This window comes from Medicago sativa, chromosome 8 (assembly GCF_051527215.1).
Source record: "Medicago sativa cultivar Bolivia chromosome 8, Bolivia_mono, whole genome shotgun sequence".
Classification (NCBI taxonomy): domain Eukaryota; kingdom Viridiplantae; phylum Streptophyta; class Magnoliopsida; order Fabales; family Fabaceae; genus Medicago; species Medicago sativa.
Genome location: NC_140756.1, coordinates 51,946,738 through 52,018,826, shown reverse-complemented (window position 1 = coordinate 52,018,826; position 72,089 = coordinate 51,946,738). Strand labels below are relative to the sequence as shown.

Here is a 72,089-nt window from a genome sequence, read left to right as displayed (position 1 = left end):
GGGATTCTCTTAAGTCTTTGTCTCGAAGTTAGAAGAAACCTTCCGTGAATATGCTCGAGAGATGGAGAGGGGCAGCCGCCCGTATTTCTCCTCGGCTTGATGAGGAAAAGCTGACACGGACATTCACGAAAACTTTGAAGAAGGAATATGTTGAAAGGATGATAGTCTCTGCACCAAATAACTTCTCGACATGGTTACCATGGGAACTCGACTAGAAGATCTTTGTCGGGGAAGGTATCATTATTCTTGAAAAGGGAGTCCTCGGCTAGTGCGCCGAAGAAGTACGATAATGGTCACCATAAAAAGTAGGAATCCGAAATAGGGATGGTATCCGGTAACCGGTCTACGAGCTTGTCACTCCTATTAATGCTTGCTCGATTACCTCTACGCCTACTAATGTATGTAGTACTCTCAACATCCTTTCTTCCCACCATTCTACCGGCAATATCCTGCGCATAGGGTCAACCACCGGTACCCGCGTTAATGCCATTGCTCGGCGGGTACAACAACGGCCTCTGCTCAACGGCAACGGTTGCAACAACGGGGCCCTCGGCCCCGGACGGCCTTATTTTCCACCAATACCAATGCGGTATCTGATCTGCTCCCCGGCTACTTGCTAAAGGGCGTTGTGTCACCGGACCGAGCAAGCCTCCGCCTACGCCGTTGCCTCCCGAGGTTCGACGGGATCTCGGATGTGAATTCCATCGGGGCGCTCGGGGCCACGATGTTGAAGGGTGCTATGCTTTGAAGTACGTTATAAAGGATCTAATAGACGAGATGACGATTGACTTTTGAAAATAGTGTTCCGCACGTTCTTGACAATCCACTTCCGGACCATGCAGCTGTTAACATGATTGAGGCTTTTGATAAAATTGAAACATCTCGGATTCCTCGAGAGGCTCCCACTTTAGATGTCCGTAATGTTGCTACTCCTTTGGTGCCACTACATGTCAAGCTTTGCCAAGCTTCCTTGTTTAATCACGATCACGCTTCCTATTCGAGTGTCTTTAGAATCCTATGGGCTGTTGTATCGTGCGGGGTGATATACGAGAGTCTAATGGACAACAAGCACTTGGTTGCTAGTGACGTTTGTATGATCGTGCCGGTGTTTCATGATTTCCCTGCCAAAAGTGTACCTCGGACAAAGAAAGTCGAACCCTTGGTGATCGAGCTACACGGCCCGGTATCTTATGCCTCTACTAAGGCAATCCCTTACAAGTATGATGCGACTATGATTGAGAAATGCGGACGAGATTTTGAGGCTCGGTAAATAGAGCGATTATAAGATTGTAGACCGAGTTCTTGCAAACTCCGTCAAAAATATCCATCTTGTCTTTGCTCTGAGCTCGGAAGCTCACGGGAAAATGTTGATGAAAGTCTTTGGAACGAGGCCTATGTTGATCATGAAGTCTCCATGGATCAGTTTGATGGAATAGTGGGCAACATTACTGCTTGTAATAACTTGTGGTTTGGTGATGATGAACTCCCGAAGCACGGAAATACCACAACCTTGCCTTGCATATCTCGGTGCACTTGTAAGTCTGACATGATATCCAATGTGTTGTGGACCTTTGGATCGATCCTTAAATGAAATGCACCGAGTCTACAACGAGACGGTTAAGTCATCATGGAATTTCTCTAAGGGGAAGTAGTTATTTGGTTAAGGCTTTTGACGGATCTCGTAAGGATGTTCTTGGAGAGGTAGATACAATTACCATTGGACCGGAGACGTTCCAAATCACTTTCTAAATCATGGACATCAACGCCTCTTATAGTTGCCTCCTCGGAAGACCGTGGATTCACGATCTTGGGGCGGTAACTTCCACTCTGCATCAAAAGCTCAAGTTTGTGAGGAATGGTAAGCTTGTCCTTGTACATGGTGAAGAAGCGTATACTGGTTAGCCAAGTGTCATATTTCTCTTGTGTTGAAGCCGGGTCCCTTTGAAGGGACGTCATTTCAAGGCTTGGTATTTGTTGAAGGTGCGGAATCCCAAAGAGCTAGTGCTACTATGGCTTCATTGAAAGACGCCCATTTGTTCAAGAAGGGCAAGATGTTGGGCGAGGCAAAGTGATACGGATCTTGGAGAATAAGCGCGAGAGAGGGCTGGGTTTCTCCTGAGCCTCGGGCGTGTCAATAGGAACCTTCTATATTGTTGGGTTTATCAACGCTATTGCGGAAGATCTTTGCGAGAGTAGTTATGTGCCTGTGTTTGTTGTACCGGGAGGCACCGTGAGAAATTGGGAGGTCGTTGATATTCCTTTAGTCATGCATACCTCCATGTAATGCGTCTTGTTGCTCATGCTTTTCGTTGTTTTCAAAATAACAATCCTTTCGCTTCTGCCAAGGCGAAAGTGATGTCTTTGTAAGGGCATGTTTGTTTCGGCATTGCCGTCATCAATAAAAGTTGTCGTTTTTCCGCGACTCTTTGTTTTTTTACTTTTTAGTGCCTTTTTTTTTCTTGGAAAATAATGGTAATGCCGAGAAAAAACCAAAATGTCTTTATTTTCTTATTAATTTCAAAAATCTGCATGAAAAAACCTTTTTCTAAAATCATCCCAATCATATTATGCGAGATTGAACCATAATAAACCCGATTGAACACAATGACCCTATGGTTCCTCCAAATTTTGAATTCCCTGTATATGAAGCGAAGATGAGGAGGATGATGAGGAGATACCATATGAATCACTCGGCTTGCTTGAGCAAGAAAGAAGAGCCATTCGGCCACACCGGGAAGAAATTGAGCTCGTCGATACGGAACGCAGAAGAGAGCAAGCGAGAGATCAAAATTGGTGCCGCACTTGAGCCGAAGTAAAAAAGAAGATTACTCGGCTTCTCCGTGATTATCCGAGATGTCTTTGCATTGTCCTATGAAGATATGTTGGGTCTAGACCCGAATGCCCTCTGTCAAGCGAGAAATTGAGAAGGTCTCATCCGGACATGGCTCTTAAGATCAAGGTTGAGGTGCAAAAGCAAATTGACGTAGGTTTCCTCATGACGAGTGAATATCTGAGTGGATCGCCAACATTGGACCGGTGCCAAAGAAAGATGGGAAAGTTCGAATGTGTGTTGATTACGAGAGATTTGAATAAAGTCGGTCGAAAAGATAACTTCCCATTGCCTCATATTGATGTGCTCGTTGACGATCTTTGCTCAATCCAAAGTGTTCTCCTTTATGGATGGTTTCTCTGGCTATAACCGAGATACGGATGTCGCACGAAGATAGAGAAAAGACGTCACTTCATCACTCCTTGGGGAACATTCTGTTATAAGGTAATGCCTTTCGACTTGATAAATGCGGTGCTACCTATCAAAGGGGTATGACTACCTTGTTTCATGATATGATTCACAAAGAGATTGAAGTAGATGATATGATTGTGAAATCAAGTGACGAAGAGCAGCATGTTGTATACTTGAAAAAGATGTTTGAAAGGTTGAGAAAGTACAAAGTTGCGGTTGAATCCCAACAAATGTACATTCGAGTAAGATGCGGAAAATTGCTAGGCTTCATTGTCGGCCAAAGAGGCATCGAAGTGGATCACGACAAAGTCGGGCCATCGAGGAGAGATGCCGACTCCTCAAACGAAAAGCGAGGTCGAGAGGTTTCCTCGGGCGCACGAATTATATATCCCGATTCATATCTCACATGGCTGCTACTTGCGGACCAATTTTCAAATTGCTCGAAAGAATCGGCTGTTGTATGGAATGATGAATGCCGGGGAAGCTTTTGATAGCATTAAAGAATACTGTTAGAACCTCCTATCCTTGTCCCACCGGTGGAAGGAAGGCCTTTGATTATGTATCTGTCGGTGTTAGATGAATCCATGGGTTGTGTTCTCGGTCAACAAGACGAGATTGGAAAGAAAGAACATGCTATCTACTATACGAGCAAGAAATTCAACGGCTTGTGAGACTCGATATACAATGCTCAAAAAGACATGTTGCGCTCTAGTTTGGGCTGCCAAACACTGCGTCATTATATGGTAAATCATACAACTTGGTTGATATCCCGAATGGATCTAATCAAGTACATCTTTGAAAAAGCTTCTTTATTCTTGGAAAGATTGCACGTTGGCAAATGTTGTTGTACGAATATGATATTGTGTATAAAGCTCAAAAAGCAATCAAAGGAAGTATCCTTCTTGAGCACCTTGCTTGTCAACCTCTTGATGATTACCAGTCAATCAAGTTTGAATTCCACGATGAAGAGGTTATGTGCACTGAAAGCAAAAGACATGAGGAACCGGCGATTGATGAAGGGCCGGATCCCAATAGCAAATAGGGGTCGGTATTTGATGGTCTTGTCAATGCTTATGGTAAGGGGGATTGGGGCCATTATTGTAACTTTCCGCAGGGGCACCACATTCCTTTTCTTGCCGAATAACTTTTGAATGCACGAACAACATGGGCTGAATATGAAGCATGTATCTTGGGAATTGAAGAAGCAATTGACACGAGGATCAAACATCTTGACATCTACGGTGATTCGCACTTGTTATCAATCGGATAAAAGGTGAATGGGAGACTCACCATGAGGAAAGCTGATTCCCTACCGTGACTATGCAAGGCAGTACATTGACATATTTTACGAAGGTTGAGCTACACCATATCCCTCGGATGAAAATCGGATGGTGATGCCCTTGCTACTTTGTCTTCCATGTTTCGTGTGAACCACTTTGGAATGACATGCCCATAATCAAAGTGCAGCATCTTGATAGACCCGCTCATGTATTTACTATTGAAAAAGTACCTAGTCGAACTGAGATGAAGATGTGAATGATGGAAAGCCTTGGTATTATGACATCGAAACGCAGTTCTTGCAGAATCGTGAGTATCCACAGCGCTTCTAACAAAGACAAGAAAATGTTGAGAAGGCGGCTAGTAAATTCCTTACGGACGGAGAAATCCTATACAAGAGGAACTATGACATGGTCTTGTTGAGATGTTTTGATGAACAAGAAGGCCGAGAAATTGATGCACGATGTACATGACGGTACCTTCGGAACCCATGTTACGGGTCACACTATGTCAAGAAAAGCTTGTTAAGAGTCGGCTATTACTAGATGACAATGGAGCACGGCTGCTACAAACATGCTAAGAGATGCCACAAGTGTCAAATCTATGCTGACAAGATTCATGTGCCTCTACATGCCCTCAATGTTATATCCTCCCCATGGCCTTTCTCTATGTGGGGCATCGACATGATCGGAAGAATTGAAGCAAAATCTTCCAATGGGCATCATTTCATTCTAGTAGCAATTGACTACTTCACCAAGTGGGTTGAAGCTGCTTCCTATGCAAATGTGACCAAGCAAGTGGTGGTGAAGTTTATCAAGAATAACATCATCTGCCGATATGGCGTTCCCGGCAAGATCATCAACGACAATGGCTCCAATCTGAACAATAGCATGATGCAAGCTTTATGTGAAGAATTCAAGATTTAACATCACAACTCTTCTCCTTATAGACCTCGAGATGAATGGTGCGATTGAGGCTGCTAACAAGAACATCAAAAAGATTGTTCGAGAAGATGGTCACTACTTACAAAGGCGGACATGAGATGCTACCTTTTGCCTTGCATGGTTACCGTACTACGGTGCACGGTTCAACTCGGGGTAACTCCCTTTTCTCTGGTATATGGTATGGAAGCGAGTTCTCCCTGCTTGGAAGTGGAGATTCCATCTCTTCGAGTGATCATGGAAGCAAAATTGAGCGAGGTGAATGGTGTCAAAGTCGGTATGATCGATTGAATTTGATTGAAGAGAAACGCATGGATGCTATGGCTCACGGACAATTGTATCAAGTACGAATGAAGAGTGCTTTTGACAAAGAAAGTCCGACCTCATGAATTCAAGGAAGGCGAACTTGTGTTGAAAAGGAGGATAAGCCGGCAACCCGACCCAAGGGGCAAGTGGACGCCTAACTATGAAGGTCCTTATGTTGTCAAGAAGGCTTTCTCTGGTGGTGCTTTGATCCTTACACACATGGATGATGTTGAACTTCCGAATCCTGTAAATGCCGATATAGTCAACAAATACTTTGTCTAAAAATATGAAAAGAACAGCGTGGTAGGTCGAAAACCCGAAAGGGCGGCCTAGGCAAAAATGCGCTTCCGGTGGATCGAAAACCGAAAGGGTGATCAGGAGCAAAAGTTAGGGACAAAAAAAAATGAATATGGAAAAGCTCGCTGAGATTGTACGCAACTCGGGCAAAAATGAGCGTCTCGATGAGCCGAAAACCCGAAAGGGCGGTTCATGCAAAAATTAGATTGATAATGAAAGACAAGTAACTATATACCGGCAAATCACCATCACCCCTTAGGGCATCTGCATTGTCAACGGCTGTCTTCATCGAAGCTTTGTACTTGTGAATTCAAAATTTCTATGAAATGTAGTGGTCATCGTGTTCAATGTACCACCAACCAATAAAATTACCATTTTCCAAGCTTTGTAAATCCATGGAGTTATGCCTTTGGTGACTTTCACTCTTCTTACATCAATTTGAGCTGTGCTTTTATTTGAAGTTCTATTTTCTTTCTATTTTCAATGTTATACACAAAATATTTTCTTTCTATTTGATAATATCAATGTACGAAACAAACATCTTTGAAAATTGAAAAACCTTTTTCTATCTATTTTGAAAGCAAACACGAGCAATAGGGTACATTCCGGTGAAACATGCATGAATAAGTGTGTGTCGATGTCTATTTCAATGCATGTTACAAGCGGGTTGTTCCCTAGGATGATATTTGGTCAATGGCAAGAATTAAAAAACGAGAATGAAAAATGAAAAATGAAAAATGAAAATGAAAAGCTCGCTAAGTCGAAAACCCGAAAGGGCGGCCTAGGCAAAAATGAGCACCCCGGCCCGATTGACAACCTATGAAGGCAATTCGAGCAAAAATGGGGCAATGAAAAGAATGTATTCCCGGTGGATCGAAAACCCGAAAGGGCGGTTCGAGCAAAAATGGGATTGTAAAAACGAATGAAAAATGAAAGAATGAAAAATGATATGAAAAGCATTGACCACGGATGCGAACATCCAATGTTTACCCCGACGCGATACGCCTAGCAATGGCGACTGTATCAAAGAACCTTCCAAGGTTCCCTCTTGCAAGTTTTGTATATGTGATGTGATATATTGCCCTCGGCCATGGTTTCGATACGTCTCTCGACGACGACGGTCTCTCCAGGGAGGATTTCCATGTGTATATGTTATAGCCCGAGCCACTACGTGCCCAATCTTCCAATGTTGTGTCTGTCTCTGTGAAACTTCTCGCCAAATTGTAAGCCAATCATGCATTTCCAAGCATTCATACATGCATAATCATGCATCCTATGTGCTCATGCATTTGTAAAAATTGTTATACCATACGTACGTGTTGCATTTTCCATCTCAACTTTCAATTGAATTCAATGCCTATGTCTCTTTCAATCTCAATTTTCAATTCAATGTCTCTGTTAATGCCTCTGTCAATAACTCGGTTAAAGTCTCTGTTAACGTTACTTGGCCATGTTTCTACTGCAAATTTGATGTCTATGTTAAAATCTCTGTGAAAGTTTCTTAGGGCCAACGATAATGGTCATGTCTATCTTCAAATCAAGTCAATGTCGATCTATTCTCAATTTGTATCTTGCTAAATCAAGCTTTCCATGTATCTTGCTATATGTTTTGTTATTGGTCAAGTGGCTAGTTCGATCCAAAGAACGACTTGTACTGCTTATATGCTGTGTTTCCGGTCAAACGACAAGTTCGATCCAAAGAACGGTTTGTACCCGGCTTATGTTTTGTTATCGGTCGAAACGGCGAGTTTGATCCAAAGAACGATTTGCACACTTTTGCATGTTGTGTTATTGATCAAGTGACAAGTTCGATCCAAAGAACAACTTGTATACGCCTATATGTCTATGTTTCCGGTCAAGTGACAAGTTCGATCCAAAGAACAGCTTGTACTGTCTTTCGTTTCCGGTCAAGTAGCAAGTTCGATCCGAAGAACAGCTTGTACCCACCTTTTGTTTGTATTACTTGGTCAAGTGGCTAGTTCGCTCCAAAGAACGGCTTGTACCTACCTTTTGTCCCCTAGTTTGTCTACCCTGTTAATGTCTACCTAGTGATATGACATGCTCTGTAGAGCTCCGGTTGTTTGTCTTGCATTCATAATCAAAATGTTGCATGGCATTCATGTTTTTGCAAATGTGAGAGTGTATTTTTATGTCCAAAAACGGTGCAAATGTTAATATTTAAGTATCTTAGTCCCGTCAAATCAAAGACTTCGTCTCTTGACCCTCCGGACAAAGAAACTTAAATAGGGAAAGCTGTCATACCCTAATTTTGGACCTAAAAATACTTGCACTCGAAAATATTTTTCATCTACGATATGGTCTAGGACCTTTAAAAGATTGCCAATTTGCTATTGTTTTACCTTTGGTATTTTGCCTGCTTTATACGCAATTTTGCATTGAAAATCTTTTCAATTGTGATTTTGTCTATGTTTTATTGCATTTGAAACCACATAAAGGGTTTTCTTGCACCTCAAGTCATTTGAATTTGTCTCTGATCAGTTGCATATTTCTCTGCATTTTATTTCAATGTTATTTGCAAAAATTCACGAAAAAGGGTATTTTAGTCATTTCTGCATTCAAACTCATTTTAATCCACTGAAAATTGTCTGCGAGTCTTTTCAATTAGTTTGTATAAATTCTTGTTTTAGTTCCATGTTAAAAAACCTTTCAAAAATTGCATTTGAGTCATTTTGGGTCAATTTAGTCCCTAGGGGCATTTTGGTCATTTCACATAAAATTTTGACGAGAGAGAGGTTACTTTAAAGTACCTCATCTTGTAGTTGGTTCATTCTAGTCCTTTTGTTGATTTTATTTTTGTTTCACTTTACGTTATTTTCAAATTACCAATTTTAACAAATTTTATTATTATTTTAGTCCCTATTTTTACATTTATTTTCATTTTAGTCCTCCAAGTTGTTAAAATTTGCATTTTTGGTCCTCTTTGTCCATTTTTGCACTTTTTCCTTTATTTTCAAAAATTGCGAACAGTCCTTTAAGTTTCAAGTCTTTGTTTTTAGCCTTTTTTCAAAGTTGCGATTTGGTCCTTTAAGTTTGTCAAATTGCGAGAAAGGTCCTAAGTCCGAGAATTTAGTCCAAGGCAAGTCCGAACACGTGGCGAGGCACTCATTGGGTCTCAAGTACACATGGCAGCCTATATAAAGGCCATATCATCAATGCACGTACCAATCACCATTCTCTGAACCGCCCAACTCAACAAACACCATTCCACATTCTCTCTCCGGAATAAAAGATCAAAATCCTAACCGTTTTCAAGAACACCAAGAACATTCATCCCCAAATCCAAACACTAACTTTCGAGAACCCAAAATTGAAGCAAAATTGAACGAATTCATCACAAGTTCTCGAGATTTAAGCATGAATCATCATCATTGAACCGGTTTTTACGCAATTCAAGCACAAATTCGCTCTTTGTGAGTGACGAATTCATACGATCACGAAAGAATCGAAGTTGAGAAGAATAAGGATTGAAGAAGAGGAATCATAGATTTATTTTCGGTTCAACACCTACCGAAGGATTCGAAGCTACTACGAAGTACTCCGAAGATTTCTTTGTTCGAATCTCCATTTCAACTCGAGTAACCACGAAAACCTTCTCGTTTTCATTGCAAAAGGCTCAACGACGGTTTGTAAATACGAATAAACGGTGAATCAGTAGATCGGTGATTTAGAAACCTTTTCCTTCGAAAAGACTTTGAAAAAGATTAAAAAATGTTAAAACCGAATCTTAAAACGTAGATCTACAACGTTTCATCGTTTATTTTCCAAATCGGGAGTTCATATTCGTAATCGGTGTGAAAAATAGAGTAGTTTAGGGTTTAGATCCATGTAGATCGGAGTTCAAGACTCGCCGGAATGCGGAATTCACGGCGGAGTTGATGAAGATTCCGATGAATCTTTATCTTCTCCGGCCGTTTCATTCCGAAACCGACGGGGAAGGTGAACGGAGAAGAAGAACGAAGAGAGAGAAAGAGAAGTGAGAAATGAAACAAACCGGTAGCTTAGGGCTTTTATAGAGGACTGAACCGGACCGGTTCAAAACCGGTCCCACTCCCCTGCACTCTCCACCATAGGATCTAGGTTTGATCCACATGGATCAATCCTACGGTCCACGAAAGCTCTGAGGTGGTTTTGGATGCGGTTGTTTGGGCCTGGGCTTATTTTTGTCTTGGATTGCATTCTTTCTCTATTTTTTTGCTATTTGCACGTTGTGTCTTGCTTTTTACACCCCTGCCATGCCTAAAAATCCTTTTAAAAATCTACAAAAATTCATGTATGTTTCTTGTTCATTTTGTGATGTTTTGTGGTGATTTTGCATATTAAAAATTAGTAAAAAAATAATGTGATGATTTTCTTGCTTATTTGTGACATTTAGTGTTAAAACTTGTGAAAAATTGCATGATCTTGATCCTAATTCTTGATACATGCTGTTGATTGGTGATATGTGAATTTGTGATGAGTTTACATCTGTATTTGATGTGTTTTTACTGAATGTTAATGTGTTGTGGTTAGTTACTTGTTTTACAAGTCGGATAAATAATTGTTTGTGAAAATAAAGTGCGAAATGTATCTAAAAATGTATCATAACTCTTGACTTGAATATGTTCTCATAGTTCTCACATTATTGCTGTAATAAAACCTTTGAAAAATTGTCATGATATGAGGATTATAGGTCATATATTTGTTTTGATATTATGATAAATTTTAGGTATATTTTGCTACCTTTATGTTAAGAGTTTTGTTACCTTTTTGTCAAGTTTTTGCTACTTTGTTTAGTGTTCTGTTGCTTATAATTTCTACTCTATTTTGCCTTATGCTACTAACCCTTTCATTTCATGTTTCATTCATTCATAAGCATTCCTCATCTCCCCTCATTTCTATAGCTTTATTTTCTTGCCATTTATTTTTTTCTTGCAAAGGACTTAGCATGTATAACCTAGGTTTTTTGTACTTTATTTTACGCAATTTAAATTCTTGCAAGACCATAGCATGTAAACTAGGGCCTATGTAACGGACAATGGACTCTAATGATGTACACCGAGCACAAACACCGACACATGCACACACATCACATGGATACTTTAGATGTATGTTTAGGGAATGTATGCTTTAGATGTATGCTTAGGAATCACGATACTTAGAAAAATACTCTTTCCCAAAAAATGTGAACATCTTCACTCAAATAATTTTCCAAAGAAACCTTGGGATCAAAATCCCATTGAATTTTTCCTTTTATTTTCTTAATAAATGATAAAACAATTGCTAAATACTTAGACCTTTTTGCAAAATAACTAATCACACCTCACATTTTCCAAAATCCTATACCCTTGAAGCCTCTCTCTCTTATTCTTCAAAAATCCCATTTTTCAAAACTAAAATCAACCAACAAAAACAAAAACATTTTTTTTGGAAGAGAACTACATGGAGTTTGATCCCTTAAAAGGGTATGTAGGCAAGAAGTCAAAACTTCTCCAAGTCCAATAAAACAAAAATCCAATCACATTCTTCTCCCTCAAATTCTTAACCTAGCAAACCCTTAGGTGTAAATAACATTTTCAAATAGCATTTAAAAATAAAGCGCGTGCGTAGAAAGTAAAGACGGTTCCTATAGAACACTATAGTTGCTATAGGTGCCTAACACCTTCCTATAGCAAAACCAACTCCCGAACCTCGATTCTCAAGGGTTTTTCTTATTTTTCCCTTCCCAAGAAAAAATGAGATATCAAAGGTTAAAAAGGTTCAAACTTAATCAATGTTTGACACCCGAAAAACCAAGATAAAGCATTTGGCGACTCATTTGGGGGGATTTGAGAGTTACGCCTAGTCTTTATTTTTCACGCTCGCGCTTTTGTTTTTTTACTTTCTTCTTTTATTTGATTTCTTATGTGAATAAATGTTTAAATTCTTGCAAACGTGTGGGGTGAGAATATTAAAGCCCTACGCCCGGGCTGAGTGAACTTAGGATTTAGGGAGGATATAATCGACAATTCAATCCGAGGGTTGCCTCGTGTATTGGGTTATGCGATCAATCCCACATGTTGAGGCATTTTGGGGGTGATGTTGTCGGCGCGTGTTGTCGCGTTTATGCACTTGCTTCCAATTGTTCTATGACGCTATGGACCGTAGATAACCAAACCCATCCATGGCCTTTTACTAGGATGTAGTGCGGAGGCTAAACCGAGTGTTGTCTCGAATTTTAGTCGTCACGCGATACTACACTCAAGTTAGACCTTCTTACGGATAATCATGGAGCGAGTGTTTGTCTCGTGGCACCATGATATACGTAAGAGAGGTTGCGACTTGGGAACTTTTAGAACCCGGTTACTATTACCCAAAACCCTAGTATCACCCGGACACCGTGTCCACCTGACTCCTTGACTTTGAAACTTAACCCCCCATGTTCTCTCCGTACTTGAATGTGATCATGCATACATGCATACATGCATAAAATTTTTTCCATGCATTTATCGAAGGGCTTAGACAAATTGAATTTGTAAACATTGTAGGAATGGGGAAGACTAAGTCCTACAAGTTCAAAGAAGTGGATTTGGCTAGTTTGAGAGATTTGGCACTTTCAAGATCGAGGATCCGACCGGTTTTCGACATCGTTACGAGGACTTACTTACTCTTCTCCGAACTAATGTGGAGGAGAAGCTTGTGCATACTCTAGGGCAATTCTATGATTCGGAATATCGGTGCTTCACTTTTCCCGACTTTCGGTTGGTGACTACTCTTGAGGCTTATTCTTCCTTGACGGGTTTACCCATAGCCGAAGGAACACCTTTCACGGGTCTTGAGCATCCTCCTATTCCTTTGGTTATTGCCCGTGATCTCCATCTCAAGACCTATGATGTCTCCAGAATCTTGTCACTAAAGCTCGCATCCGAGGGTTCACTTCAAAATATCTACTTGAGAAAGCCAATCTCAAAACTACTTGTCGGGACACTCTTGAGGCTATTCTTGCACCTACTCATCTATGGGCTTATCCTCTTTCCAAATCTTGATGACTTAGTGGATATGAATGCTATTGTGATCTTCCGCTCTAAGAATCCGATTCCTACTTTCTGGTGACACATACCATGCTATTCATGATAGATGCGGCAAGGGTCGTGGATACATTCTTTGCTGTGTATCTCTCCTATACGAGGTGGTTTTATTTCGCACCTTCGAAGTCTTTCCATGATAATCCGAGAGAATTGGACTATTTCACAGCGGATTATGGCTCTTACCCCTAACGAAGTGGTTTGGCTCACTCCCGCCGCTAGGGTCAAAGAAATTATCTTCGGTGGTGGAAAGTTTCTTAATGTACCTCTTCTTGGTACCGGGGGTGGAATCAATTATAACCGGAGCTCGCCTTGCGACAATTTGGTTTCCGATGAAAGAGAAGCCCATCTATCTTGCTACATCTCCTTATTTCTTCCATTACTTTAATGCTCCTACGGGAATAAGAGAAGATTTCATAGAGGCTTGGTCCAAGATTCGAAAGAAAGATATGAAGCATATGGGTGTGAAATCCGGTATTGCTCATGAGGCGTATACTCAATGGGTAATAAACCAAGCCGAGAAGATTGATATGCCTTACCCCGCCATGAGATATGTGTCTGCATCTATTCCAACCATGCCTTTGCCTCTACCTCTGCCTACTCGGGAGATGTATCAAGAGCATCTAGCTATGGAGAGCCGAGAGAAGCATCGAGTGGAAGACCGGATACAATGAGGCCGAGAATCGATCATGACTTTGGATGGAAAAGATGAGCGAGAAGACTCATGAGGTTTTGACGATGAAGAGGGAGTTAGCTAAGGCTAGAAAAGAGATTGAAGAAAAAGATAAGTTGCTTATGAGGGATTCCAAGAGGGCTAGGGTGGCCCGTGACTTCTATGCCGATCTTGCGGCTACGAGTACGAGTGCGAGCTTCGAGGATGATCCTTCTACTTCCTATGCTTGAGGATTTACTGTTTCCTGTTGTTGTTTCCGGTTGTTGTTTATGTTGTTTACATTTTAAAGTCTATCCCTTGGCTTAGCATTTCAAAGGGAATTATCTTGTAAGACCTTGTGATGTTTGCGTATTTCGTCTAGTTATGATGTTTCATTCGTTTAGTAATGTCTACAAATTTCTAATTCGTCTAAAACCCTTCGATAACACAAAAAAGAGTCTTTTTTTTGCATATGCATTTACACATTTCATGCATCATATGCATTCATTGGTCAAAACTTCCCTTCTGCTCATTACCTCTGGTTCTTCGCCACGATCTGAAAGGTGGCTCGTGCTAGTAAGGTTTACCAACCAACCGAAATTCATCAAACAAGATTATATAGAAGGAGACACATGGCTAATTTCGAAGAAGAGAATGCTCGGCTCCGCGGCGAATTGGCTGCTATGAAAGAAGACTTGGCCAAGGCTCATGACACTATGTCTACTACGATGGCTGCACAAGAACAACCGGCCACATCTGTTCCAGTCTGCGAAAGGGATCCCATCTATCCCACTTGTCTACGGTGGCTTCGATGCTCGGTTTGTTATGCCCAATGGGCGCCCTTATGGACTCTCGGCCTTCTATGCTCCTAATCTGCGGCCGATATTTACGGTATTGCCAATCAAGGACATATTCCCGCAACAACCTTTGCTCCTACAAATACCTCTATGCCTCAAGTGACTACTGTTGTTACCGATCATGTTGCACACACGCGTGCAACAGGTAATCGATGTTGATACTCCGCGCGGACGGGACCCTATAGTGGAGGGTTTGTGAGAGAACGATCAAGAGAACTAGGTTGGAGAGCTCCGTGAGGTCAAAGCTAGCCGTGGGAACGGTGTTTTTGCTAAGGCTCGTGATCTATGCTTGGTATCCCGATTTGAGGTGCCTAACACCTTCCTATAACGAAAACAACTCCCGGGCCTCGATTCTCAAGGGTTTTTCTTATTTTTCCCTTCCCAAGAAAAAATGAGATATCAAAGGTTAAAAAGGTTCAAACTTAATCAATGTTTGACACCCGAAAAACCAAGATAAAACACATCCATATTCCAATTAACATGTAATTGTCACATATATGCACCATTAATCATCTCCACTTAAGTTATAACAATTATCCATAAAGGATTCACAAGACAATTAGCTCTTAAAGTCATATTCAACAAAGTTCGTCTCTCAAAGTCACAACATAAAATAATTAGAGGTTATGAACCAAAACCAATTCTACAAGCTCAAATGCCTATGTCATGTACCCTCACAAGCCACTTATACGTGCAATAGAGGTTACATAAACATTTCATCGACACATATGGTGAATTATCAAAAATTCCAAAGTTCGTCTCAATGATCACAATACACAAAATTTTCCATTTTCAAAGAAAGACAATTTAGATTCACCACATCACAGTTAAAATACCTTAGTTGAACTCATAAAAATCAAGTTTCAAAGATTGAAAACATTCCACAAGGTTTGGGTCGACTTAGAACTAGTTATGCGGGATTTTTCGATAAAACTTTTCAAGAGTATTTTCCCCATAACTTGAAAACCATAAATCATATTCAAGTCAAACCAACGCCTTTAGAAAGCTAAAAATATTATCTACAATTTTCATGTTTGTACCAAAAACCGGTTCACGACGAAACGAGGGAAAAAGATGCAAGAATGCGAAACAAGGGGTTCTTCCTGTGCAACTCGCAATTGCGAGTAACTTCACTCGCCATTGCGAGTTGGCTCCAGTGTGCCCCTGTTGCTCGCATCCAACTCGCCGTTGCGAGTACGGTTGCGAAGTTATGACGGTAGTTTCGGGAAAAAGAGCCATTTTCACCCCAAAACCCCAATTTTGACTCTTCAATGCCCAAATTTGATTCCAAGGTCTATCCAAACATTTCTAAACATGAAAAGACATACAAATCCATATAAAATTTGCACCAAAACAACCTTACAACAAAAATCATCATTGACCCATTTTTCATCAAAACTTCAAAAACCACACAAAGTCATAGCAAACTCCACAATTATGATTACCCAAGGTTTTAATCATCAACAACAGCATCTCTCAACAACAACACCTCATATCATCATTTTTAGACAAAAATGCAAAGCACACATATAACCACAATTTAAGCATGCAATTTCATCATCAACAACTCAATTAACATTCAATTTACATACCTAAACATTGTATCAAAACATGAGCACAAATTTACAATCAATTAGGTTCAATTCATCAATTTCACAAAATGGGTAGAAATGAAAAGTTGTGAATTATGGTTGAATTCTAACCCTCTTACCTCTAGCACCAAGAATCTCTAACCCAAGCTTCAATTTAGCTCCTAGATGATGAATCCCCGCTTGCCTCTAACCCTTGTTCTTGTTCTTCCCTCTAGCTTCTATCTCTTCTCTTCTCAAATGAAAAATGTTGGTGAAAAACCATATTTCTCTACTAACATTAGTTTATATAGGCTCACTTAATTGGGCTTATCTCACAAACCTTAATGGGCCTAACCCATTTCTATTCTACCCTCAAAAACATTACTACTCACTTAACGGTAAAATATAACACTAATGGTCACTTACGGTAAATAAAATAATTACTACACCCTCTAGTAACTTGGTAAAATAATAACTCTCACTAAGCACTAAAAATAACCTTCAGCAAAATTACCAAATTACCCCTGCACTCAAAATGACCAAAATGCCCCTAAGTTCAAAATGACTAAAATACCCCTCTAATACCGAATTCTACGAATCCCAACAAAAAAATACACACAGAGGCAATTAATCACACAAGAGCACATATAACAGACATAAATAAATAAATAAAATAAATCTAGCTAAAAAATCGGTACATTACGGTAACTCGGTAATGTCGTCGGAAAAACTTCGGAAATTCTTGCACTACCAGGGAAATCACCAACTCCTTTCTCACTACTTTCCTTCAAGGAAGCAAACATCATAAACACACTAGCTTCACCGTCCAAGGACTTCTTCACTTGCTCCACGATCAAGAACTTCCCACCTTCCTCGGCTACCGGCTTAGAAAACGTTACACTCTTGGTCAAACAATTAATGTTAACACCAAAAGTCAACATCCAATCCATACCGAAAATAACGTCCATATGCTTCAACAGAAGACACACAAGATCCAACTCAAAATCAACATTGCCAAAACTAACGGGACACTTAGCACACACTAAAGAAGTAGTCACCGAACCACTAGCCGGGGTGTCGATAACCATCCCACGAGATAACGGAGTCACAACCAAACCCAAACGCTCAACACAACTAACCGCAATAAAAGAATGAGTAGCACCGGTATCGGTAATTGCAATCAAAGGAGTACTATTGATAAAACACATACCTCGGATGAGATTATCCGGATGCTCCACCTCTTCCGCATTCAATGCAAACACCTTCCCCGCCGCCTTCTTCGGCTTGGTACACTTAGTACCGATATGCCCCTTCTCACCACAATTGTAGCAAGTGATCTCCTTCTTGTACTCAAAAGCCTTGTGACCTGCTTCTCCATACTTGTAGCATTTCTCACCACTTTTGCAATCATTAGCAAAATGTCCCAATGTGCCACACTTGTAGCACCTCACCTCGGCAACATTCGGCTTAGAATCTCCACCGATTCTCTCTTCTTGCCTTTGTCCTTGTTGTACGGCTTCCCAAATCCATGACTCTTTCCCTTCTTCTCATTCATCGCCTTGTAAAGGTTCACTTTGACCTTCCCGGCTTCATCAAACATACAACACTTGTGCACCAAAGTATCAAAGTCTCGGATCTCTGAATACACATGCGATAGATGTCGAGGCCTCAAACCGCTTTCAAACTTCACACACTTGGAAACCATAGCATCCTCCGCATTGATGTACGGACAAAACCTCGAAAGCTCTTCAAACTTTGCCGCATACTCGGCCACCGAACGGTTCTCTTGCTTCAAGTTCAAGAACTCCACTTCCTTCTTGGTCCTCAAATCCTCGGGAAAGTACTTCCTCAAAAACTCGGTCTTGAACCTAGCCCAAGTCACAACTCCACCACCGGCCTCAAGCCTTCCCTTAGCATTGGTCCACCAATACTCGGCCTCCTCAAAGGCGAAGCATATGAGTAGCCATCCCGACCTTCGATCCTCACTAGTCACCATAGCACGAAAGATCTTCTCCATGGCCTACATCCATGTACGAGCTCCATCTCGGGTCATACCTACCCTTGAACGTCGGCGGGCTGTTTCTCAAGAAACGATCAAGCCTCCGCTCCTCGGCCTCTCCCGGGATCACGATGAACAACCGCCGCTGCTCATTAGCTGAGCCAACACACGAGCCATTGCGGTCAAAGCCTGCGCAATCGCTCCATTATCTCTACCACCACCGGCCATCTCAAGACTACACAAAACCATCCAACGGATAAGAACAACGACACAACAAACAAGTACCGAAGGTAACTCATTACCATTCGTGTACGAAACGGGAACATTCAACGGATGCTAGTCCGGACAAGGACGACCACGGCTACGATACCAACTTGTAACGCCTTATTTCTATTAAAGCCATAAAACACGCGAATATAACAAATATTCAAGAAATAGACGCTACGTCTAGCACAAAATCCAAAAATCCAATCATACATATATATATATATATATATATATATCATATCTCAACAATCGAGCGGAATATAATTCATAAATCTCCCACATATACATGTCATGGTCAAAATACATCATCATATAAAAATCCTCCAAGTCCGACAAGTGGACAATATCAACAACATAACAACAGAATCCGAAACAACAAACGAGACACTAAAGCCTAATCGAGCCTAGACCTACGACTCGACACGACAACGGAGAAAGCTCCCGTCATCCAAACATCCGGCAAGTAACTCACCAAGCAACTAATCCTGCACAACGTCTACCCATCCATACGGATAGGTAGGCGGTCGAAACCAACGGGGTAAGCATTACATTAATCATAATCAATATAATTAACTTGACATAAATAAAGCAGTTCAATTCTCAATTAAATCATCATGAACATTTAACCTCCACATCCACATTCATATAACAAACTTAATCATTGTAAGTGTATAATAATTTAGCACACTCATCATCATCGTTTATCAATCAATACAACAATCAAGACTCATGCAATGAGATATGCCTAAACTCGACACATACATGCATGCGGTACCAAATCACCTCAAGGTCGTCACATTCGATGCAACAAAAACATCGTAATCACCTCAATTGGATATAAAATCCGCCACCATCGGTCATGAATGCATGAACATATGACTCAACTACAATGCATATGTTCACACAAACAATAATCACCTCACCATCACCAACATTAGTATATATGCAATCGACAACAAATAACCACCACTTGACATATATATACAATCACCAACACTTAGTATATATGCAATCAACAACAATTCACCATCATCTATACTGAGTCACCAACAACATCAACATATAGTTGTCACATATATACATTATCAATCATCTCCACATAAGTTATCTCAACTATCCATAAAGGATTCATAAAGCAATCGGCTCTTAAAACATTTTCAACAAAGTTCGTCTCTCAAAATCACAACATTAGAAATAATTGAGCTTTTAAGCCAAAACCAAGTAAACAAGTTCCAATGCATTAACTAAGCATACCTCTAGGCCACATATGAGTGCAGTAGAGGATACCTTGGTGTTTCACCGGCCAAACACGACGAAATCATAAAAATCACAAAGTTCGTCTCTTGGCATCGGTTTGCAAAACCAATTCATTTCCAAAACAAAACCAAGTTAGACCCAAGCTATGATACTCTTAGAAGCTTAATTATAAATTGATTGAATAAGGTTAGGTGTTTGGAATCCATTGGCATGCTTAAAAGTACACAAAAACACGAAAGATCAAGGTTTTGGGATTTGCGGACGATACGGTCGCGTCTTTAGGACATACGGTCGTGTCATCCCTTAAAGGAGAATCCGACATGGTCGTGTCATCTAGACACACGGTCGTGTCACCCCCTTACAGGAGACTTTGACACGGTCGTGTCACCTCACTCTTGATACAACAAAATGTATTTTTACGTTTTCGTGCATAAAATCTTATTTTCAAATCCGATTTCAGTTCCGTTTTCGCCAATGCATTCCTAACACTTAGACCATACAAACCACACTTAAAAACTTGATATTTCAACATTAAAACAACTTAATCAAACTCATCCCAAAATGACTTATTTTGAAAAAGCTCTTAAAATGACTTTTACTCAAAAACCCATTTTCTTCCCAAAATGATTTCTCTCCAAAACCAAGTGATGAAAACGAGAAAATCATACCATCCTAACCATTCTAACAATCGTCTTAACTCATTCAACATAATCAAAATCAACCTTCTTCATTATCAACCCATTTTTTATGAAAACCTCAAGAATAACACAAATTCATAACAACATCAAAGATTATGATTACCCAATGTTTCTAACATCAACAACAACACCTCACAACATCAACAACAACAACCAATCATGAATTCATCACAATTTATCAACAACAACATCTCATATCATCAATTTTTGGGCAAACCACAAAGCATACATATGTACATGATTTAAGCTTGCAATGTCATCATCAACAACTCAATTAACATTCAATTTACATACCCAAACATTGCATCACAACATAAGTACGAATTTACCAATTAATTCCACAATAATCAATTATTCAAATAAGCACTTAAGTAAAGAATTAGGGTAGAAGCTACAACTAAGTGATTATGATTAAAGACTAACCCCCTTACCTTAATTCTTCACAACCACCAACTAAGGCTTCACTTTAGCTCCAACCCTTGATTCTCTAGCCTCTTCTAGCCCTCTCTAGATCCTTCTCTTCAAAACCCTTTTTCTCCTCTTGTTCTTTCTCTCTCTACCTCTCTCTAATTGTGAAAATGAAATGAAAATGTTGGTAAAGCCCCAATTTCACTACCAACTAAAGATTATATAGGCTCTACTCAATTGGGCTTAACTCACAATGCCTTAATGGGCCTAACCCATTTCCATTCTAACCCAAAATGTTACTTACTCACTTAACGGTAAAATATAACACTAACGGTCACCTACCGGTAATTAAATAATTACTACCCTCTCTAGAACTTAGTAAAATATCAACTCTCACTAAGCACTAAAAATAACCTTTAGCAAAAATCACAAAATTACCCCTGCTCTCAAAATGACCAAAATGCCCCTAAGTTCGGAATGACTAAAATACCCTTCTAACACCGAATTCTACAATTCCCGACCAAAAATACACACGAGAGGCAAATAATCACATAAGAGCACATATAACACACATAAATAAATAATAAAATAAATCTAGCGAAAAATCGGGTGTTTACAACGGTGATGGTGAGATCCGAGATGGATATGACAACAACGATGGTGGGTGGGTGTGACTTGGAGGTTGGTGGTACGTGTAACGCCCTATTTCTATTAAAGCGATAAAACACACGAATAAAGCATACATTCAAGAAATACACGCTACGTCTCAACAAAATCCAAAACAACATGCATGCATAAAAATATCTCAACGATCGCGGCGGATACAAATCATACATCTCCAAAATATACATGCCATGATATCACAATTAATCAACATATAAATCCTCCAAATTCGACGATTGGGTCAATCTCAAGAATAAAATAATCCGACAAAATCATAAAGACACCGACAACCTAATCAGAGCCTAAACCTACGACTCCAAACGATAACGGAGATTAGCTCCCGCTATCCAAGCACTCGCCAAAAGCGAACTACTCTTGCACAACGTCTACCCATCCATACGGACTAGTAGGCGATCGGAACCACTTTGGAGGTTAGCTTTACATCAATCATAATCAATATAAACGAGTTTGACATAATGAATCAATCAAGTCTCAAATAATTCACAAGAGCAGTCAACTTTATTTTACACATACAACCATTCCAATTATATCAAGCATGTACTCATCAACCGCACTTACCACCAACAATCATCATTCACATGTCACAAATACGACATCATACCGATATGCAATGCACCTACTCGACACATATATGCATGTGGTACCATATCAACAACCATTAGATGCCAACGTAACATCTTAAGTAAGAGTACACCTCCTCTTACAACCAACTATGTAAAAGTACACCTCCTTTTACATTTCTCATATGACTCAATATGATTATGATGCATGGACATACAATAACGACCCAATAATGCAACTTACAACATAAATAACCACCAACGACAATGTAAAAGTACACCTCCAATTACATTGACCAATTCCACAACAATTGCATTATCAAGTATTCATGTCCACACATTCAACAAATCATAATTCAAGTCAAAGCCATCACCATGTTATCAACAATCACCAACATTAATTGCCACATATACATTAATCCACAACAACTACACAACATAGTCCAACAATTCCATACACTTTCTTATAAACCAAGCAAGTGGAAAATACAACACTTTATGTTAAACATCATATTCAACACCTAACAACCATTCACTTATCCTCATTTAATCATATAAAACTATTCATGAAAGATTTATAAAGAAATCGGCCTTTAAAACCATTTTCAACAAAGTCCGTCTATCGTTCCACGCTTTTAAAATAATTGAAGCAATTGAACCAAAACCAAGTAAAAAAAATCCAATTCCTCAACTAAGTATACCCCTAGGCCACATATAAGTGCAGTAGAGTATACATTTACTTTTCACTTAGGCTAAATACAACGAAATCATAAAATTTACCAAGTTTATCTCTTAATTACTTGATTTCAATGTCAAGCAACATAAGAACTCAATAGACCCTTTAAACAAAGTTATTTGTTTCATAAAAACACCCCTAGATAGTTAGGATAAAGCCCCTACACTTTGGAACAAGTTTGGAAACAATTGGATTAAAGAAAAATGCATTTTTAAGGTTTCTTGTACGACGGGATCGTGGCACGTGGGCCTCCCATCGTGGCATGATTTTTCCGAGTCAAAAACACTAAAATCTTGGTCAAAATTGTGGCACGTTGGTCCCGTATCGTGGCACGTTCATAGCTTGACGGAACAGCACCGCATTTTCAACCTTCACGTTTTCGCGCATAAAAATCAAACCGTTAATCCGTTTTCAATGCCATTTTTGCCTACACGTTCTGAAACTTAACCCTATCATAATCTACGAGAAAAATTCAAGTTTCAACCATCCCAAAATCATTTTACAAAACCTCACATAAACACTCATTTTTCAAACGGTTAACACTCGAATTTTCACACGAAAATCCCGTTTTCTCCCAAATGACTTGATTAACACAATCACAACATGAAAACGAAATTCTACCAAGTCCAATTCATCCAACAACATCAAAAGCTCGATCAACAACCTCATATTTCATAAGTTCATTTTGGTCCTTCACATGAACAACTTAGCACAAACTTCACCAATTCAAACAACAACTTCACAAAATGGAATACCCATAGTATAAATCAACAACAACAACATATTTAATTCAACAACAACTTCATTTAAACATGAATTCATCACATTCAACAACAACAACACTAATTCATACCCATTTGAGTGAAAGTCACTAAAATCTCATATAACCACAATTCAAGTATGTAAAATCAACAACAACAACATGTTTAGCAACAATTTCACATACCCAAACATAGCATCAAAATGGGCACACAAATTTCAATATAATTTCACAATAATCACTTATTTCAAATAAGCACTTTTGCATAAATTAGAGAAGAAGATACAACTAAAGATTATGATTGGAATCTAACCCCCTTACCTTAATTCTTCACAAACTCAAGCTAAGGCTTCACTTTAGCTCCAAACCTTGAATCCTCTACCTTCCTCTAGCTCCCTCTAGCTTTCCTCTTCAAACCCTTATCTTCCCTTGCTCTTTCTCTCTCTACCTCTTCTCAAAATGTGTAAAGTGATTATGGAACCCTATTTTCTCTAACACTAAAGTTTATATAGGCTCTACATAATTGGGCTCAACTCACAATGCCTTAATGAGCCTAACCCATTACTAATCTAATTCGAAATGTTTCTATCCACTTAACGGTAAAATACAATAATAATGGTCACTTACCGGTTATAAAATAATTCACTACAACTTCCTAGTACTTAGTAAAATAACAACTCTCACTAAGCACTAAAAATAATCCTCATCAAAAATACTAAATTACCCCTTACTCACAAAATGACCAAAATACCATCGAGTCCAAAATGATTAAAATACCCTTTTAACACCGAATTCTAAAATTCCCGACCAAAAATACACACAGAGGCAAGTAATCACATAAGAGCACATATAAACAAATAATAAAACAATTAAAAATAAATCTAGCGAAAAATCGGGTTGTTACAACTCTCCCCATTTAAAAAAATTTCCGCCCTCGAAAATTACCCGAAGAAAACAACTCCGGATACGAAACGTTCATCCTACTCTACGATTCCCAAGTGACACTCTCACCGGTCGGTCCAACCCAAATCACTTTCACCAAGACAATCTCCTTGCCACGCAAATGCTTTACTTCGCGATCCTCAATCCTACCGGCCAAGTCTCAACGGTCAAATTATCTCTTACTTCCAAATCATCCACTTGAATCACATGAGACGCATCGTACACATACTTCCGCAACCGAGACACATGAAACACATCATGAAGATCGATGCAGGGATGATAATCGAACTCAACCTCAACTTAGTTCCCAAAGCAGCTTGCAAACTCTCCCAAAACTTAGAAGTAAACCTCGGATCCTGATCCGACACAATACTAGAAGGAATACCATGCAATCTAACAATCTCGCTCAATGTAGATCTCGGCCAATTTTGCCGCAGACATATCGGTCTTGATAGGAACAAAATGTGCCGACTTCGTCAACCGATCAACAATCACCCAAATCGAATCAAAAACCTTAACGAGTCTTCGGCAATGCTCGACAAAATCCATAGAGATATTATCCCACTTCCACTCTGGCACAAACAACGGTTGCATCAAACTCGACGGTTTCGATGTTCAATCTTAGACTTCGACAAACCAAACAAGCATAAACAAAATTTGCAATCTCCTTCTTCATTCCAGGCCACCAAAACATCCTCTTCAAATCCCGATACATCTTAGTCGCTCCGGATGAATACTCGGACTACTTCGTGACCTTCTTCCAAAATCCGTCTCTTAAGCTCAAGAACATCTTTTACACAAACACGATCACGAAACATCAAAACACCGTTCTCACTCAACCCGAAGTCTCCACCCTTACCTTGGTTAACCAACACAACACGATCTACAAGTTCCAAATTTTCCTTCGACCATTCTTAATCTCTTCCAAAATATTACTCGTCACTTCAACATTCCTAACCTCACACTCTCCGGTGTCAATTCACTAACCAAATTCAAATCTCAAAACTGCTCAATCAACTCCAATTCCTTAACCATCAAAGCGGACATATGCAACGACTTCCTACTCAAAGCGTCGGCAACGACATTCACCTTTCCAAGATGATAACTCAACTAAAAATCGAAATCCTTAAGATACTCCAACCATCTTCTTTGCCTCATATTCAACTTCTTCGATCAAACAAGTACTTCAAACTCTTGTGGTCACTTTGAACACTTCAAACTTAGAACTATACTGAGATAATGCCTCCAAATCTTCAACACATACACAACGACCGCCAATTCCAAATCATGAGTCGGGTAATTCTTCTCATGCACTTTCAAATGCCTCGACGCATAAGCCACAACACGACGATTACGCATAAGCACACCACCAAGACCCATCTTAGAAGCATCACAATACACAACAAACGATTTCTTCGGATTCGGCAAAATCAACACCGGGGCTGAAGTCGGCCTCTCCTTCAACTCTTGGAAACTCTTCTCTCACTTAGCATCCCAAACATAAGCTTGTCCTTTCCGAGTCAATCGCGTCAATGGCAACGCCAACAGAGAATCCCTCAATGAACCTCCGATAATAACTGTTAAACCAAGAAAGCTTCTAACCTCAAAAACAGACTTCGACGATTCCCACTTTGCAACACTTGCATCAACCTTCGACGGATCCACCGCAATACCACCTTTCGAAATCACATGACCAAGGAAACTCACTTTTCAAAACGAAAACTCACATTTCGAAAACTTAGCAAAGAACTTCTTCTCCTTCAAGACTCCCAACACATTCCTCAAATGCTCGGCATGCTCTTCTTCGACTTTGAATACACCAAAATATCATCTATAAACACCACCACAAAACAGTCCACAAAAGGATGAAATATCCTATTCATATATTCCATGAAGACACTTGGCGCATTAGATACACCAAATGGCATCACGGAATACTCATAGTGTCCATACCTTGTTCGGAACGCAGTTTTGGATATATCTTCCGCCTTTACTCTAATGCGATGATATTCGATCTCAAATCAATCTTGTTGAACACTTCGCACCAACTAACCGATCCATCAAATCGTCAATCCTCGAAAGCGGATACCGATTCTTAATTGTCACCTTATTCAACTACCGATAATCCACACACAACCTCATGCTTCCATCCTTCTTCTTAACTAGCAACTCTGGAGCACACCACGGAGAAACACTCGGCCCGATAAACCGCTTCTCGAGCAACTCTTCCAGCTATTTTGCTTCCAATTCACCCAACTCGATGCGGGTATCCGATAAGGCGCAATCGAAATAGGACTCGTTCTAGGTACCAAATCAATTGCAAACTCAACTTCTCTCTCCGACGGTAATTCGGTAATGTCGTCGGGAAACACTTCGGAAACTCTTGCACTACCGGCAAATCACCAATTCCTTTACGGCTACTCTCCTTCAACGAAGCAAACATCGGGGTTTTCCCGCTAGGGGAAAAGGAATAAGCTTCGCAAGGAGGGCCCGCACGATGGTGCGGGAGTCCGATACTACCTTAGATAGGTCTTTATCGGTTATATATATGATTGTGCTCGTGAATACTCCACCGGGGCTTTACGTAAAATGAATCTAGATAATGTTGTTGTTGTTCAACGCTAACCTCTAACTTTATAAAGAATATGACTACGTATGATGGGATATGAATACGATTATGTTACGATGATAGATATGAGCAAGTTATGAAATTATACCGACGACGATCTTAGGTTTCCTATTCGTTCGGTTAGAATCGTGTCATGAATATGCTAAGTTTAGGCCTTGATGCGGTTATCGTATCTTGATATTGCGGTCTTAGGTTCGCTTGATCGCCATGACACGTAAGATGTAAGCTAAACCTATGATAATATGATGATCCTACGGCGGTTTTAGCATGCACTACCGTCTAGGCAGGTATGTCCACACACGTATAATCAACCGTCAAGTTGTAATGTAGACATGAGGTAACCGTAGGTTTTCCCCGATGTTACCCATAGCCTAGGATAGATAGAACTCACCGAGACATTATGTCTCATCGCTTTCCTTATTTGTTCGGGTTCACGGGTTTCTCGTGACAAAGGTAAAGAGAAAGCTTTGGATTGATCTTCCTTTCGTGAAATCAACTTGGTGTTTTATTAGTGATGCATATGTTATATTATAAGATGTGTTGTAATGAACTTTGTAATCAAGTTTCGTTCGGCTATCTTGTGTAAAATAATGTAACATAAGACTTTGGTTGTCTTTGTATACGAACTCTCGACTTGATGTCGTTTCGTATTGTATAATTAATGTATCCAATATCGGTTTTAACGCACTTATTGAATATTCTTGACACTTTCAATTTGGGCGTTACACAAAATCACTTTCTCACCCTTCTTCATGGTCTTAACGGTCTTTGAGAATGCAAGACAATAATGACCATGATAGAATGTGAACTCCACTAGATCGAGATTTTGCAACAAGCGTTCCATCATCAAGACGTGCTTTGTACTTAACTGCAATACCACGAGGAGTGTTACCAAGTGAGAGAATAACGGAAAAAATTGAATATGTTGGAAACATGTATACCTATAACATCATCGGGATCCTTGGTGTTTTCCCATTTTTCCTCCTTCTTGAGTATCTTCTTTAATAAACCTCCGTCCTTACATATATCATCGAATTGTGGAGGGGAATCGTAAACAAGATGAGGTGGGATGAGGAAAATAGGATTATGGTTTTGACTGTATTACGTGTATCCCATCGTTACCCCGCAAGGCATGTGAAACAAAGATTGCAAAATATTCTAAATTATTGTTGAAATAAAAAAAATTTACCAATTAAAATGTCGGAGTTGAATGCACAAACCACCTTGTACGGGTAGAGAAGTTCCCCTAGCTCTGCTGGAATTAGGCTTAGAGAGTGATTCCTTCTGCGGTCTCTCACGTTGTACGGGAACATGATTCAAAAATGAATCGGTAAATTCATAGCCGGGGGTGTAGTAGTTGTCGTGGTTGTCCAACAAGTTCGGGAATTGATTTGAACATCTTGTAAATAAATAATAAGAAAAATGCTATGTCTCGCGAGAGATATTTCACGAAACTATCACAAATTAGTTACAGTGCATTACATAGTCACATAATTCGTGTAATCAAGGGAGAATTGCGAATTGGTACGTGAGTACCGAATTCGGGTACTTCGGCGTATTGGTACACACAAACCAAATGAACCAAGAGTACCAAAGCATGGTTACCGTGATTGGTTGAAAAAAGGTTTAGACTACAAAATAAATATAAAATGAATCACCATGAGTTGAGGACCGAGTGAGAAGAACAGGAACAAAGAGTGGAGAGTGAGAAACTTGGTAGAAGAAATTAGGTACGGAACAATGGTGGCGTGTTGTTGTTTGAGGAGCATATGAGGAAGATGATAAAATTTGGGTTATTGTGGAAATTGGACTTTTCTCTTGTTGGACCATTTTTTTATATTGGACTTTGCCGCATTTGGCCAAAAGAATTTTGAATTGCTAACTCTGAGAAAATAATAATATAAGTGTATGACCTAATGATTTATTTAAGAAGTAAACTCTTTTTCTTTTTTAACTAAACTACTTTTTTTTAGAAAATCTATAAATATATGTTTTGTAATTAAAAGTTTTAGTAAAAAAAATACTTTTTTTTATAGCTCACTATATTTATTTAGGTATTATTAGTACTACGAACCGGAGCGTACCGAAGGTTTATACCCCTATACGTACCAAATTCTTCTCTGTCGCGTACCGCGTACCGGAACGAACCGCGAATTATGTGACTATGGTGCATTATCTCACATAAAAACACATATCCAGTTGCACCTTGTTTTCCGGGTCAGCAATACAAAAGTCAATTTACTCAACATACCATCTCTCCAACTCTACCAATTCACCCCGTGGCTTTAGGGAAGCAACACATTTCATTGGCCAGATATTTCTCGCTATGAATAGCATAGCTCAAATAATAATCAAATTGATTAACAATAACAATTCAATACAAGTATCAATCAAATGTGGTGGTGTCACAGTTGGAATGATGTGCCATATCGAATGATGAGATGTCATCACAAAAGTTTGGGGAGCTGATTTGATAAATTATAACAGAAACAGAGATTGGTTGTCAACGATACTTGCTCCATATATCTAAGTTTATTAGTGTGATTTGAGTTTGAATTCATCAACAGTCGGTAATTAGTCCATTCATAATTGTAACTACCGACAAATCACCACTACTCTCGTACTATTTCAACTACTTTTCTGATTGTTTCCAATTGTCTCGTATTAGAAGTTGTGATTATTTTCTCTTCTCTAATCGTAAATACAAGCATTTGTTAGTTAAAGCACCAACTTAATATCAGGTAATGAACTGGCAATATAAAGTTAGCAGGTATATTAAAAGAAATTGGATTCATCTTGTCATTACAACAGTTGGATATGTCCTTGTTTTGAGATGGATAAAACTTAGGAAGTCTAGTAAATTTTGAGATATTTACTTCCCACCTTTTTCATCAGGATACAAATAGGAATTTGAAATGGAGCTTCAAGTCTCCTCTTTCCAGATAATGATCAACAGCATGTACAGACAAATTGAGCAGAGATTGCAGTGAAGATTCTTTCAATGAAATCTGGACAAGGATCGTGGATTCGTGGGTGTTCTAAAATGAAGTCCAATTGATTGCAATCTTCAGCATGGAAATCTTGTAAAACTCATTGGTCGTTGTATTTGTAATGATAAAGTCTTCAGTCCAGTATGCTCATTGTTAAGTGGAATTTGTCAGATAAATCCATAAATAAACTATTGCAGTGGAGCAAACCTTTGCATGTCATAATTGTGAAGCCAGACATCTTTAGCTTCGCTGTTTTTGTTTCGGCGATGATCAGTAGGAAGAAAAAAGAATTTTCTGACCCACAGCATAATCTTAACATTCTTGAACATGTAAACCTAAACTGCAACTTCTTTTTACAATTAACAAATTCTCTTCTTAGTAGCACTCCTAAGTTTTGGTTTAGTATCTCTACCCCAGCTAGTTTGAACTGCAAGCTGAAACCGTATGAATCTAATTATCTATTTTGCCTATGATTTAACTTTTGTATCAATCTAAGAACGATTGTTTTTGGAGAAATGAGTCGGCACTCCAAGATGTCTAAAGTTTTACACGTAAACGTAGAATTCATATCTCCCGTCAATCTTAAAAAATTCTTTCGGATCAAGGAGTAGGCACTCCATATAAATTTCTAATTCATATTTATGTTTCTGAGACATGGAAACTGTGGAGTGAGGATAAACAGGAGTTGCTAAAATGACGACAGGGATCACCAAATGGAATATTCATTTTGGTGTTACACCTTAACTGTACTTCTGTATAGATGTGAGTTATAAATATTTGTCACCAAGCAAAAAAATATGTGAAAATAGTTCAATATATCTGAATAGAAAATTAAATATTATATGATCAATTTTGTAAAGATAAGCAACTGTAATAGTTCGTTTGGTTATTTGATATTTAGTACTTTAGTTTTCATTCAACTTCCTCAAAGTATTTTATGGATCTTTGTAGAGTATTTTTATTTTGTCCTCGTGACCTTAGCTCAGTTGGTATGGACGGTGCATAATATATGCAAGGTCGGGGTTCAAACCACGGCCACCACAAAAAAAAAAAAAAAAAGTATTTCTATTTAAGCTAATAGGGATCTTTGTATACTATTTTTATTTCCTCAAAGCCTTTCTTTTGATTTTTCTCAAAACCTTCCTTCCTATAGTCAAATAGAAACTTGCATTTTGTCTAAATTATACATGATCAAGTAAGTAACCGAAAAACCAGAAAATGGTATTCACAATTTCACATGTCCTCTCTTCAAATGTCATATCTACATCACATATTGGTAGAAATATCTTTTAATTACATTATCAAGTAAACACATTCATTGGTTTGATTTTTGGTATTCTATCTTGCCACAAATGTAGTTATTGACATCTGATTTGAGGATAAGGAAATTGCATCAGGTAAACCCCTTCCGGTGTAAAATCCAGGCATCTTCGGCTGAGGCAATAATTTCTCACCGTTCAGCATAAGAATGACAGAAGACATGTCTGGTCTATCGGCTGGTTTTTGTTGTACACACAACAAACCCACGTGTATGCATCTAAAGACTTCAGAAGAATTACTTAAATCAACTAAGTGTTTATGTAGCAGTTCGAGTGATCGGTTTTCAGTCCAGAGTCTCCATGCCTAAAACAACAGAAAAGAAAAGTAGTCATTTTGAATCTTATCTAATATGAGACCGTTCAACTAGTTTTAAAATAGATGATCACTGCGCTTACATGTCCAAGAAGGTTGAGGGAGTGTTCTGGGTCAGAAAACCCCTTATTCTTTTTCCCGCTTATTATCTCTAGTACTAATACACCAAAACTAAAGACATCTGATTTTATAGAGTAATGGCCATGCACAGCATACTCCGGAGGCATGTAACCACTGCAAATATTGTATGAAGAGTAAGTAGACAAAAGGACGGAAAAAAAAACTCACAAAATGTTCACTAAGCACAGATAGAAGGTACTTACTATGTTCCGACCATTTTCTTAGTTTTGGCTTCAATTTGATCAACTCCAAATATTCGAGCCAGACCAAAGTCTGAGATTTTTGGATTCATATCGGAATCTAGTAGGATATTGCTAGTTTTCAAATCTCTGTGAATAATTCTCAATCTTGAGTCATGGTGAAGGTAGAGAAGACCTCTAGCAATGCCACCAATAATGTAGGAACGTTGAGACCAGCCCAAGAGCTTGGTTCTTGTTTCATCTGATTAATTTCACTTATATGTTTAGCACACCCCTTAATGTGGTTAATTAGATAAAGATTGTTAGAGTTTTAAGTTAAACGCCAAAGACACTAACCAAAGATGAAATAGTCCAAGCTCCTGTTAGGCATGTATTCATAGATCAACATTTTTTCCTCTCCTTCGATACAGCAACCAAGAAGCTTCACAAGATTACGATGTTGAAGTTTTGAAATCATAAAAACTTCGTTCTTAAACTCATCCAGTCCTTGATCGGATAACTTTGAGTTTCGTTTAATGGCAACCTCTTTTCCATCTGTCAGTGTACCCTGAAAAACCATCATTTGGAATATGGGTTTATAAGTTTTTATAAAAATTTGAGTACCTTGAGAAAATAAACATCTTCATTGTATATGGTTATGTTACCTTATAAACGGGTCCAAATCCACCTTCCCCAATTTTGTTTCCACTAGAAAACTTATCAGTGGCTTTAACAATGATTGACAAATTAAATATTGGTAGATCCATGTCTTCCTGTATCAATCTAAATTGTTCTTTCTGCAATGGAAATGGTGCAAGATGATATACTCTCGCTGCCACTGAAAAGTATAAGATAACTATCAAAAAACTAAATAATATCACAAGCACATCACATTTTCTTTAATGTTTAATAATATGTACCAAAATTTGAAATTAATTTTGATATAGATATTGTACATTTTAGAATTATTATACATGTCACTAAAATAGATGATTGCTTACTATGATATATCCATTAAGGAAGTTACCTCGCTTTCTAAGTATTATTAAGAAAACACTTATAATCAATCCAAATGAAATTGCGCCCACACTGATTCCTATCTTCTTCTTGTTTTGATGGCCATTAACAGCAGCCGGTTCTGAAAGACGCAAAGCATGATTAATCATCAAATACTTGTACAACTATTCAACTGAAACTTACACGAAGATATGGCTCGTAAGAGTGTTCAACGTAGCTCTTCATACGAGATTAAAAAGGGAAAAATAAGTTTTAAAACAAAGGTTGTGTAAGAGTTAACATTAACAAGCATGCTTGCATGACTAATAACATTAGCATTGTAAGAATAGCTATCGAACTTTGCTTCAAAACTGTCATACCTCATTCTTCCTACTTGTTAGAATAAAGAAAAATAGTTATACTAATATGGGAAAGGAAAGGCATATGAAGTAACAAAAAATATATAAATACAAAATGTTTTACCGATTTCATTTAGTACCGAAGAAGGGACTCTGATATAAAATTCTTGTCCCCATTGAGAGAATTTCCTCATGTCAACTAGATCACCAAACCAAAGCAAACAGCCACTTCCTCCATGTCGGACATCCAAATTTCCATAAGCTGTACACGAACAATTTTTAAGACATGACTTCTGACATTCGGCAAGGTTCATGGTCTTGTTATACCACGATGAAGAAGTGTCTGGCAATTTCATTTCTCGATACTTCAAGAAATCACTTAAACCATTGTCTCCACAAATAGATTCTATCCTTTCAACACAGACACAGCCGCTAGACCAATATGACATATTCCATTGTTCAGGAAACCTAGGAACATAACCTTTGAGGCATTCACATCTAGGGATATTACCCTCCATATTGCATACAGAATTAGCACCACACATAGCGTAATTATCACACGAATCCTCTCCGCCCGTGTAGATAACTATTCTATTGCTTTTTACTTGTCCAAGCTAAGGCCTGTAATTTCCCTGAAGTCGACACCGAATAAATGGAGACAACAGAGCTATCAAGAACTTCATATTGATGATAAACTTCTTTATCATTGAAGACAAACTTATATCTTTGTTTCTGCTTCAATTGTTGAGTTGGATATCCTGTAAAACCAAGACCATTCCAGGAGCCCATTCTAAATTTATTGACAGATCCCTTCATAATAACTAGTTGGGGAAATCCCCTCTTGTCAATTTTTACCGAATACTCTCCCTTTGCTGGATCATCTGCACTTTTCCAAGATGTCACAAACCGGTTAAGACCTGTTACTAAGTTCCATCCAAGTTTCATTCCTGGCAATAATGTATCACAAGGATAATCAAAACTCTGCCACAAAATATCATCTTTCCCCATTTTCAACACAAGGTTTCCCGTGTCCAACAGCTGCGCAGTTATTAATGAATTATTCACTGCCTTGTTTGACATGTTAGACGACCAAATAGTCTCGTTTGCACCATTGAGAATCACAAGAACTCCATTTGCATTGAGTTTCAAGATTCCTGAATTTTTCTGCAGAGGTGTTTCTCTATTGGCCACCCAAACGACGGTTAAAGGTGATAAATTTCTATACCACATACCTAAATATCGCCCTCTTGAATTTCCAAGAGGACGGAAGAAACCGACTTCAAAAGTTCCATTAGCAGAAACTAAAGTCTGCCCATCTCGGATAGATTGATTCACAGCTAAAGTGTCTAATGAAGTGCTTGTTCTTGTACAAGAGAATAAAAAGCACAAAAGGAGGAACGTTATGATGTTATCAATCATTTAATTTTCTTCTCTAACAACAACTGTGGTACTTTTCTATGTAGATAAATGTTTTGGTATGGATGAGTTTTTGGTTATAGAGGGTAGGGTAAGGGATGATCCTAGAATAGAATTGAATTTGGGGTACAAAGCTATTTAACGATGTTATGTGTTTGTTTCTAGTCTTTCAGACTTTCTGTGTTTGTTTCATGGTAAAACCCATTAAAAGTTGCTTATAGTCTTTAAAGACTTTATTGATCTGACCAAAACATTTGTCGATGTACTTCTTCAACATAACACTGATTAATTTATTTCAAGTTATGAACACTGATTAATTTATTTCAAGTTATGACTAGACTACATTTTTGAACAATATGACTAGACTACATTAATTTTGTGTCCCCACTCTCATATTATTATATTCGCTATTAATTATGGGAAATATTAACTGGCATTAAAGGGGCACTTGTTAAGGATAAAAAAAATTATATGGTAGTTATTGTATTAAAAATTGTATAATTAATTTATAAAAAATTAAAAAAATCTTTTTTAATAATAATTTCATTTTTGGTATCCTTAACCGGTATCCTAGTATACGAGTTTAACATCACCCAAAAATTATCATGTTCCGGTCCTTTATTTCTTTAAGGGATCAAAATTATAGAACCGGCACTTCCTCAACCACTTAAACAAAATATTAATATTCAATGGAAAATGCTAACAAGTGCCTTAAGGGCATTGTTTAAGCATCTAAAATAGCAATTTTTGCATTAAAAATTGTACGGTTATGACTTTAAAAAGTGTTTGACTTGTATTTTCAAGACATAGTTTCTTTTTGGGTTCCTTAAACAATGCCCTTAGGGCACTTGTTAGCGAGACCCATATTTAATATAGTAGATTATACCAGTATAATCGGAGAGTCAACAGCGTACTGGATTGAAATGCAAGTAATAAAGCTCATTTTGTCCTGAGTGGTAGCGAACAACAAAAAATAAAATATGCGTCGGTAATTGACTATCACTTTTTGTAGCCGCCAAACATGGACGGTAAGCAATATTTGACCATTGATTCACACCATCAACGGCCGTTCTTTGCTTCTTTTTTTCTTTTTCTTTTTTCTTTCTTTCTAACTTAGGGTATTTTTCCCTTTAAAATCCAACAAAACAAAACAAATCCGGTAAAAACAGATGTAACCAAACAAAGACTAGATAAATATTGTCCCACCTCAGTCCGCATCATTGCAGTTCTAAAACTTGGCGTAAAATCGAATTAAGCCTTGGGCAGCAGTACCGTTAAAACTCTTATGAAAGTTTGTTGTCCATTTGGTCACAAGTTTGAGGGATTAGTCTCCACAAATGCGCCGGATACCCGACTTAAACAAAAAAACTTGGGTAAAATGGTTGAGAATATAGTTAGTTATAAATTAATGTTAGTTGGGGTACTAATTTTATGATCCTATAATCACTCATAACTCCACGGCCCGGTCACTCAAGTCGCAAGTCATTTGGGTGGCTCTAAGATACAAATCATCGACCCAAACTCCCTAGAAGTATCCTCATTAGACTCTGCGCTAATGGCCTGTTAGACGATTCAGAACAAGTTTTGTGGTCTACCACCCTCGCATCACCCTCCTGTAATCTCTTTAAAGTACATTCCACCCATAACATCATCGCAATTGTCCACCTTGACCACCTCACCACTCTACATACCTTCTTTAGTTTTTCCCCATGTAAGACAACCCCTTTGTGTCCATTATCTTCACATTTAACCTAGCCATCATTTAATTCTTTAACAAGTGCATGAACAGTGACATCATCAGACAAACCTTACGCATCATCCGATTCCGTGCTAGAAGCATCATACTCAGAACCTTCACCTTGTAGAAAAACATCAATTGGAACACCGACACCGATCATAATTTGAGAAAATAATGTAATTGTAATAATATGTGTCGGTGTCGTGTCAATGTTGAACAACGAAGCGTGTCTCGGACACCTAATCCGAGAAGTACTCGTGCTTTGTAGGTAAGGATGTAGTCATAAAATATTCAATTGTAATTAATTGGTTCGATATTTTCTATGTACACCATGAGCCATTTTTGTTTTCACCTAGAATGGAAGTATATAGAGTAATGACAAGCATAGACTGATGAGGTATTGAGCGCGGTAATTTGATCGAAAGATCAAAAACATGAAATCATAAAATAGATTTTTGCATCTTTTTTTTTTTTAGGGAAGATTTTTGCATATCTGTCAAACAAATTTGGACAAGAGCATTGGTATATCTAGCAAACAAATTCATCATAAAGTTATCACGAATTAAGGAGAAGTGTTGAATCTATATGTTTTTGCGGAATACAAGGTTAAATGAGATCGGAGATGATATTTCTCCCGAAAAATCTTGTCCCGAATGCATCGCGAATTAAAAATTAGCCAGCTAGCACATGTAGAAATACAACTTCCCACCCGTGCTTTCTGGTAAATACGTGATTTGATTGGCCAACTGCAAAATCGCGATGCTTTCGTGATAGAATATGTCGCTGTATTTAGCATCACTCGAGATCTGAAATTTGCTGTTACACTTGTGCTCTCTATCGTTATGTTATCATGAAGAACGTTTTTGGGATAAATAGCATTTTCCATTTGGACGATCTTTGCAAACCTGTGCTCTCTATCTTATTTTTACAGTCATTTAATTTCATTAAAAAAAATCCCCATTAAAGAATAGTAAATGAAATCTAACATAAACATTACTATATATATATATATGTGTGTGTGAGTGTGTGTTAAAATTGCAATAGATTAGATTGTCGTTAATAACCGGAAATCTTCTCATAGATTCTTCAGATCAGGAATTATTTGTCTAATTTAAACAAGCAATAATCAATTATATAATCAAAGAGTAGATAATTTGTCAGCAAAAGAAAATGACATCAATCTGATAAATGAGACACTGGCCTTTGGCCATTATATATAGAGGTTCAAGTGGAAGCTACAAAATATTCACAAGTTCACTCTTTCTAAATTACATATAACATTAAGTTTAGAAGCTATATTAGAATACAGTTTTATTGATATGAACCTTCATATTTTATCTTGCCTCAAAATATGTAAGTGACATCTGATTTGAGGATGGCGATGTGGCTTCACTTGAAACATTTCCAGTATAACAACCCAACATGTATGCATCTTATGACTCCAGAAGAAATGCACATCTCAAATAAATGTGTATCTAGTAGTTCCAGTGGCATGTTTTCAATCCAGAGTCTCCAAGCCTTAAGCAATGAAATTTGAAGTAGTTACAATCTTTGAATCTATCAAGATATGACTCAATCCAAATAAGTAAAATTATAACAATTATACTTAGATGTCCAAGAGGATTGAGAGAATGTTCCGGTTCAAAAAAACCCTTAATCTTATTTCCACTAATTATCTCCAATATTATTACGCCAAAACTGAACACATCAGATTTCATGGAGTAACGACCATGCACTGCATACGCTGGAAGCATGTACCCACTGAAAGTATTGTTTGAAGAGTAATAAGAAAAAAATAAACACAAATAAACATAATCTAGTTACTAAGTACAAAAAGAAGGTTAACTTGCTATGTCCCGACCATTTTTTTGGTTTTCGCTTCAACTTCATCTCCCCCAAATGTCCGAGCTAAGCCAAAGTCTGAGATTTTTGGGTTCATATGAGCATCTAATAGGATATTGCTAGTTTTCAAATCTCTATGTATAATTCTGAGTCTAGAGTCTTGGTGAAGATAAAGAAGTCCTCTAGCAATGCCAGCAATAATGTTGGAACGGTGAGTCCAGGCCAGGAGTTTGCTTCTGGTTTCATCTAGTAAATTCAACAAAACCGTTTAGCATACAATTTGCTTTATTAACCTATAGGCTTTTGTAATAATTATAAAAAGGCACGAACCAAAGATGAAGTAGTCTAAGCTCTTGTTGGGCATGTATTCATATATCAACAACATTTCCTCTCTATGAATGCAGCAACCAAGAAGCTTCACAAGACTACGGTGTTGAAGTTTTGCAATCAACACAATTTCATTTATAAACTCCTCCAATCCTTGATCTGACACATTCGAGTGCAGTTTTATGGCTACCTCCTTTCCATCCATGAGTGTACCCTGAAAACAGTAATTTAGAATATAAAATTAAGTCAATAAAAGTAATGATCTTCATTTGAATATGACTGTATTACCTTATAGACTGGTCCAAATCCACCTTCTCCAAGTTTATTTATACAAGAAAAATTGTTAGTGACTTTAACAAGGATTGAAAAATAAATTATTGGCAGATCCATGTCTTCCTTTCTCAATCTAGAATACACTTGATGTTTTCGAAATGGTGCAAGACGAAATAATCTCGGTGCCACTGAAATGTTCAACATGACAACATCAAGAAATTAATAACTAAACAAGTGTCCTTATTTTGTTTCTTTCCCTACTTTTGGGGTAGTATATATATGCTGAAGTTTCTACTTTGGAATGTATACACCAGAATTTTCAAAAAATTTCAATTTGGTTAAATGTTACTATATAATTCAAAATTTACCTCTCCTTATAAAGATTATCATGCAGGCAGATGCGAAAAATCCGACAAAAATCAGGCCAACCGCATCAGCCGCTTTTTTGTGTTTCCACGAGCAACATCACTAAGGTAATCTGAAAGTTGCGAAGCATGATCAATCTTCAAATAAATGTACAACTAGTCAATTTAATCTCACAAAAGTATATGACCAGTGTTTAGACAGTAGTTACAGTTGGCACTTTTAATGTTAAAGACAAAGGGAGGTAAGTTTGAAAATAAAAGCAGTGTAATTATCACAATTAACAAGAATCATTATAACTTCGTTTGAAGTCGCTGCTGCAGTGCCAAAGTATTCTTTTCAGGAGTTCTCACCGTCATACCCTCTCCACCCGCTTCTTCGAATAATAATAGACTTTTCGGGAGTTAACTCAACAGAAAGGAAAGATAAATAAAGACAGAAAAAATAGACTGATTAATAAAATGTATACCAAGTTCTTGTCCTCATTGGGAGAATACTCTCATGTCAACCAAATTACCAAACCAAAAAACACAGCCACTTCCTCCACTTTGGATATCTAGATTTGTGTATATAATTCTTTTTTTTTTTACACACTTTTTGACATTCCACAAGGTTCATAGTCTTGTTATACCATGATGAAGACGTATCTGGCAATTTCATTTCTCCGTTCCACAACTTAATTCAACTTTTTTAATACAGCCACTAGACCAATATGATATATTCCATTGTTCAGGAAATGTAGGAACATAACCTTTCATGCATTCACATTTAGGCACATTACCGTCCATATTGCATATAGAATTAGCACCACACATTGCATAATTATCACATTAATCTTCCGCTCCGGTGTAGATAACTATCCTAGAGCTTGAGTGACTTGTCCAATATAAAGCCTGCAAATTTCCAGAAATAGATAGTCTATATACACAAATCATAGAATCTATCGATGACTTCATATCGATGATACACTTCTTTGTCAGTTAAGACAAATTCATTTATTATCTTTTGTTTAAATGGTTGTGTTGGATATCCAGTAAGAGAACGGCCATTCCATGATCCAATTCTCAACTTTATGGCCGATCCCATCTTAATAACTGCTTGCGGATATCCTCTAAGGTCAATATTATTCTCCCTTGGCTGGATCATCCGTACATTTCCACGATGATTGCATCCTATTTCGACCAGTTACTAAGTTCCATCCAATCTTCATTCCCAGCATAAATGTATGACATGGATAATCAAAACTCTGCCACAAAATATTTTCCTCATTTCTAGTATCCTGTCCCATTTTCAACACAAGATTTCCTGTGTCCAAAAAGTTGTGCCATTATTGAACCATTGACGACTTTGTTGGATATGTTAGACAACCAAACAATGATGTTTGTAGAATTGAGAATAACAAGAACACCATTTTCATTGAATTTTAAGACTCACTGAGTTATTGCGCACTGGTGCTTCCCTATTAGCCACCCATACGGCTGTTAAAGGTGTTAAATTCTTGTACCACATACCCAAATACCGAACTTCTGAAGAAACCCATTTCAAAAGTTCCATTTGCCGAAACTAATGTCTAGCCGTCTCGGATAGATTGATTGACGGCTAAACTATCAAGTGAAGTGCATGCTCTCATGTTCGTAGATCATAAAGAACAAGCAGAATAACACTTTGATGGTATCATTCATTTTTTATATTTTAATTTCTAGGTAACTTTTTCTGTAATGTATAAAGTGCGAGAGAATGGACCTATTGAGATTCAAACTATTGAATCATGTATTTATTGCTGTTCCTAAATGGAAATGAAATAAACACAACTTGCTATGAAAGAAACTTATCATAAGTCAGCGCCGGACTTTCTCAATCTCAACCAAGGAAATATTAGTTGCAATAAAGAGAGGGAGAGAAAACGTTGAGATGAGTTGTAAAATGACTTTAAAAGACATGTATTAATTACTTTTGATGGATAAAAAAATGGTTTTCTTTGTCCAAAACAAAAAGACACACATTCTAATTTTTTAGTTGTATGTGTGTGTATGATGCTCTTTAACCATTGCAGTAAAATTATTATCATGTGAGGGAATGTGTGTTTGTAGTAGTCCTACGAAAATGAACTTCTTTGTATGTACTCCCTCCGGTCACATTTATAACTACAAAAAATCAAGAGAATTGTGGCGGTCAAAAAATGAATGTTACGGCGGTTTTAACCGCCGCAATCAACCAAAGTGGCGGTTAGAAAAACTGCCGTAATTTTTCCTCTGCCACAAAGTGTAAGCTGGCGAGTTCCAAGTTAACCGCCATGAAAGCGCCGTTATATTCCTAGTTTAAAGTGGCGGTTTTTGTTTTTCAAATAATGGCATTTTGAACCGCCACTATATCCACCAATTTGACAAAAAAAAAATAGTGAATCATGGCAGGCAAAACCGCCACTATTTCCACCATTTAAATTAAAAAAAGTAGTGAATTATGACATTTATAACCGCCACAACTTGCACAATTACAAAAAAAAAAAAAAAAAAATAGTACAGCTTTACAAAAGTAAAAAATCCTATACCAATAAAGAATTATAAGAAACTCTTTAATTGCCAAACAATTTAACGTTGATTTCATAACACTAACAATAACATTAACTTTACCGAGCAAAATTAAGCCAAATAAGGTTGTAAATAAAGATGGATTTCATCCATTGTTGTGTCAACTTCACACAAAGTGTTTCACTAGTCTTCCTCCTCCTCATAACCTTGACCATCTACCAACTTTGAGTTGCTTTTAAATTGTTCATCACTTGATCTCTGCAAATAAATAACAAACATGTATTTTACATTGCGGTAGCAACTGAAACATTTAGCACCTCAAGAAACCATTTAATTAATAGTCATACACTACAATAGGATCATGAATACTATAGGCAAAGTAACGTGTGAATTGAACAATGTGATAGACTACTAAATTAGTTTAAAAAACCACAGCTGGTGTTTTGTAACTTAATATTTTAGAAAAAGCTCACAATTACGGGTAGAATATTTAGTTAAGTTAATCCTATATTTCTATGAATCAAATCACACAAAGGAGGAATATCACCAATTAATGGAACCTAACCATCAACACATCAGTCCATTCACTATTCTCAAAAGTAGCATAATCAAATACTCAAGGTGTCTTGACTCTTAGTTTAGGAGATTATAAAGGGTTTGCTTAGGGGAATTTCAAGTTGCACAAAATACCTCAAAGGCCAAATCCAAAGAAACAAGAAGACCTTTATGTTTGGCTTAAATAATGTACGCTTGAATTTCAAGTTTCGTGCACACCAGCAATTCGTCTCCTTGTAGTTGCATCACTTCCAACTGAAAAACAAAACACACGATTGAAACCATTAGCCTCCAAAAGCATAAACTTAAATCTAGAAATAATAGTACATGTCTTGTTCAAGAATCAATACGGCAACATCGGGAAGATTCGGTGTTAAAGCAACCAAATTACAAAGCTTCATAAATATCGAGAAGCTACTAACCTCCCCTGCATAATGATAAACAATGAAACGAGTAGTGTTACATCAATTGTCCCGATCCAAAAGAGAGAATAGTCGTAGAGGCTTCGCAAATTTACACAAACACATAATGAGTAAACTAAGCCAAAATAAGTAATGTGAGCTCCAATTAACCAAACCCACGATTTTATCTAGCTATCCAAACAATTACAGCCTAGATAAACTTACGAATGCAATTAAGGACCCCATTTAGTGCCACACAATTTAGTCCCGAGTGCTTCAAGTCCCTTCTTCAATATTGCAAACAAAAATACAAGGTGAATCAAACAAAACAACTAACAACCGTAGTCATTATTGAGTAACCATTGTTTAATACCAAAACGAGTTTATTGTAAAATCAAAATGTATACAAATACAAATTAAAAAAACTAATAATATTACAACACACATACATGCACATGTTAACAAGCAATTTTTGAAACAAAATCAGCATCAAAGTTACTTCCGAATGCACGAAACGAGAGAAAATGAGAAACACCAATACCAAACCCTAACTCACATCAAACAAAGTGAAATAAGATTTAGAAGTGATAAACAACAAATATTGGATGATATAGAAAGATAGTCGACCGTGAACTTACTTGATGTTGTCGACAAAGGGTGTGAGGCTGTGAGCAACCTTCTTGCATTGCAGATCCGTGATAAAATAGGATCGGGAAAGTTGAGCGTAAATTAAAATTGGGAGAGGGAAAAGTTTAGGGTTCTAAATTGGAATAGAAGAAAAGAGGAAAAATCAGAATTGGGAAAACCTTGAAATTGGGAGAGGGTAAAGAGAAAAGCTTAAAATTGGGAAAGGGAAAAGGGAAAACGAGACAAGAGGTTCATACCTTATAGTGAAATTGATTCTTTGCCGAAGGAGATGGTGGAGAAGTTGAAAGGTGATTCAGAGTTTGGTTCGGTGGAAGTTTGTGTGAGTGAAGGATTGCGAGGAACGTGGTGTGGTAGAACGAGGATGGTGTTTTGCGGCGGTGATGTGCGTACGAGAGAACGGAGCGAGTGGTGTTCTTCTCTCCTTTGATTTTCAAGAAAGAAGGTTAGGGTTTGAGGAGAGGCAGAGAATGAGAGGTACTAAAAATAAAATAATTAATGGAAAAAAGGATAATGAGATATTTTTTGGGGGGTACAAAATAAAGGGGGGAACTTAAATCTGTAAGGGTGTGTTTGGTTACGAAGAGAAATTGTGAAGAGAGAAGTAGGTAAGAAAGAGTTTGAGAAGAGAGAAACAAGTGAGAAAAAGGTGAGAAATTGAGTAGATTTGATGGATGTTTGGTAGAAGAGAAAGATAAGAGAGATAGAAGAGAGAGAATAATGTAATTGCTTTTAAAGGACAATAATACCCTTAAACAAAATAAAAATAAACTAAATAATTGTTTTGAGTAGAAAAACATAATTTATGTTCTCTTTGGTCAAAAAATAATTTATGTTACCCGAAATACATTTTTTATCAACGTTAATTAAAATCTTTATTATAATTAATTAAAAAATGAATAATTTTTATTAATTAATTATGTTAATTAATAAACGGTTCCATTACGTAAAAAAATATGTTAATTGTTTATACAGAAGTGTGTTCATATTATTTTTTATTGCTAAGTTAATTTTTCTTTAGGAATATTATCATGAAATTAATTAAAAGTGCAATAACCTTCACAATACATCATACATGATAGCACAACCATTCATAATATTTACGTTTGTCTTTTCTGATGCAATGAGGGGTATAACTGGAAAATAGCAAAAATTGCAACTCTCCCCTCTGTTTCTTCGCAGCCATGAGAAGATTAAAAAAGCAGTGGGTCCCACGAGATTTAACTCTCTCTTCTCTCTTTCTCACCACAACCAAACAAGAGAAGTTTAGGACTTCTCTCCTATTTCTCTCTCTTCAACTTCTCTCTCTCCTTTTTCTCCTCTACCAAACGAGTGTAAGTGCGCGAAATCTTGAAAAACGAAATTGAGAATACCGGCGGCTAAAGCTGCCGTAATTGGCAAACTAAATTTGTTAAACAAAATATGTCAATACCGGCGGTTAAAACTGCCGCAATACACGAACAATAGTGGCGGCTCTTAAAACTGCCACAATAAACGTATATAGTGGCGGTTAAACATGACCGCCGTAATAAAGCACGCTTGAGAATTCTCCGGTTTTTGTAGCAAAAAAACATTTTTAGATTCATTCAATACTTAATGTATTTGGTCAATAATATAGATCAAATACATTATGTATTCAATGAACCTAAAAATGTTTTTTTGCTTATAAATGTGACCGGAGGGTTTAATTTTACAAGATATAGAGAGAGGATAATAAACCAACTCCTTATTTGCATGAATGTGTGTGTCTTCTAAATTTCGAGGACTTCCTTTCCAAAGTTTCTTCCTTGAGTTTGAACTTTTGGTGCCAAGAAACTGATAATTACTTGTCTTGAAAGACTTTTTGAACACTCTTCATGTGACAATTTGAGCATGTTTGGATTGAATTTTTTTTTATCAACAGATTGACTTATTTTTAAGTTTATGAAAAATAGTTTAGAAAAATAAATAAATTTTTATGTTAATTCATAAGTTAACATTAATAAAAATTATATTTTCATAAACTACCTTAATTAACAAACTTATGAATAATACATAAAAACTTTATATATTTGCATAAACTTTATATATTTGAAACAACGTCACCTCAAAATGGCTTTGATTGGCACGAATAATTAGTATTTTCGCTCGATCTATATTTTTAATTTTGCATGTAACACAACAACTATCAAAATCTCTAGGCAGACATCATAATAATTTAGTTTGGAATATTTTATCAAATAACTATCTCAAAAAAGAATGTAGTTTGGAATGTTAGCATATAAAGAAAAAAGAGGAAGAAATAACATAAGTTACTTAGCTTGCAGCACAAGTCACTTATTAGCTATCTTTATTTCACTTTGTAATTTCATTTGCATTTGGTTTACACGTAGTTAGTTAGAACAGTTGGCATGAGCTGACACTAACTATGTGTATCGTTGAACCAAATTGAATCATAACAGAATTCCTGGTTTTCGAGTTCTTCTTTTCTTCTCCCATAGTGGAATTTTGCTCTGATGGAAGAGTCAGAAACAAAAAAGTTTGGAATAACTGCCACCACCATTTCGAAATCACTGCCACCACCATCGTTATGCCACTTCAAGCCTTGCACCAACACCGAACCTGCATATCAAACAAATACTAGAAACAAATAAATAACCTTTTTAGGAATGAAAAGGGGAAAAACCACACTATCAAAGAAAGCTAGAAATAAGCAAATAAAATAACTTGATCATACTTTTTAGGCTTCTCCTAATTTTCTTTGAATAGAATAAGAGTTTAACAGACATAAACTACTGGTGTAAAGCAGTTATAAAGTGACAAACAATGAAAATTCATTATTTTTTCCACAACATCCCACTTTTATTCTCATAAATATGTCAAAACAGATGACTCATGATTTAAAAATTAAATTGTCAATACAGAGGACTCTTCTTGTTTACACCAAAAGTAGATGCCCCTTAATCTCATAAAATAAATCATTTTTTTCTCATTACTATTTATTTCATTATTTTCTCGTGAATTCTTTTCATGGGAAACAATCATTGAGTGTGTCACAAAATACCATGGAGTGTGTCTTCTGTTGGTAATTTCAAGGGCCAAACTAACTAGCTAGCGAAAGACATATTCGATGAACAAATTAATTAAAAAAGATACATCTTGGGATCAAACTGACCAACGAAATACATATCCAGATTTATTTATTTTTTTGGTAATATTGATACATATTAAAGAACTGAAATAGTTGTTTACTCACTAATAACTCAATCAGTGTAGAAAATTTTAGCACATAATCTGATCAGTCAATGCTCCCTACAAAATTAAGATTTTGATCATCCATCGGTAAATTCCTACTAGATTGAATCAAATAGTATAGGTAACTCGTTTCCATAGACTAGGGTAGAGAGCCTCATTTAACTTCAAAAGTATATAATAGAGACATAAACAAGGCACTCATTATGAAGAGTGCATCAGATAGAGAGACAAAAAAATGAAGCAGAAAATCAATACCTAGATAGTTAAGCTTGCCTAATGATATCAAGTCTAGCAGGTGGAGAATTTTGAAGTAGGAACTTCACCATTCTTCTTACTTCCCTATTAGATGTGTTTTCATCTAATGACTTGAATTCCACTTTCAACGACTTCAATCGAACAAAGCAAGGAGGTTGAACACTCATTGAACCAGTATTTTTGAGAGCCTGTATAAAAAGAGTTAATTGGATACATTCTAATGAATGAATATTTGAAAGAAAATATTGTTTGTTTAATGGGAAGTTTTAGGCATAAGGACAGATATTTCATAAGAAACATCAAAAATAAAGAGGAGAAAAGATTTTAAAGTAACTTACACATAGTATCTGAACAAGGGTTTTAAAACGGATTGTCATTATCTTAACATTAGCAAGTAATTGCAACCAACTAATCAAGACGGAATCTTCATGCGGTCTGTAATAATAAGTGTAATCAATATTTACTTCTTCTAGAAAAGGTAGATTGTGTGTAGAGGGTGCGTTGAAAGTAGGACGACCACGGGCAGTAAGAGAAGTAAGATTTGGAGTACAAAGCACAACTTTGTAATTGTGAGCTTCATCGTACACGTAGTTACTACCTATGGTCAAATTAGAAACCTTAGAATTGGATATACATAACACTTGTGCATCGTCCTGTAAATAACAACAAATAATGACCAATGTATTCAACATGTTACAGGCTGAAAAGGGCTCGGCACAGCCATCATCACTAGTAGTGAAAGTGAGACACCAAAGATGCAAGGTTTTCAATGATGGCAAGTTCAAGGATTTTGGAAACATTGTCTTACCATTATTTGAGCCATATATCTGCCAAAAGCCAAGCTTAAGATATGTCAAAGAACGACTGTAAAATATGGAAGGGGCAATTCAAGATCACTAATTTGCCTTACTGCAGCATAGGCTGTGAGTTGCTGCATATTATGCGACGATGCAGCATATCTCATGACCTCTAGGAGTGTAGTTCTAGGGGGATCTACGTGATCCTCATACTCAAAATCTAGGCTATGAAGGGGAATATAGTGGTTGCGACCGGACAAAATCTGGGACACAAATTTGCAGAACATATCACTATTGTCGGGGTAGGAATGATGGAACTTTAGATTAGTGAGATGTTTCCAAAGGTCCTTCCATCGTTTAGACAGAACGCAGGTCTGAACAGATTGTTTTATGTTGATAAATTCAATGATATGAAGAAGGACATGGTCGGGAAGGTCACTGAGTCTGTCTGTTTCTACAACACGTTTATTTTGTCTTTCCATCTTCAATACTCCTTTGTTTCTTTATCTTTAGTAACATTTACTTGAGTGACCTAACAAAGTTCCACGAATAAGTAAAAACATAATAACAAAAACACCATCAATAACGAGTTATAAAAACTCAAATACTTGTGAAACTCACTTGTTTTTACATCATATATCTAAAATCGCTATTGTGTCAAACAATCAAGAAACGAAGTAGACATGGCAACGGGGCGGAGCGGGGGCGGGTTTTAGAACACCCAGCCCTGCCCCCGCCCCCAAACCCGGCAGGGATAGAAAGTTTACCCCCGAGACCTGCCCCCAACGGGGACTGGTTTCCCGGCCCCGCCCCCACCCCCACCCACAAAAACATTAGAAGATAAAAATCACAGTAAGCAAGCAAATTAGTTCCTATTGACAACAAATTATTAATTCAACTATGACAACAAGCTTCCAACTTAAAACACTAACGACAAATAAACATTGAATATTCAGGAACATAATTTACCTGACGAAACTAAACAAATTAATATAAAAAAATCGATAGCAAAGAAAGCCAATTGTTTAACAAAACTTTGTGGTACAAAATTTCAAAAACATAACCTGCACATGGAATATTGAACAGAAGATGAAGATGAAACAATAATAATTAAAAATGCTAAAAAATAAAAAAAATAATGAGAAAGATGAGGGAAAATAAGATAATAAGGTAAATTCACGTAAAGGGTGCGGGGCGGATGTGAGTATCCCCGACCCCGGCCCCGCATTAAAAGTCCAAGTTTTCCCGCTCCCGGACCCAGTTAATTCGGTTTTTCCGCGTTAAAATCGGGGCGGGTGGGGATGCGGTTGTGTTGCCATGTCTAAACAGAAGTGCATCGATTACTAGTAATAGAGAAAAAGAATTCTGAAGCATAAACATACAAAAATAGATCACAGGAACCTCTCTCCTCAAAAGCAACCGTAAGCAAATGAAATTAAAGATACGAAATTACAGTTTCTCACCTCTCAATTCGACTTCATTCAATTGTCTCTGCTTTTTTGGTACGGCGGTATGTGAGAGAGAAGAGAGAGAAAAGCTGTGTAATGTTATACGTCCCTTCAAAAAATTGTATAATGTTGTACGCGTGCGCTCTCTGTCCCAAGATTTTGTTTTGTTTTCTGAAAATCCTAGATACGGTTGTTTTTATTTGTTTTTTTTTATTATTTATTTGTTTTATTTGTTTTTTTTTTTTTTTGAACGACGTTTGTTTTCTTTATTTATTCTAGGGAAGTAACATTTTTGAAATGCAAGTAGAAAAAGTTCATTTCAAGTTCTTAGTAGTTTTCAGATGGAAGAACTATCGAAAATAGGATGAAAACGTAAGATTTTCGCATCACAAGTTACGTAGCGAAATTTGTGGGCAGAAATTGCACGCAACTTGTTTTCCGAGGTTGTATCGGTGCAAAAACCCTAGTTTTCATCTCTTAAATCTTAACTAATCTTTGCTATAAATAGAGACCGAGACACTCATTATTATTCATTAAGAACATGACGGTTCATGTAATAGTCAAGCTTCAAGGCAAAATTCCTTCCTTCTCTTGTTCTCTCTAGGGTTGTTTTTTAATGTTTTGCTAAGATGTTTGTAGTCATGAGCATCTAAACCTCTTTATCATGGTTCTAAGGTGAACCCCTTCTTATTTGTTGGGAAGGACAATTTAACTCGCAACTCTTCAATTTTATTCAATTTTATTCGGGGACGAATCCGGAAATTTCGAGATAGTGGGGTCAAGCTCGTTTATCATAAATATTTATACAAAAATATATAAAATCATAACCATTAAAATGATTGTTATACCCTAATTTTGGACCTAAAAATACTTGCTCAAAATGTTTTTCCATCTCTCGATATGTGTCTATTACTCTTGAGAGATTGCCAATTTGCTATTGTTTTACCTTTGATATTTTACCATGCTTTATCTGCATATTTCTTGTCTTTGTTTTGAAAATATTTTCAACCGTGTATTCGTCTGTGTTTTCTTGCATTTAAAACCATCCAAAAAGTTTTTCTTGCATTACAAGTCATTGGAAAGTCCCTCGATCCATTGCACACTTTCCCGCATTTTATTTCAAGTTTATTTGCAAAAATCATACAAAAGGGTATTTTAGTCATTTCCGGCATTCAAACTCATTTCAGTCCTGTAAATGGTCTCGAGTCTTTTCAACTTGTTTGCACAAATTCTTGCTTTAATTCTCTGATAAAAACATTTTCAAAAATTGCATTACGGTCATTTTGAGTCGGTTTAGTCCCCGGGGGCATTTTGGTCATTTCCTATTAAAATTTTGACAGAGAGGTATTTTAAAATACCTCATTGTGTATTTGTTTCATTTTAGTCCTTTTGTTGATTTTATTTTTTTGGTTTCACTTTACTTTAATTTCAATTTACCAAATTTTATTCCAATTTTATTTTACTTTCATTTTGGTCCTTTGTTTGTTTTGCACTTTAGTCCTTAAGTTTTTAAATTTTGTTTTTAGTCCCTTTTCTATTATTGCGGTGTGGTCCTTTAAATTTCAGGAATGGCGGGAATGGCCCAAAGGGTTAGTTACGGTCCGGGAACACGTGGTAGCAATCCATTGGCCGAAGGGTCACACTTGTCGGCTATAAAGCCAACACGTCACCGTAGAAATTCTCGAATCAATCATTGGAAGCCACCTCACCAAAACGAAAATTCCACATTCTCTCTCTCTTCTAACCGAATTGAAACCCGAGAAAGTTGAAGAAGTTCATCAAGAACTTCAACAACCTTCAACTTCAATCTCGAAATCAATACAAATTTCCGAAATCCAAACCAAAATCGTTCCAATTCAACAAGTTCTCACCAAATTCGATCAAAATCGCACGGTTCTCGGTGATTCTCTCGCGAGAATCTTCATCACCAAACCGTTTTTCCTCTTCTTGCAATTCAAGCGTGAACGCGATCACAAGAAGAAGGCCGAGGAAGAAAAGAAGAGGAATCGAAGTAAAAACGAAGCGAATTACACCGGTGAAGAAGAAGGAGAGAATAACCAGTTTATTTCGGTGAAAGAGCTTACCGAGAGAAGACGAAGAGGACGACGTGAAGTTTTCCAGGCGTTTCGCAACTCTCTTCCCCGATCAAACTTCCGGTAAACCCTAATTTCTCAAAAAATCTATTTCCGTAATGTGATTTGTGTTTGTTATGCTTCGTATTTCATAGATCTAGGGTTAAAGAATGGAGAACGGTGAAAACACGCCGTTAAACCTTCGTTTTCGGGAAATATAAGAGAAGAACGGACGGAATCCATCTTTCTCACCGGAGAAGACGACGATTCCGTCGTTCTTTAAGGTTTACGGTGTGCTTATCATCGTTCCTCCACCTTACCGGCGCTGTTAGGTTAGGATGGAGAAGGAGAGAGAACGAGAGAGATATGAGAAGAAGAAAGAGAAAGATCGGTTGGAAATGAAGTGAGAACCGGCTCACGAGCTTTTATAGGGAGTGAACCGGACCGGTTCACACCGAACCGATGCAGTTCGCTCCCAAACCGGTCTCTCCTTCATTTTTGGCCGTTTGATGTTTCTCGGTTACGTGTACGGTGTAGATCTGGTTGTTGTGTGTTCTGCTTTGTCTTATGGTGCGCTACGTGTTCCTAGCCTTTGGATCTAAGGTTTTGAGGGAGTTGGATCAATCCAACGCCCCGAGGCGTTTGGATGATCCAGGATCCATCGGTGACTTTGAGCTTGGGCTTTGTTTCCATGCGGTTTTCGTTTTTGTCTATTTTTTTTTTTTCTATTTTGACATGGTGTTTTGATAATTGAACCCCTGCTATACCTAAAAAACTTGTGGAAAATTTCTAGAAAATTCCTATATGTTTCTTGATATATTTGTGATGTTTTTATGATGATTTCACATGTTGAAAGTTGATAAAAATTTGTGTGATATTCTCTTGCTTATGTGTTATGTTTTGTGTTAAATTTTGTGAAATCTTGCATGTTCTTGCTCTTGAAAATTGGATATGAGATATTGAATATTGATGTGTGAATTTTGTGGTGAATATGCCTCTGAATTTGTGATTTTGTTACTTGTTTGTGGTGTGATTTGTCAATACCTTGCTTTACAAGTTATGTGAGTTTTTGTTTGTGAATAATAAATGCGAAATAGGCCTAAAATGCATCCTAATTGCTTGGCTTGATATTTTCCTCTAATTCCAATTGTTAAAACTGAATTGAAACCTTTGGAAATTTGTTGAAATGTGAGGATTAGAAGTCATATATTTACCTTGCCTTTGTGAGTGAATTTTAGGTGTATTTTACCACTTTTTTGGCATGTTTTGATGGCTTTTTGTGTTGTTACTTTCACCATTTGTTATATCATTTTTACTTGCTTATGTTTTTCATCATATTACACCTTGTGCTACTAATCCTTTACTTCATGTTTCATATATCTCATGAGCATCTCATCCTCCATCTCATATTCTCATCTCTTATTTCTTGCACTTTAATTTTGCAAAGGATTAGCATGTATAAGCTAGGGGTTTTGTAATTTCCTATTGCTTTTATTTTCTTGGCATGGAAGTAGAATGTAAACTAGGGCTATGTAAAAGGACAATGGACTCTAAACATGTACACCGACACTCACCGACACAAGCACACACCTCACATGGATACTTTAGATGTATGTTTAGGGTGTGTATGCTCTAAATGTATGTTTAGATGTATGTTTAGGTTTTTACACTTAGGCAAAAAATCTATTTTCCAAATAAACATGAACAATCTCACTTGAAAACTTTTTTTTTCCAAAAAATAGGAGTCAAAACTCCTCCTTTTTCCTTTATTTTCTTTAACAAAAACCATTAATGAATTTTAATCATACTTAGACTTTATTTTGCAAAATGACTAATTCCACCTCACATTTTCCCAATGCTTATGCCCTTGAGGCCTCTCATCTCAATTCTTCAAAATTCCATTTTCAAACTTAAAATCAACCAACAAAAATAAAAACTCTTTTTGGAAGAGAACTACATGGAGTTTGATCCCTTAAAAGGGTATGTAGGCAAGAAGTCAAAACTTCTCCAAGTCCAATAAAACAAAAAATCAAACACATTCTTCTCCCTCCAATTCTTAACCTAGCAAACCCTTAGGTGTAAATAACATTTTCAAATAGCAATTAAAAATAAAGCGCGTGTGTAGAAAGTAAAGACGGTTCCTATAGAATACTAGAGTCGTTATAGGTGCCTAACACCTTCCTATAGCGAAAACAACTCCCGGACCTCGATTCTCAAGGGTTTTTCTTATTTTTCCCTTCCCAAGAAAAATGAAGATATCAAAGGTTAAGAAGGTTCAAGCCTAATCAATGCTTGACACCCGAGAAACCAAGATAAAACAATGATGAAGTCGTTACCATTAAGAAAAACAATGAAGACTACAAAAAGTATATTATTGTATATCAAAACTAATGACACGAAGAATTACAATCGCCCTCTTCGTGACATATATTCTGAAAGCGTTAAAGATTTTTTCATTTTCAACACTATCAAATATATCACTTTCAATGTATGTTACCAAACAATCATTCAAAAACTCATCTCCCATACGATTGCGCATTTGATTCTTCATAATTCATAGTAGAGACACTCCTTTCAACGATTGTAGTAGCCAAGGGTAAAAGTAACGCTAACTTCAAAAGTAAGTACATCATTGGATAAGCAGTATATGTTTTCTAGTTTCCACCATCATTCTTGAAAGTACACCATTGAATAAGCAATACGGCAGATGATTAACTTTTCATCTTCTTTTTATTAGTGAGTTTGTTACCACCAATTTTATTTTAATATTTTTTTCAATGTATAAAGTAAAAGCAGTACTACTATTTTTAACAAATATAATATAATACTCCCTCCGTTTCAAAATGAGTGTCGTTTTAGCCAAAAAAAATTGTTTCAAAATGAATGTCACTTTCGGTTTCCAATGCAATAATAACTTTTTCTTTTCAATTGTACCCTTCAATTAATGTTATGTTACACTACTTCCAAAGTATTATTTTTTCTTTAATGAAAAATAAACCAATAGTTGATTAGGATAATTTGGTAAAATTGTTATGACATTTGACTACTTTATTCCATTCCTTAATATGTGTGCATTTGGCTAAAACGACACTCATTTTTTAAACGGAGGGAGTAGTTTATATTGTTTAACTCAAATATAATATAATAGTTTATATTGAGTCATGTGTGAGCAACCTAAAAATTAAAGTGGGGTTTTCTTCAAAAGAAAAAAATATAGTGGTGTCAAACATATAAAAATATAGTATTATTGGTTAAAAAAATTGACAAAGAGTGGGGTCAGCTGACCCCAAAGGGGTCAACTTGCATCCTACTGATTTTATTTTACTTTCACCCTTGGAAAATAAGTTTTATCAATTGCTAAGTTGAATGACAATCTCTGTGGAGAATGATAAACTTATTACTTTATTACTTGCTAAGTTGAACGACAATCCATGTGGAGAACGATAAACATACTACTTTATTACTTGCTACGATTTGGTTCACTTGTCAATTTCATTGCGTAATAACATCACTTTGGATTCTTCAATCGAACAAACAACATAGTTGAACTTTGAAGTCATATAACACAACTTTCTCCACAATTAGAGTTTGCTCCAATATTTTACCATATGCGATTTGCAATCGCACCAGTTCTTGCTAGATATTCGTTCACCGATTCACCTTCTTTCATGGCGAGAACTTCAAATTCACGACGAAGACTTTGCAATTGAGCTCGTTTAACCTTTAAAGAACCTTGATAATTTCTACGCATGGAATCCCAGATATCCTTCGTTGTGTCACGAACAAGAATTGTCTCCATGATTGAGTGATCAATGGATCGAAAGAGATAATTCTTTGCTTTCGCATCACGAAGTTTTCTTTCTTCAGCAAGCCTTCGTTGTTCCGGTGTTGCATTTGGTGGAGCAACAATGACACCATGTTCAATAAGATTCCAATATTATTTGCGGCGAAGAAGATTCTCCATCAATATTGACCAATGATCGTAGAAACCATCGAATTTGGGATTTGCAAGCTAAAGGAACGATTTTGATTGTCATTGCAGTGAAGAAGGATTAAGTGGTAGAATGCAGTGAAGAAGGATTAAGTGGTAGAAGATGAAGATAACTGTCGCCACCGTAACTAACCACCATCTCCTGGTAACTAACCACCGTAACTAACTCTTTCTCTCTCTCTCTCCAAACAAAACTACATTTTCCTTTTGGAAATAGAGACTTAACAGGAGCCCAAAATACCACTTGTCAAGATGGTAAAACCCACATTGCTTGTTTCATTAGGTACTTGGCTATATATAGCCATCTTACAAGCTTGTGTTACAAATAACACCTTATTCTACACACAACATTTTGATGCATCAGTGCAAGCCAAGGTTAAATTTTTTTTTTTACTCATTCTGATTGCAATTTTGAGACAATATTTTGACCCAAAATGTTACGTAATTTATATGAGATTTTGTACATCATCTGTTGAAAAGGTTATTTGGGTTATAGCGCACAAATTCCAGTATTGAAAAGCTAGAGAGATAATTATATGACAATGATTATGATACGATAAAATAAGAACTAATGATATCAAGAATGGAAGATTAGTGATTAAGACAAGAAATTGAAAGGCTAAAAATGATAGCATAACTTATACATCAAGTGGAGGAAATTGCTGAATTAGTGAGATTGAAAGGTTCCTTGAGTGAACTTTGAGGAATTGTTTATCTAATTGTTAAAGGGAGTCTTCAACAATTAAGACTTGAGAGACAACAATGTTGTGAAAAAAATCATAAATGAAAAGCTTCAGGAGATTTGATTAATCTAAAATAAATGAGACAAAGTCTTAAGATGTAGCTGAACATTGAATTTGAAGCCTGATTATGATATTATACTCTATGGTAATAAGAATGATAAGCATTTTAACTACAATTAGTCAAATCCAATGGTAATTAGGAGAAGCAATTACGTAAGATATGTCTGATCAACAGTTACCTCTGAAAAGCACCTAATTAAGAACAACTATACGATAACCATGTGAATATATGTATGCCACTTCACTTGTGGCTCATGAACATTTTTAGATGAAAACTCCTATGTTTAACAGTATCTGTCTTTAACAATCCATTTCTTAAAGAAGGTAAGAACTATAGCAGCCTGAAACTTCGATTCTACCCCACAAGAACTCAAATCCTGCATAAACAAACCAAAAATGTCATATAATTTTAATGCATAGGAATGATGTCTTTTTATTTGATCAGGTTTTAAAGTTAAGTAATTGTATATATACACAAAAATTTAATGAAACACAATGTAAGATGGAACTTGAATGACGAGAACTTAAGATAACTATATCACTTATTAAATTAAGAAAACTGAACACAACAGATTGTAAATCGTACCAAATGTAGATTCAATTCACAAATTCCTCCAGTTGCATTGAATGAGTTCTCAATATGAGTTCTTGTTGTAACTTGTGAAATTTCATTTGAAGTTTAAAAGACATAAACCCATTAAGAATTCTAAATCTGCTACGACGGTTTCTTTTTTCATTTGCAGATCAAGTTTGGTTACAAACTTACAACAATTTGTACACAACATATATGAAATTATGCACTTGAAACTTAATATGCTTCTTAGCAATGAAATAACTTTTGTGACACCTGCTTATATAAAAAAAACTGTTGTGGCACCTTCAATTTAGTACCTTTCACTTGACATCAGTGAAATCAAAGCATTCTAATGAGGCATGTGATTAAATTTCATTATTTTTTGTTATAAATGGAGATCGGAGGCCATCAAAACAAATCACAGCACAATATACTGATTGCAATAGACATTCATCCAAGCACAAAGTTCCTATAAAGATTGCTGAAACTAGCGTCATAAAGTATTTGAGTAAAGTAGTAACAAATAACAAATGGAACACAAAGGTCAAGATAAATACTAGGGACTTCAAAACATTATAATATCCTAAGCATGTATAACCAGAAATACAGAATTATCCACACCCAGGTACAACTTTAGCACACAAAGCATGGTTAGTAGCAGTCCCATTCTCTCTAAGTGGAATCATAGTACTTTATTTGACATAACAGATTAGAGAAACAAAGATACTCAGATAACGGTAGTTGTAGAATGTACATCAAACTTTGAGGGAAATTGGAATGATGCTTCAGATTTTCCATAGAACAGTTTAAAATACGCAGTTTTCCATATAATAATTTAAAATATGCACTCTCTTACTCGATTATTATTTTCTACTAATATAATAAGATAACAGCGGGAAATCGTTCTAAACTTTTTAATACTTATAGTTCTCCCAAAGATGGTTTGTTTGCTAATACTCTTATGACAAAGTGTGGTGACCGATAAAGGAACATCACTAAGATCAACTCTGAGAACAATATGAGAGCTGGCTCGTTAAGGTTAATTTCACCATGGTGTATTATATAGCCTTTAAGTCACTACGTATATTACTATAAGTCTATAATAATAATACAACACTTAAAAGTACTTAATTGACTCATAATGCATAAAAAGATTAACTTAATGCAGAGGGACAGATGCATCTTTCAACAAAGCAGAGGGACTGGAGCAATTTTAAATCATGAACATTGGAAGCAGGAAAACAAATCAGATTTTGAATTAACCTACTGATATAAACTTTGAATTCAGAGTGATAGATGAAATACCTTTTTAATCCTCATCATCATCAGAAATGTTCACCACCTCGTTTGCGGGAGCCTTCCCTTTAGCCTTGTCACTAGCAACCTTATTCAGCCAAGCCTTCTTTTGCTAATCCAATGGGATCACATAAATCAAATTAAAATTACATTACATTATATATAACAATAAAGAAAAAAAGAAAAACAATCAAAACTTTCTAAGGGACTCACCACATCAGTCATAGTCTGCCACATCATAGTTGCCTCTTTAAGTCCCTAAATTTTTTAATTAAGAATGTTAATTCGAGCTTAAATAAAACCAAATGATATTGATTTATAAAGTTTAACTTACCATAGCCTCAGAGGTTGAAAAACCTCCACCCTCTTTCCTGTAAAAGAGAATCAAACAATAATCAAAACACAACAATAAAAGAAACCACATTTAAGAGAGAGGAAGAGATAGAATATATATACATGAATAGCGAAAAGGCTTCAGAATAAGCCTTTTCTTTTTCTTCTTCAGCTCTTCTCTCTCTCTCATTTGCATAATGTTGTGCATAAGCCCTTTCATGCTCAACATGCTCCTTCATGCATACATCACTACTGCAAAAGTGAAAAAAATAGACAATTTCTTATATATAGATTAATTAGTTAATATGATAATATGAGGACAAGAGAGAGTGAGAGTGAAAAGCACCATCCACCAGGGGTAAATTTTTTTGCAGATGTGGGAGGGTTCTTGACCAGCAAAACATTCTCCTCTATTGTTTCCTGTATGCGGTGAACATAAGGACAAGTAATACAGTAGAATTTTGTTACATCATCATCCGTTGCAAGTTCCAACATCAGCAGACTATGGCAGTTTGGGCAAAATCTCATCATATCTTTGTTTCTGGAAATCAAATTAACCATATAATGAAGGTTACAAAACAAAATTAGAGGTAAAAGAAAATAGAACATTAGTAGCATACGCTTGACTGAAAGATCCAAAATTAGCAATTATCTACAGCCCTGAGGCTTATTCAAGAAATACAGCCTAGTGCTGTAATTGAAGATTGCGGAAAATAGCGGTATGTTCAAATTCTATACGTAACAGTGTTATAATATCCGCCATTTCACGATATTTGTATTAAATAGTGTATCGATTGCGATTTGTTTGGATTCCACTATTCAACAGTGCCGCCATGGCTGGTATTTAACAACACTGATATAACCAACAACTATAATACTCTTTCAATTCAAAGTACATAAACTCCAACCGAAACGCAATTGATACACTAAAACCGATGTCGCATCCACTACTATCCGGTTTGCATTTTCAACCCTAGCGACACCGACCATATCAATAATGAGATGCCAAAAAAGAACATGATACTTCCATCAACACTAAATATCTTAATCTACAAAGCAAACACCAATGCTGATTTCCTTGAATTGAAAAAAGAAAAGTGCATTCATGATGAATTTTTGAATCACAAGATACTAAAACCAAATCAAGAAACATGAGCACCATGGAACTAAACGAAATCAACATGAACATAACCAGAACAGTGAAATCATCATGAACGAGACTAGAAATTGCGAACTTAGCACAAAATGCAACGAAATCAGAATCCGGAAAATTGGAAACATGAGCACCACTGAAATTAACGAAATCAACATGAAACATAATCAGAACAGTGAAATCATAACAAACAAGAGAATAAATTGTGAACTTAGCAGAAAAGGTGACGAAATCGGAATCAAGAAACAGCGCGCGAAAAGCAACAAAAGCCACTAGAAGAAAAGCAAAAGAAAGGAAAGAATTAAGCAGAACAGAGAAGATGCGATAAGAAAACGAAATCGTAAACTTACATTTTCACAAAGCTGTGATTTGAATTTGAGGAAGGATGGAAGAGATTGAGCAGAAATGCCTGAAAAGTAAGAGAAAGATGAGATAGTGATAGTTGAACAAGAGAAGAAGAAAGATTAGGGAGGAACTTACACTTCACAGATGAAAACGCGATGACGAAGATGAAGAAGAAGATGAAGTGAAGACTCTCTCTCTAGTTCGTTAGAGTTCGCGGGAAATGAAAATGAATAGTAAAGTTTGGTTTCTGTTTTTAGAGTACAAATATTTCTTTTTTCTTTTTAATTATTATTTTTTTCTTTTTTTAAACAAAGAAACTTGCTAGAGAAGCAAGACCCAAAGAAGAAAGTCTTGTGTAGGCACAAGCATTTAGGCACACACACATAAATCAAAAAAAAATTAAAAGATAAATGAAATAGTAACATCAATCAATATAACTTTAATCATTTTCTTTTAAAATTTTCTTTTAATTCAAAATTTAAATTTATTTTAAATAATTAAATATAAAAAATTTACTTGTCATTAAATATAAGCTATAATTATCAATCATTGTACTGGGGATAACGTTTATATATACGTATTCATATATTTTATTTTTTGTAAAACGTGTTCATATCTTTGTTTTTATGGATTCATAATTTTTTTTTGGGTAGATTCATAATTTTTATTGTTAGATTTATAATTTAAAATTAATGCATAGAAAAAATAATAATAGATAGAAACATATTTTAGTGTTGTATTTTTTTTCCGTAAAGTATAGTACTTTTTAATGAAAATAAATTTAAAATAAATATATAAAAGATAGATTAAATTAATAAATTTATATTATTAAATTCTAAGTATTTAAAATATTTTGTAAAAAAAAGTATTTTAAATATTAATTGATACAATTTTTAGGCAAAATTACATTTTTAATCCCTTAACTTAATTTCATATAACAGTTTGGTCCTTTATCTTTTTTTTCATTTCAATTTGGTCCTTTTTGTCCATTTTCATATACATTTTCAAGCTTCAAATTTAATATTCTTATACAAACATAGACAAGGATCATAGATTTGAAGACTCGAAAGACCATAAGAAAATGAAATCATGAATTTTAAACTTAAAAATTCATATGTAAATGGATCAAAAGGACAAAATTGAAATGAAAAAATGATAAAGGACTAAACTGTTCTCTAAAATAAAATTAAGGGACTAAAAGTGTAATTTTGCCCAATTTTATTATGAATTAAAAATGTCCTTTTATGTCATTTTATATTTATCAGTTAGTTTTTTTTTTTTTGAAACAATATTTATCTCGTTATCGGCTATTTAACCGTACACTTCAATTATCGCCTATAAGTCATTAGTCATCGGCTATAAGTTATCCGTTGTCGGTTAACTTATCGGTTATCTGCTATTTTTACCAAACATAGCTTAGATAGAAACGGTCTCCATCAAGATCCTTCCAACCCATTATATCAGAAACATAAAGTGGTTCCTTCAATTTTTCATTGCATTACAAAGAAAAATATGAGTTGTCAAAATTGATAAAAATCCGTAAGAAAATAATTGGATAATGTAGAGACCTAACAGAAGGTGATTCGAAGGGTCATTAGGGACGAAACAATTTCAACCAACCACCTACCTCCAATTTTGATCTCAATAGATTTGGAAAAATGTAGTTATTTGGAAGGGTCATGTTGTCGCCGTATAAACTACTATACAATCGATTTCTCTAAAACATTATAACTTAAGCATTAGTTGAAACATCCTCGCTCTTTTCATTCTTTTGCGAGGATGATATATTTGACAGGAGCTCAACGAAGGAGGTGATGTTGACGTAGCAATAGGGTATTGATAAAGCGAGTCATTGAATAAACGTTAAATGTTAACTGAAGAAGTGAGGAGTACACGTGTTATGTTTTCATTGGGTAACAGTTAAAATAGGATGTATGGAACTGTACTTTAAGTTTCGTCCATCTTAAAACTACCTTTATCAAAATCAATAATCAATAAACTTAAACAAATCAATGTTTGGACTTGAAATAATTCATATTAGTTGTCAAAAGGATTATTTGTTCAAGAAAAATGCTCTTCTCCCACCAAAAATGCTCACTCCCAATCAAACTTTCCAAAATACTCTTACGAGAGTTAACTCACGCCGAGTATAACACCCGCTTGAGTTAACTCGCACATCGTTAATTAACTCACGTTGAGTATAACACATGCATGAGTTAACTCATGCGGGAGCATTTTCGAAGTTTGATTGGGTATGAGCAAAACGTGTTGGGAGAAGAGCAAAATTCTTTGTTCAAATGATTAGGGGTCAAGAGGATCATGTGTCCTAGAAGGTCAGCACACAAGATCAACCTTATAGGATCATCATTGAGGACGTGTTTGTTCACTATATGTTTATGATCATATATACTATAAATTAGTGTGTAGTTAGTTTGTTAAGATGGAGTTAGTTTGAGAGTTACTTGATCATAGGGTTTACTTGTTAATCAAGTAACCAGAATCAGCTAATTAAGTTGGTTAAGATGAAGTTAGTTAGAGACTTACTTTTTTGGCTTAATTTCGTAAAATGATGAAAATTAGTTGCACTTTATTAGGAAAGTTTGGTATGTTTTACAGTTGTGTATATAAGAGACACATTGTATTGAGAATTAATCAATCACACAAGTTGAATAAACATTCTACGGTTCAATAATCACTTTTCCCTCTTTTTTCTTTAATCTTAGACCTCTCTACTCTATCTTTTACATTGTTTTCAGGTTTCACCTGATATTTACCATACATTAGAAGCTTATCCCAACAATCAAAATCATCTTCAATAAACTTGAAACATTTTTATCATCTTCACATATCAAAATTTTCAATTCTCATTAGACCCTCAATTTACCAAATCTTGAAAAAAGTAATGAATTAAGAAGAATTAGTGAGCGAAACAAACTTCCTTGAAAAAAGTAATGAATTAAGAAGAATTAGTGAGCGAAACAAACTTCATCAATGCTAACATACCCTTAATTTTTCCCTTCGCTTACCAATTATTTTTTATCAAATCAAAACTATAATTATACTGTTACATTTTACCAATTATTGAAGATATATTTGATTTGCACGAGGTTATTAAGTTTTGTTTTTTTGAAGACGAGGTTATTAAGTTGGCTTAATAGCAGTTTTAGCCCCCTAACTTTTCCAAAGTTACGATTTTGGCCTCCTAAAAAAAACTACAAAACCGCCCCTAATATATATAAGCAATCAATAATAGACACGGGTATATCTTTTTTAACGTGGAATGTACATCACACATTTTAACACACACTTTTCAACACTCATTTTGAGTAGTTAAATATTACATGGGTCCCACCAAATTATGTGGGTCCCATATAAATTTGGTTGGACCCATGCAAATTTAGACCAATCAAAGAGTGTATGTTTTTTTTTTGAAGGATCAAAGAGTGTATGCAAATTTAGACCGGTCAAAATATTTTTTGACTATTGTAGACGATTTTTCTCGTTTTACTTGGGTTTTTCTAATGCATCATAAAAGTGAAATAACAAAATTTCTAACCAATTTTTTCACTTATGTGAAAACCCAATTCAATACTACTATAGCCAATATTCGAGTTGACAATGGAGGGGAGTTTTTCTCTATGCGAGAATTTTTTAAACAACAGGGCACTAATTACAAACATTCTTGCGTTTATACACCTCAACAAAATGGGGTGGTTGAGCGCAAACATAGACATATCCTTGAGTCGGCTCGAGCTCTTCGTTTTCAATCTCATCTCCCTTTAAACTTTTGGGCGTAATGTGTCTCCGCTGCTTGTTCATATAATTAATAGGTTGCCCACACCCATACTTTCTCACCAAACTCCTTTCGAAAAACTCTATGAAAAAATTCCCTCTTATTCCCACCTTAGAGTTTTCGGATGTCTAGCTTATGCTACAAATGTTCATGTGTCCCATAAATTTTCTCCTCGTGCCACCAAATGTGTTTTTATTGGTTATCCAGGTTGGTCGAAAGCTTACAAATTATATGATATTGAATCTAATAAAGTCTTCACTAGTCATGATGTCATTTTCCACGAGGATATTTTTCCATATGAATCCATTTCTTCTTCACCACCTAAAACAGTTCGTCATACCCATTGCCGTCTTAGATTCCTCACTTGTTCAGCCAACACATGAAGAATCTACCCCTGCCACTTCATCTTCTCCATCTGTCCCCTTGCGTCGTTCTCAAAGAACTCATGTCCCCCACTGCAACCTTAAGTGACTATGTGTGTAACCAAGTAAGTTCTCTCGAATCATTGTCATTCCCTTCATCTTTTCCAAGTAAAGGTACACGATATCCTCTCTGCAATTTTATATCGTATGATTGTTACTCACCACAACACAGATGCTTCATTGCAACTATTACTAACGATGTTGAACCTATATGTTATGAACAAGCTGCCTCCCAATCTCATTGGCAAATAGCAATGCAATCCGAGTTGGATGCTTTAGAGTCCAATAATATTTGGTCTCTCACACCTCTCCCTCCCGGAAAGCAAGCTATTGGTTGTCGTTGGGTGTACAAAATCAATCGCAAATCAGATGGTTCTCTTGAACGCTATAAAGCACGGTTAGTAGCAAAAGGTTACACACAACTTGAAGGGATTGATTACCATGACACTTTTTCGCCTATTTGCTAAAATGGTTACAATTCGTTGTTTATTAGCTTTAGCCGCTGCTCAAAATTGGTCACTTCATCAACTTGATGTCCACAATGCATTTCTTCATGGAGATCTTTACGAAGAAATTTATATGTCTCTTCCTCCCCGGTTTTCATCGACGGGGGAGAACCTTGTGTGTCGCCTCAATAAATCCTTATATGGATTAAAACAAGCCTCTCGCCAATGGTTTACCAAGTTCTCTACAAAGCCTATTCAAGGTGCTTGATTTATTCAATCAAAAGCGAGATTACTCATTGTTTACATGTAAGAAAGGCAAATCATTTTTGCGTTGCGATCTATGTTGATGATATCCTCATAATCGGTAATGATCTCAATGCCATAATTGTCCCGAAACAGTTTTGCATAATCAATTCTGGATTAAAGATTTGGGTGGAGGTTTCTCGGTCAAAAAAAGGTATATTCATTTCGCAAAGGAAATATGCTTTGGAAATTCTAAAAGATGGAGGATGTTTGGGAGCTAAGCTGTGAACTTTCCCATGGAGCAAAATGTCAAATTGTCGGATGAAGGAGAATTGTTGAAATATCCATCCTCATATAGGAGACTTGTAGGGCGCCTAATTTATTTGATTGTTACTCGTCCGGATATCACCTACTCGGTGCACATATTGAGTAGATTCATGCATGCTCCTCGCAAACCTCATATGGAAGGTTTGCCATGCGAATATTGCGATATCTAAAGAACAATCCAGGTCAAGGTTTATTTTTCACTTCCCAAAATGATTTATCTTTGCGTGCCTTTTGTGATTCGGATTGGGGAGGTTGCCCAATATCCGTAAAATCAACTACGGGGTATTGTGTTTTTTTGGGATCCTCTCTAATTTCTTGGCAAACAAAAAGACAAAAAACGGTTTCTCTATCATCGAGTGAAGCGAATATAGAGCTATGACGGGCGCATGTTGTGAGTTGTCTTGGCTACGTTCATTGTTGAAGGATTTGGAGATATTGCACTCAAAGGCAGCCTTTGTTGTATTGTGACAACAAAGCGGCTCTTCACATTGCGTCCAATCCGGTATTTCATGAAAGAACTCGACATATAGAGATTGATTGTCATTTTATTCGTGACAAAATTCAAGATGGTTCAATTGCAACTGAGTATGTTGCTTCGGCGAACAAGTTTCCGATGTGTTCACTAAGCCACTAGGAAAGGAATCCTTTCTTACAATGAAGCGCAAGTTGGGAGTTCTTGATATCCACTCTCCAACTTGAGGGGGAGTGTTAGGAAAGTCAACTATATTTTATGATTCTTGTTGTTATGAGAGTTAATTGTATCCCATGATTCTAGCCGTAAATATGGTAACAGTCATATTAGTCAAATTAGAATAGCTTGATTGTAGGAATAGATTGTGAGTTATAACGGGATTATCATCACATTAGAGATATGTATCTGTGTATATATTGCTTCTACGTTTCGAATAAAATACAACCAAATTATTTTCATCTTCTCTTTTCATTTTACACTAAGTTCCATCCAATCTTCATTCCCGGCCTAAATGTATCACATGGATAATCAAAACTCGCCACAAAAATTTTCCTCATTTCTAGTATCCTGTCCCATTTTCAACACAAGATTTCTGTGTCCAAGAGTTGTGCAATTATTGAACCATTGATGAATTTGTTGGATATTTTAGACAACCAAACAATGATGTTTGTAGAATTGAGAATAACAAGAACACCATTTTCATTGAGTTTTAAGACTCTGAGTTATTGCGCAACGGTGCTTCCCTATTAGCCACCCATACGGCTGTTAAAGGTGTTAAATTCTGTACCACATACCCAAATACCAAACTTTTGAATTTCTGGACTGAAGAAACCCATTTCAAAAGTTCCATTAGCCGAAACTAATGTACGGCCATCTCGAATAGATTGATTCACGGCTAAGCTTGTCTTGTGAAGAGCTTGTTCTCATGAAGGAGATCAAAAAGAACAAGCGAGAATAACACTTTGATGGTATCAATCATTTTTTATATTTTTTAATTTCTATGTAACTTTTTCTACTGTATAAATAGATAGACAATAAGGGTGTGAGTTTTGGTGCGGATTAGGGATGTCAATGGGGATTTTCAAAATGGGTCCCCGCGGGGATTCCCCGTTCGGATCCCCATTTTCGGGAATTTTTCCCCGCGGGGCGGGGATGGGGAAAAATATTCCCCCGCAGCCATTTCGAGGCGGGGATCGGGGAAGTATCCCCGCCCCGCGGATTCCCCGATCCCCGTGAAAATACTGTACTACCCTTACATTTTTAAAAAACCTTAATATTTACCCTTGGTTTTTTGGACTTTTCACATGGTTTTATAAAATAAAATAAAAAAAAAGTGTAAAAATATAAAAGGCTCTTGGTTGAGATTGAAACACAGAAACACGTTCCAATTCCAAACCCTAGCCGCTGCGCCTCCCAACGCCCAACTTCAGATTCTCAATCGCCTTCATCGCCAGTAAATTTCTGCACGACTTCACCGCCTTCATCGCCTTCAGATTCTCAATTCCAAACACTATTCTACTGCTCCTGTTCTTCAAAGTAAGTTTTCCTCACCATGTGCAAACTATTCGATCTCTGCTTCCTGTATCTAATTCACTTGTGCATCATGGGTTTCTTTAAGTTCTTAAGTGAATATTTCGACTTCAGCTTTAGCTTCATCAACCTCTTTTATGTTCCATTCCGGAACAAATGATTTAAAACAGTACACAAATAATAATTTTGTATAATCCTGTTTTTGCTCTTGCTTTTGTTTAATGATTAATTTGATAACTGAATTTAATTAAAATTATACTTGATTGGTTTTTCATTTTTTTATTCTTGAACCCCGACCTGCTGGACATGTGAATGCCGCTGTCAATTTTGTATAGAGATGTCAAAATGCATTTTTTTTTATATTTTCTCGTTCATTTCATATTTTCCTTAGGTTGGATCAACTTAGTTAAATAATGAAATTTTGTTAGTATTGTTGACATTCTATTACTAGTTAGTTACTAAAAAATAGGTTATTAAATATGACTATATGATCTTGTATTGATGTATTGATGTTGATTGATTATGTGAAGGTTTTTATCTAAAAATGGCTAATGAAGAAGTTCAGTCACCCAATGATGTTCCTTCGACACAGCAAACTCAAACAGCTCGGAATGAGACGAATGTCGAAAGTCAAGAACCCGAAGCCGTTCGTGAGCCTAGTGTAAGTCCTAACAAAAGAGGACTCAAATCTATATATTGGCGTGATTACAAAAGGCGAGAAGATCAATGGCGTGTTTAAGGCCATTTGATGTGCAGCCAAAATTGGTTCCGAACAGAAATGCAAGGTAGTACATTTAATGTTAAATTCATCTTTTCTTTATCATTTTTATTTTTGTCACCATACTTATAATTTAGCTATTTTTTTCTTAGGTTGTTCAAAGATATTGGCTTCTTTTCAATGTGTTGATGAGGATATGGATGATGATGAGGTAGTGTAAAAATTCTTATTGTTGACTACTTTCATGTTTTTAAAGTATTTTTGTGAAGTAGTTATGCTTATGACTATATGTTTACTTGTTGTAGGAAATGAGTCAAACATAACCGTGGTGGAGGGCGATGGAGAAGATCTTATAAGGAAAAGTTGGAAGCAAGATACATGATTTTTTTGTTGTGAATGGATGCCTTGTTGGAAGCAAGAGACATGATTTTTTGTTGTGAATGGATGACTTCCTATTTTGAATTTAGATGTATTATTAAGTAATGTGACTTGTCCACTTTTGTGGTTTTGATTATGACTTATTTCTCTACTTGCTACTAGTAATGTATTTGTATAAATTCTGGTTTACTTGCTACTACTTTTGTGGTTTTGCTACTACAATGTGACTTAATTCTAGTTTGCTTGCTATTTGGTATAGCGATGCGGTGGTGCTGCAATGTGTTTTTTGTCTTGATTATTGTTTACGCATTCTACTACCAATTTGCATAGAGCTATTCTGTTAAATGTTTTGTTTATAACAACGAGTTAACAAAAATATACATGCGGGGGAGTGATAATCAAATTGTTCAAAAGGCTTTTTATAGGATATCGGACATCATTTACAATTAATTGGCTTTTTATACGGGGCTTAAATTAGCAAAAAAAAAACCGTGGGGCTCCGCGGGGATCCGCGGGGACGGGGATCGGGGAAAATATTCCCCCGTAGCGGGGATCGGGGACGGGGACGGGGAATAGATTCACCGGCGGGGCAGGGATCGGGGATGTATTCCCTGCCCCCGATCCGCCCCATTGACATCCCTAGTGCGGATGTGTTGTTTCTTGTTATAGAAGCGAGATAATGGACCTATTGAGATTCAAACTATTGAATCATTTATTTATCTATTTATTGTTGTGACCAAATTTTCCTTATCCAGTTAGAGACCATAATAAATAGAAATGCAATAAACACAACTTGTTATGAACGAAACTTGTCATAAGTCGGCGCCGGTCTTTGTCAATCTCAACTAAGGAAATACCAACTTACATCCAAAATTATTTATTTTTTGACAAAAATAAATGATATTCATTCATTCAAATTGATAGAGTACATTGATATAATGCGAATTCACTAAAAACAAAAAGGATGGATTCGTGAACGGACTCACAACATCTATGTTAATAGCATAAAACGGCAAAATACGGATGCCTTCACATATGGCTATATTTAAGTCTTCGGAAGCCGCCATACTTTCTCGTTCCGATCTCCTCTCTTTTGGCTCCGATCCTATCCCTTGTGAGTGATTTTGTTCTCATCCGGTACTTGGGACCTAGATGCTTGTTGTACCTATTTATGCCACCTCCCATGGCTAGCTCCCAATTCACTTTGTTAACCCAATTCTCTTTCTCCACCCCAAATTTATACTTTTATTGTCCAGAGCTTTCACTAATCACGTCCCCAAGGCTGCAAATGACCTCAATCGTGAAGGCCTCACTTTGACCGATGAAGGTCTTACCTTCGACCTTGACCCCGCTATTGCCGAAACCCCCATCCTCGAACACTGTCTCATTGATCGTGTGCTAACGAGATAAGCGGGTTCGTTTCGCCTATTTCAAGGCGAGGCTGGGTCACTTTTGGCGCCTGTCAAACGGGTTTCAATCACTCAATCGAGGTGCGGATCAATTTTTGTTTCAATTCAACCATCGACTCGATGCCGCAAAGGTTCTAGAGGAGGGCCCATGGCTGTACGACAAGTATAATATGGTGATTGATCGTATTGCTCTGGAGTTGTACCGGCAAGTGTGAATTTGAACCACCTCGACTTTTGGGTTCGGGTTCATAATTTACCATTTAGGCTAGTTAATCATCGTGTGGCGAATGGAATTGGCGGGTTTTTAGGCGAGTGAAGGAGTATGATACCGAAATACTCTACATAGCTCTTACATGCGTTTGAAGGTTCGTATTGATGTCTCCCAACCTGCGAAGAAAGAATGGCGGATGTGTATTAAGGATGGCGGTTATGCTACTATGAATTTCAAATATGAGAAGCTTGGTGTGTTTTGCTACCTATGTGGGGTTATTGGTCATACCGATAAGTGCTGCCCTAGACTCTTCGAAATGGAGTACGATGATGGTGTGAGAGGCGGGGAGATTTTTGAGACCGGTTCTACGGAGGATGGGTACTACGCCACCAATATTTGGTTACGGGATCCGATTCCAAATATGCCCCCTCAATTGCGAATGGTAATGGTACCGGTGTTATGTTTGTAGCCGGCGATAATAATGATGTGAGTGTTGGTCCCTCTACTATGGTTTCTCTTAATGGGAGAATTCTTCTTGTTCATCATGAAATTCATGATATCAAAACAAAACTTACGGCTGCTCAAATTAATGCTTTGGTGTGAATTCCTCTCGGCGGGGTGCTAGTATCGTCTTTACGGGTGAATCATCCCGCCAAACTCGGTCACCTCGATGCGCTAGCGATGTGCCACGGTTGATAGGCCGAACCGCAAGCGCACGATCTATCGAAGTAGTAATAAAAAGATATCATTCCGACGGGGAGTTATGAATTCAATTAACTTTCAACAACGATTAGAAAAGAGTTTTAAGATTATAAAGTTTGGATTTTTAATTAAAATAAATAACAATAATAAAATAAAGGGTTAATAGTGTTTTTCACCCCTGTAATATAGGCCATTTCGGTTTTCGCCCTGTAAAATTTTCGGTTTGATTTGCATCCTTGTAAAACTTTTTTTCCGAAAACACCCCTCACCATCTAACTCGGCAAATTCGCTTACGTGGCGCTGATTTGGCATTTTTTTATTTTTATTATTTCCACATCAGATTTTAATTTTAAAAAATAAAAAAAATTATAAAAATATTCAGTTTTTTTCAAAAATTAAAAAAATCGAAAAATAATTTTTAAAAAATTCAAAAAAAATATTAAGATTTTTTCCAAAAATTAAAAAACAGAAAAATAGTCATATTTAAAAATCGTAAAAAATCTAATTTTAAAAATTATAAAAAAATTATTACATAATTTTTCGAAATTTAAAAAATTAGAAAAAAATCAGAAAATATAATCAAATTTTTTTAAAATTAATATGATTTTTTAAAATTAATATGATTTTAAAAAAATTAATTTTTAAAAATTTGGATACAAATTTAGAGGGTTTTATGAAAGTCGTGGAAATTCCGTTTTATAAAATCTTATTATAGCCTTCCTTAGAGGAGGTAGAAATCATAAATCTTATAAAATCTTTCCACAACGATGGAAAAACCCTATGATATTATTTGAGAATAAAAAATCTTATTATAGCCCCAAAATGGATTTTTGTTAGAATCATTAGGCAAAAAAAAAATTGTGGAATGGAATGATTTTTTTCGCAATATTTTATTAAAGCTGTGGTATAAAATTTTCGAATAAAAAATCTGAATTTTTCTATATTTGTATACAGATTTTTAAAAAAATTTCAGATTTTTTTTTCAAAAATCGGACCTCTTTTGTAATTTTGAAAATTAAATTCCAGAATTTTTTAAAATCTTTTTAATTTTTAAAAAATCTGATTATATTTTCTGATTTTTTCTAATTTTTAAATTTTTTTTTTCTATTTTTAAATCTTAAAACAAATATGACTATTTTTCTATTTTTTTTATATTTCAAAAAAAATCTTAATATTTTTTCTGAATTTTTAAAAAAAAATTTGATTTTTTAAATTTTTGGAAAAAAACTGAATATTTTTATGATTTTTTTTATTTTTTAAAATTTATTTTCAAATATTTTTAAAATAAAATCGATGTGGAATTTTTTTTTACACTGGCCATTTAAAAAAAATAAAAAATGAGAAAAAATGCCAAATCGGCGCCACGTAAGCGAATTTGCGAGTTGGATGGGGAGGGGTGTTTTTACGGAAAAAAAAAGTTTTACAAGGAGGCAAATCAAACTGAAAATTTTACGGGGGCGAAAACGGAAATGGCCTATATTACGGGGGTGAAAAACACTATTAACCCTAAAATAAAGGAGTCTTGGAATTATTGGTTCATCCTAATGACAAGTCCTTCACTAGCTAAGACTTTAACTTCTAATTTCATGTTTTACACCTAATTTCTAAAGACCGGTTTCCCTTTAGCCC

General features: G+C 36.4%; 1 protein-coding gene, 2 long non-coding RNA genes and 3 pseudogenes across 5 annotated transcripts; 1 reads left to right on the top strand and 5 right to left on the bottom strand.

Annotated features, from left to right (window-relative positions):
• Positions 1-31,330: 31,330 nt before the first annotated feature.
• On the bottom strand, positions 31,331-33,965 carry LOC146899423 (G-type lectin S-receptor-like serine/threonine-protein kinase SD1-1). The gene is made up of 7 exons (XM_085734447.1): positions 33,545-33,965; positions 33,093-33,203; positions 32,731-32,903; positions 32,423-32,633; positions 32,090-32,327; positions 31,850-32,000; positions 31,331-31,757 (listed from the first exon to the last, which is right to left on the bottom strand). Exons 1-7 carry the CDS (start codon positions 33,963-33,965, stop codon positions 31,473-31,475), a joined length of 1,590 nt encoding a protein of 529 aa, XP_085590573.1. The 3' UTR covers positions 31,331-31,472.
• A 46-nt stretch (positions 33,966-34,011) lies between these two features.
• Positions 34,012-34,839, bottom strand: LOC146899422 (G-type lectin S-receptor-like serine/threonine-protein kinase At4g27290 pseudogene; annotated as a pseudogene). The gene has a single exon (XR_015022292.1). The product of XR_015022292.1 is annotated as a G-type lectin S-receptor-like serine/threonine-protein kinase At4g27290 pseudogene (transcript).
• Positions 34,840-37,963: 3,124 nt separating this feature from the next.
• On the bottom strand, positions 37,964-41,009 carry LOC146899421 (G-type lectin S-receptor-like serine/threonine-protein kinase At4g27290; annotated as a pseudogene).
• A 4,695-nt stretch (positions 41,010-45,704) lies between these two features.
• Positions 45,705-49,339, bottom strand: LOC146899420 (F-box protein At4g22280-like; annotated as a pseudogene). The gene is made up of 4 exons (XR_015022650.1): positions 49,258-49,339; positions 47,336-48,326; positions 46,998-47,185; positions 45,705-46,109 (listed from the first exon to the last, which is right to left on the bottom strand). The product of XR_015022650.1 is annotated as an F-box protein At4g22280-like (transcript).
• Positions 49,340-57,986: 8,647 nt separating this feature from the next.
• Positions 57,987-58,553, bottom strand: LOC146899419 (uncharacterized). The gene is made up of 4 exons (XR_015021324.1): positions 58,435-58,553; positions 58,313-58,349; positions 58,192-58,236; positions 57,987-58,090 (listed from the first exon to the last, which is right to left on the bottom strand). It is a non-coding gene; the product is annotated as an uncharacterized LOC146899419 (long non-coding RNA).
• An 8,316-nt stretch (positions 58,554-66,869) lies between these two features.
• Positions 66,870-68,387, top strand: LOC146899418 (uncharacterized). Its single transcript, XR_015022228.1, has 4 exons — positions 66,870-67,048; positions 67,573-67,827; positions 67,913-67,971; positions 68,066-68,387. It is a non-coding gene; the product is annotated as an uncharacterized LOC146899418 (long non-coding RNA).
• The last annotated feature ends 3,702 nt before the right edge of the window (positions 68,388-72,089 follow it).

Bases quoted from the DNA above. Each gene is read 5' to 3' on its own strand.
- LOC146899423 (XM_085734447.1), bottom strand. From the start codon at position 33,965: ATGTGTGGTGCTAATTCTGTATGCAATATGGAGGGTAATATCCCTAGA. The intron at 33,204-33,544 runs GTAAAACATTTT...TGCGTCTTTCAG, and splicing joins TTCGGTACTAAATGAAATCG to AACCGGCTGCTGTTAATGGC. The intron at 32,634-32,730 runs GTAACATAACCA...ATGGTTTTTCAG, and splicing joins GATTTGGACCCGTTTATAAG to GGTACACTGACAGATGGAAA.